Raw genomic sequence first — 72089 nt, 5'->3', positions numbered from 1 at the left:
GGAAAAAAAGATAGAAAACAGCAACTGTATTTCTAATACTAGCTTCCAATTGTTGGAAAAATAAATTTTGAAAGAATATCATTTAGAAAATGACAGGGCAAGATACTGACTCATACTGACAGTATATACACATGTTAAAGGACTTCTATTCAGAATATATAAAGATCTGTTACAATTTAGTAAAAAGAAAAAAGAACCCCAATATGAGTTTAAATTATTTATTTTATTGTATTTGGGATTCACATTTTTAATGAACAAATACTATATAAAATGAGATATATAAATTCAAACAAAATATAAAAATGGGAATTGTAAATTAAAAGGAGAATGAGGCACCATCACAGACCAGCTAAAATAGACTGGAGTCCATGGCCAGAAATGATGGAGTAACTGGAACTCCCCTACATTGTTGATGATAGTATACAATTACACAACTACTTTAAAAAGCAACTTGGCCATGGCTTATACAATTAAACAAAGTTACCTAATGACCCAGCTATTCTACTTGTCACTTATCACAGATAAATGAAAGCACATGATTCCAAAAGGCAGCTTTATTGATAATAGTCATATGCTTAGAACAACTGAGTATCCATCAATAGAAGAATGGATAAATATGCTGTGTTACAACCACACAGTGGACTACTTCTCAGCATTAAAACAGGTAACAGCATGGATGAATTTCAATGACATTACAGTGAGAAAAGGGAACCAGACACGAAACAATGACTGTATCCCTATGTTGTAGCTTATCACAACATGTATGGTGCCTCTCCAGACTGTGTTTGTTGTCATTGACAAATTCATTTTTGCAACGTAAGGCAGCTTTCACAGTTACTGAGGATTAGGGTGTCTGCATCTCTGTGACACCATTTGTTTGACTGTATTTGTACAAATTCAAGAACAAGCCAAACCTAACCTGCAGTGACAGCCTATGGTTGTGTCTGCTGCTGGGGGTGGGGAGATTAACCGCATAGTGGCATGAGGCAAATTTCTGGTGTGAAGGAAATGTTCTACATCTGGTTTTGATGATCATTGCCAAGTGATTATATTTGTCAAAGCAGACCAAAGTGGACTGTGCACTTAAATTTTTCGTAAGGATAGCTCAATAAGTTTGATTTAAGATAAAGTCATAAGGGCTTCCCATGTGGCACAGTGGTTAAGACTCTGTCTGCCAATGCAGGGGACACGGGTTTGAGCCCTGGTCCAAGAAGATCCCACATGCCACGGAGCAGCTAAGCCTGTGCGCCGCAACTACTGAGCCTGTGCTCTAGAGCCGGTGAGCCACAACTGCTGAAGCCTGTGCACCTAGAGCCCGTGCTCTGCAACGAGAAGCCACCACAGTGAGAAGCTTGCTCACCACAACAAAGAGTAGCCCCCACTCACTGCAACTAGAGAAAGCCAGCACCCAACAACAAAGACCCAATGCAGCCAAAAATAAATAAATTTAAAAATAGTCATAAGTAGGGCTTCCCTGGTGGCGCAGTGGTTGGGAGTCCGCCTGCCGATGCAGGAGACACGGGTTCGTGCTCTGGTCCGGGAGGATCCCACATGCCGCGGAGCAACTAAGCCCGTGAGCCATGGCCGCTGGGCCTGCGCGTCCGGAGCCTGTGCTCCGCAGCGGGAGAGGCCGCAGCGGTGAGAGGCCCGCATACCGCAAAAAAAAAAAAAAAAAAAAAAAAATAGTCATAAGTAAAAATCAGTAGCATTTATATATACAAAAATATATATATTTTATATATCAATAATTATATTAAAAAACTATAAAACTTCTTTTCTAGAGCTAAATTTATTTTAGAGATGATATGGCTAAGCAAACCCACAAAAATATGCAGAGTAATTCAGAAAAGGAAAAGAAAACATAACAAATCTGTAGAAAATTTTTGAAGTTTACATAGTAAGTTTGTGTTAAATTTTATAAATACCATAATTCTTAAACTATTTTTGCATGTATTGTAGGATACAGCAAAGGAGTAAAATTATTGCTAGGTTTTGTAACCAGTTATGAGAGAAGGGAAAAACAAATATAGGGTGGGGAAATTTGAGGACAAATCCAATTGTGTTAGATTTGAATTCAAGGTGTTAGAACGAATGCATGGCTTTTAAATATATCTCTTAACTTTGTCTACTAAAAGTGATCAGAAGCAATGATAGCCAATTAGTGATGAGAACAACTAGAGATTAGATTGTAATTCTCTTTCTATTTAAAAGGAACTGAGACTCCATGGAGAAATGTCTAATTACAGGTTCCAGGCAGAAAAATAACAGTGTGAGTGCAGAACATTTTGTTGTTTCAGAAAGCAAGAATAAAGAAATTTTTTTCTTCACAGAATAATGCAAGCCAATAAATGTAGAATAATTTAATGAATCAGGAAAACAATGATTTTTACACATGCTATTTAATAATTGATTCAGGCAATTGTGATTATTGAATAAACCTCTGGAAAAAATGAAGAGAATTTATGAAGTCAAATATGACCAATATAAGTAATAAAAAGAAAATCAAAATTAATTGAGATATTTAAAGGGAAATAAAATATTATCAACAAATTTATGCAAATAAAATTTATTTTTATTTCATTTTCAAGTATAGTTGATTTACAATAATATATTATCAGTAGTTTCAGCTGTACAGCATAGTGATTCAGTATTTTTACAGATTATACTCCATTAAAATTTTTAATAAAATAATGGCTATAAATCCCTGTGCTATACAATATATCCTTGTTATTTAGCCAATTTAACTATAATAATTCTTCCAATCCAAGAGCATATCTTTCCATTTATTTGTATCATCTTCAATACCCTTTATAATTTGTTTAATAGTTTTCAAAGTATAGGTCTTTCACCACGTTGGTTAAATTTATTCCTAGGTGTGTTTTTTTTTCTCCTTTTTGATGAGATTTTAAATAGATTTTCTTTTAACTGTCTCTGATAGCTCATTATTAGTTTATAGAAAAGCAACAGATTTCTGCATATTAATTTTTTATATAGCAACTTGATGAATTCATTTGTTCTAATTGGTTTTAGGTGGAGATTTAAGTGTATTCTATCTATAAAGTATTATGTGATCTGCAAATATTGACAGTTTTACCTCTACCTTTTCAATTTGGATGCCTTTTATTTCTTTTTCTTGTCTGATTTCTGTGGCTAGGACTTCCAATACTTTGTTGAATAGAAGCAGTGAGAGTGGGCATCCTTATCTTATTCTTGATTTCAGAGGAAAGGTTTTCAGCTTTTCACCATTGCATATGATGTTTGCTGTGGATTTTTCATAAATTGCCTTTGTAACTTTGAGACATGTTCCCTCTATATCCACTTTGATAAGAGTTTTTATCATAAATGGATGTTGAATTTTGTCAAATGCGTTTTCTGCAACTATTGAGATAATCTTGCAATTTTTACCCTTGTTTTTGTTTAGTGTGGTGTATCACAGTGATCAATTTGAGAATGCTGAACTAAATTGCATGCCTGGGATAAATCCAATTTGATTATAGTGTGTGATCCTTTTTATATATTGCTGGATTTTGTTTGCTAATCTTTTGTTGAGAATATTTGCATATATTCATCAAAGTTATTGGCCTGCAATTTTCTTCTTTTATAATGTCTTTTGGTGTTTTTGTGATCAGTGTAATGATGGACTTATAGAATAAATTTGGGAATGTTTTGTCCTCTTCAATTTTTTTGGAATAACTTGAGAAAGATAGGTATTAGTTCTTCTTTGTTTGTTTGGCAGAATTCCCCTGTGAAGGGGAATTGTCTGGTCTTAGACTTTTCTTTGCTGGGAGTTCTTTTTTTATTATTATTATGAACTGAATTTTCTTATTAATGATTAGTCTGTTCAAATTGTCTGTTTTTTCTTGATTCAGTCTTGTCTGTTTGTTTCTGAAAATTTCTCCATTTCTTCTAGGATGACAATTTGTTAGCATATAACTGTTGATAGTGTTCTCTTATGACTTTATGTATCTCTGTGGTATTGGTTGTTATTTCTTTTGTTATTTTTTTTATTTCATTTTTAATCTCCTACTGGTTTCTTTAAGCAGTTGGTCCTCAGTCCTTATTATATTTATACAAATAAAATTTAGATAAAATATACCTTTGTAATAAAAAAATTACTGAAACTGAAACAAAAGAAAGAGAAAAACTGAATAGCTCATATCTATTAAATATATTGAATCTTAATAAAAAAATCTTTCCCAAATTAAATTCCAAGCCTACATTACTTCAGTGATAAATCAAGTCGACTAACTATTTAAGGAAGAATAGCAGTAATATTTTACCAATTCTTCCAGAGAATAGAAAAAATGGAAGCACTTCCAATAAATATAATACCTTCAGACCAAAAGTCCAACATAGCACTAGTGAGATACTTTACAGGATAAAGAAATATGGAGGCATTTCTGGGAATCTTAAAATGTGCATCTAATCATTCACACTGTACAGCCCATAAAGTTACCCCATGTATAAAACTGATAGAAATGCAGGCATGCAATGCACAAAATATATATGTTCAGCAATGACTGATACAGGCTTATATCTACCAGCTCCAAATTTGAAACAGTCCTAAGTCCCATTACTATTCAAATGCAGAAATCATTACTGAGCTAAAATTTTAAAAAGCCAATTAAGAAATAGAATAATTATCTCCCCTTTAGGTGAACCAAGACCAATAGAATATAGGGTAGGTAATTTTCTTCTTATTTTTAATATGCCACTGAATATTTTGAAGCTTATTCTTCCTTGAAACCTTTCCACTGCAACCTGCACTAATTATGAAGCAATAGCCAGTGAAATAATATACCACCTAACATTGCTTTGTCTCTTTTCTTTCCTTTCTTTCTTTATGCCATGGACTTTCATTTTTCTTATAAAGTGTTGGCATCTTAATCCTTACCTAAGATTCTGCAACTATAAGACCTAGGCTAAGACAGTGTATTTTCAAATTTGCAAGATTCTGCCAAGTAATTTTCTATGTGGTTGGATCATTTTCACTTCCATAGTAGTATAGTTGAGTACTGGGTACTCCACACCCCTGACAATTCTTATTATTGTCAGCCTTTTTGATTTTAACCATGTTGTAGTCCTATTATGGTAGTTAATTGTAGTTTTTATTTGCATTTCCAGGATAACTAATGATGCTGAACTCCTTGTCATATAGTTGGTTTTTTTTTTTTTTTGGTGGTGGTTCGCGGGCCTCTCACTGTTGTGGCCTCTCCGGCTGCGGAGCACAGGCTCCGGACGCGCAGGCTCAGCGGCCGTGGCTCACGGGCCCAGCCGCTCTGCGGCATGTGGGATCTTCCCGGACCGGGGCACGAACCTGTGTCCCCTGCATTGGCAGGTGGATTCTCAACCACTGCGCCACCTGGGAAGCCCTGTCATATAGTTTTAATATAGTTATTGGTCATTTGAAAAAGCTCATTATGAAGAGCTTATTCAAGAGTTTTGTCCATTTTTTTATGGCTTGTCTTTCTGTTATTGAGTTTTGTTAGTCTTTGATCAATTTAAGGTATGAGCCCTTTCTGAGATACATATGTTGCAGCCATCTTTTCTTACTCTATGGCTTTCCTTTTCACTATCTAAATGGCCTTATTTGATAGGAGATGTTCCCAACTTTATTAAAAATCTAGCTTATCTTTTCTTTATATTGACTAGTGCTTGTTGTGTCTTGTTTAAGAAAATTTTTGCTCAACTCAAGGTCATGAAGATGTCCTTCTCTGTGTTTTCTAAAAGCTTCAGTTTAACCATTCTAGACCCAGAATCTACTAGGAATTTGTGTGTGGTGTGACAACACAGTCAGATTCATTTTTTTCCCTGTATATTTCTCCAATGTAACCACTGTTTATTAAAAATATTATTTTTTACCACTGCCCTATAAGTGCCATCATTGTCAGAAGCTCGAGAATACCAAGAGAACTAAGTCAAAGGAAGACACATCTAGGCATTTCATAATAAAACTACTGAAAATCAAAGATAAATAGAAAGTCTTTACATCGTCCAGAGGAACAATAATACAAACATATGGGGGGGAAACAATACAAATGACCAGTGACTTCTCCTCAGATATAATGGCGACCAGAAGACAGGAAAGCAACATTTTAAAATGCTGAACGACAAAAAGAATTGCCAACCCAGAACTCTATAGCCAGTGAAAATATCTTTTAACAATGAAGGTTGAATAGACATATAACTGCATTGCTACCAACTGACCTGAACCACAAGAGATTCTGAGGAAGGTTATTAGGCTGATGTGAAATGATATCAATAATTACTCAGATCATTGGAAAGGAAGAGAGAACATCAGAAATGGTAAATATGTGGGAAAGTGTAAAAGACCTTCCCTCTTAAATTCTTCAAAATATATATAGCTTTACATATATATATAGTGACCATTGCATAAATAAAGGGAGTCATGATAAATGGACCTATACAACTACAAGGTTTTTACATTTTATAGGAAATGGTACAACATTAAATCTAAGTAAACTAAAAAGTTAAGAATGTATACTCTATTCCCTGAAGTGACCACTGCAAAGTAATATATAAGGTTGTAGTTAAAAAGCCAGAACTAAGTTAAATGAAATTTTTAATTATCTAGGAATGTATGTGTGTAAGACTTTCGTGGGAAAATTATACTGGGAAAAATTAAAGACCTGTATATAATGAGAGATATGATAGGTTCCACAGATTATAAAGTTAAGTGTATTAAAGACATGAATTATCTGAAAAAAATGAATTATAGATTTAACCCAATTACATTCAAAATCCCCAATAATTTCAATGGAATTGACAAGCTCATTCTAAAATTTATATGGAAATGAGGAAATAAAGAGGAGCTTAGACACACTTGAAAAAGAATAAGGCTAAAGTCTTGCTCAACTAGCTATTACAACTAAACAGAGAGATAATATAAATAGCACAGCATTACTTAAATGCAGAGAGATAGACTAATGAGACAACACAAATTCCAGAATCAGCCCCCTGCCCTGACTTGGTGTATGACAAAGGTGTCCCTGAAGGGCAGTAGACGAAGAATGGTTGGTTTGGTACGTGTTGGTTGGGCAGTTAGCTTCCCAGGTGCTAAAAAGAAAGACATTTTACTACTTCAGGTAGAATGTAGACTTAACTATTTAGGTCAAAATGATAATTACTGTAGAAGATAATATATTCTAATGTCATTAAAACTTCAGAGTATGTAAAGTTTCCTTAATAAGAAACATTTTAGAATCAAGAAAATTACCATTTAAAACCACAATGAGATATAATTAGAAATGATCTGATAGCCCAATCTTTTAAAGTCTGGATACACCAAATAATCAGATTGGAGCAATCGAAACTTCCATATGCTTAAAAAGAAAATGTTAATTGTCACTTGGAATATAGTTGGGCAACTTATATGAGAGTTGAATACAAACGCTTTACGACCCAGAAATTTCACTCTTGGATAGATGTCTTAAGAGAATCCATTCATGTGTGCTTCAGATTTGTATACAGAGTGTCACGATAGCCAAAGAGAAGAAAACAAATGTCCCTGAAAAGCAGAATTGATAAATACACAATAGTGTATTCATAGAATATTGTGTTGAAATGACCACGAAGAGACTACAACTATATACACAAAAAGGGATGACCCTTGCAGTCATAATTTTGCTTAAAAAAACCAAGGAATTGTAATTCAATTTACTGTAGGAGGCAAGAACAGACAAATGCACACATAGTTCAAAAAAAAGCAAGTTAGGGAGTACCACAAAGTTGAGGACAGCAGTTACCTGTGCGGGGATGGAGGCTGTGATTGGGAAGTGACACACGGGGGTTTCTAAGGTGCTGGGGTGGTGATAGGTACTCACTGATTCCTAATTCAGTATACCTCTGTTTTATTCACTTTTCTGTCTGTGCGTCATGTTACGCTGGAGCACATCAGATGACACAGTGGTGACCATTAGTCACCTGCCTTCCACTGCACAGGACCATCACCTCCATGTCATCGTGACGTAGCTCAAATACAAACCTCCAACTCTGGTCATAGACCCAGGAAAGCCCAATTACCTTAGCGCTAAAAACAGACCGTTCTCCCTCACCTGCACAGGAGTCCTTCAGGTAGGGCAAACTGAATGAAGCCTAAAAATATCAATATGATATTTAGTTGGAGAAATATTGCAAAAATAAATTTTCCACAGTTTACATTTCTTCTCAAACTATGGTCTTCCCACCACAAGCTAAGGGCCATAAATGTGTTTTCTGCTATGACAGTGGAAATGGGAAGGAGGGAGGGAAGAAAACTGTCCATCTCTGTCCTATGTGGGCCATTCCTGGAGTGATACATGTGTAATAGAAGGTATTTTTCAGACTGCCTTGGAAGAAAGTATATGTTCTTATTAATTATAATGGCTATAATAACCATGCAACAATATAATGATAATGATGATGAAGTCTGGTATTTACTGAAATCTTATGACTTACCCATGTCAAAACCCTCATCATGGGCCTACTACTTCATATCTGCCCAATGAGGAAGAGGATAACATTGGCAATTTTGTTTTCTCCCAGTCGTATATTACCCAGAAGGCCAGTAAATGTAGCACATGAAGCAGAGGTCCTGCTCTGTTGAAACAGGTGGCTGGAAAGCTTAGTCCATTCACTGAGTTCCACCAGGCTCAGCCACACACCAAATCATTGTGTGTGTGTGTGTGGGGGGGGGGGGGGGCGCGGCACCCACCCAGACAGGCCAGCCCAAGCATTGTCAAAGCATTCAAGATGTACAACATGCATATGACGTTTTTTGCACACCATTTAAAAATTCTAAACAAAAATATCTTCAATTTAGATAAAGGTTAATATAAGGAATAATTTATTTACTTTAAGCTTTGTAACAATTCTGTGCTTTGGGCATTGATTGGTTTTGATAATTTGAGAAAATTATGTTAATTTTTATTTCACTTTGGCAATGGCCTTACTCCAATGTGGTTATTTGTATTTTTCAGTTATTTACTAAATATCAATTTATTTTTAGTGGTTTTTGAAAGACGTTTTATCTCATGGACACATAACTAAACAATTTCTACTGTAGAGATTTTAGAAGTTTAAGAACAATTTAGCAAGTATTTTCCTCTTTTTCTTCTTTCTCTCCTCATAAACCAAGGTGATGGTTGTATGCATAAATAAATCCAATGTAATTGATTCTGATGCATTTTTACTGGAGCATAGATTTCAGGCTGACTCAAGGGCAGTTAGAGAAGAGAGCATGACCAACTGTCTCTTTGTCAGTGTGGTGTTAAATGAGATTATGACCGTATTTGACCGCCAGCACTTAGAGCAGCACTGCCACCTATGCTGATTAAATGCTTCTAAACATCTCAATATTTACATGAAAATATTAATATAATTTTAATTACTAAAAATGTATGTTCTTACTGAGTTTACTTCTTCACACTTTATCAGTAATTTACTTCATAAGTAATTAATTTAAAAGACTTTTCCATTATAATATCCTTCACATCAACTATATAAAGTATATTTTTCCTAGAGGAAAGATGAGCTTATCAAACCTAATTACTTTATTACTACACTGTGAGCTAGTTAACGTTTAAATGAACATTTTCTAAGATTATTTGCTGTTTAGTTCATATTTTGTTTGACTTCTATAGCTTTGCTTGTCTTGATATGAAAACAAGATATCTTTAAAAGTATATTTAAAGCTTCTTCGTCAAAATTTTTTGGCAATTTCACTATACCTTAATACTGGAAAAAACAGACATTCAGACCTCCACACGCCACTTGCAAGCAGACCCACGACATGCCAACCACTGGGAAACTATGGGATTGTGAATGATAACGGCAGGAAAATGCCCATGTAGAAGGCACGCTTGGGATCCATAGTCACATTTAGATGCACATTACGTTCCAAAACGATATACCCAGGTACACTTCATTTCCTCTAGACCTCATCTACTTAAAGCTTAATTATATTAGCAAACAAAATTTAAATAACTTTCTTACATGAGATTGTTATTCCTCTCAGGAAAATTTTGTTGTTACAAATAAAAGGCTGGGAGGTGATGTCAACAGTAAAAATGGAGAATCTTCCTCCCTCCCTCCCTCCCTCCCTTCCTTCCTTCATTGAATTATCTCTTTCCTGAAAAGACAGTTTTTCTTGCAGATAGCTCATTGAATATTTCCATAAACTATGCCTATGTATCAGAAATTTAAAGGAAAAAAAGGACTACTTATTGGCACATTTTCTGTTTACTTCTGGCTGTTTCAGAGGAAATATGTTTTAAAATTTAGGAATTTCTAATAGCCAGTTTTACTGGATTAGTGTAGTTAGGCCATCTAGCTTTATTTATTTATTTATTTTTATTTTTTATTTTTTTTTAATTTTTTTTTTTTTGCGGTACGCGGGCCTCTCACTGTCGTGGCCTCTCCCGTTGCGGAGCACAGGCTCCGGACGCGCAGGCCTAGCGGCCACGGCTCACGGGCCCAGCCGCTCCGCGGCACGTGGGATCCTCCCGGACCGGGACACGAACCCGTGTCTCCTGCATCGGCAGGCGGACTCTCAACCACTGCGCCACCAGGGAAGCCCAGCCATCTAGCTTTAGATTAGAGGGTACACTTTGGAATCCAACAGACTTGTCTTTGACTACTGGTTACATCATTTCACAGCTGAGTGAAACCATAATGAGATGCCACTACAAACACCCCAGAAGAGCTAAAATTAAAGGACTACAGATACTCATGTTAGTGAAGATATGTAACAATGGGAATTCCTATACACATCGTGGGATGACAAATTGATATAGGCATTTTGGGAAATAATCTATCATTACCTGTGAAAATTAAACATACGTATACCCTAGAGCTTAGATATATATCCAAAATAAATCCATGCACATATCTACTAAGATATGTGCAAAATAATTCATAACAGCATTACTTGTAATAATGCAAAGCGAGAAACAACCTAAATAGTCACCAGCAGTAGAATGGGTAAACAAATTAGTAAACCTTCATGCAATCAAGGCCCTAAAAAACAATGGAAATGAGACTATGTAAAACTAAAAAGCTTTTGCACAGCAAAGGAAGCTATCAACAAAATGAAAAGGCTGCCTGTTGAATGCGAGAAGATATTTGCAAAGGATATATCTGATAAGGGGTTAATATCCAAAATAGAGAACTCATACAACTCAACATATTAAAAAAAAAAAAACCTGATTAAAAAACCTGAATAAAAAAAAATAACCTGAATAGGCATTTTTTGCAAAAAAGATATATATGTGAAAATATGCTCAACATCACTAATCATCAGGGAAATGCAAATCAAAATCATGAGCTACCACTTCACACCTGTCAGAATGGCTGTTATCACAAAGACAACAAGTAAGTGTTAGCCAGGACGTGGAGAAAAGGAAACACCAATAACTGCTGGGGGAGTTATAAATTGGTGCAACCGCTGTGGAAAGTAGTAGGGAGGTTCTTCAAAACGTTAAAAATAAAACTACCATATTACCTGGCAATTCCACTTCGCGGTATTTTTCCAAAGAAAACAAAAACACTAATTTGAGAAGATATATGCACCCCTATGTTCACTGCAATGTTATTGACTATAGCCAAGATATGGAAGCAAACTAAGTGTCCAGGAATAAGTGCATGGTTAAAAAAATGTGATACATCTATTTACCTATACCTAGATCTAGATCTAGAGCTATATAATGGGATATTACTCAGCCATAATAAGCATGAAATCTTGCCATTTGCAAAAACACTGATGGGCCTAGAGGGTATTATGCTAAGTAAAGGAAGTCATATAGAGAAAGACAAATACAGTATGATTTCACTTATGTATGGAATCTAAAAAATAAAACAAATGAACATGCATAACAAAACAGAAACAGTCACAGTTGTAAAGAACAAACAGGTGGTCGCCGGAAGGGAGCTGGGTAGGTAAGGAGAGAAATAGGTGAGGGAGATTAAGAGGTACAAACTTCCAGTTACAAAATAAGTGAGTCGCAGGGGTGAAGTGTACAGTGTGGGGAATATGGTGACAGAGGGTAACTAGACTTATCCTGATGATCATTTTGTAATGTATACAAATAACGAACCACTATGTTGTGTTGTGCATCAGGAACTTACATAGTGCTGTATGTTGATTATACTTCAACAACAAACAAACTCAGAAAAATAAATCAGGTTTTGATTACCAGGTGTGAAGGATGGGGGGAGGGGGAACTGGACGATGGTGGTCAAAAAGTACAAACTTCCAGTTATAAATAAGTACTAGGGATGTAATGTGCTCCATTATTAATGTAATTAACACTGCTCTATGTTATTTATGAAATTATTAAGGTAATAAATCCTAAGAGTTCTCATCACAAGGAAACTTTTTCCTATTCCTTTAATTTTGTATCTATATGAGATGATAGATGTTCACTAAACCTATTGTGATTCTTTGATGATGTACATAAGTCATATCAACATACTGCACACCTTAAACCTACACAGTGCTGAAGGTCAATTTTATCTCATTAAAACTGGAAGGAAGAAAATAAAGGACATGAATGCACAAAACCCACTTGCAACTTAATGTTGAGCAAGAGAAGCCAAACAAGGAATATGGACTTTATAATTCTATGTAAATAATTATTAAATGGAGGCAAAACGAAGTCAAGGCGTCAAAGGTAGGATGTGGGCTACATTCAAAGAGAAGCAGCAGTGACTGTGAAGGGACATGAAGAGACTTCTGGATGCTAGCGATACTCAGTTTCTTTGTATGATTGCAACTCGTGATACTGTGCTTCAGTACAAACGTGAAGTGAAGGCAAGATAGGACAATGGCATCTTGATGTCTTTCCTCCATCTTCCCTCTCTTGTGTCCCACTGTGCTGGGCACCCAGCTGCCACCTACAGGCGCATTCTGGTAGAGATCCCTTTGTCTCCTCTGTGTCCAAGTGCCCCTTCCTGATCCCATGTGTTCTTTTCCTTGATTTACTCTCTCATTTTGTTGGCACATAACTCTGGACCTTCTTCAGGACTGATGTGTTATCAATACTCTGAGACTTTAAATATCTAAAAATATTTTTATTTTACCATCACACACTTTAATAATTTGTCTAGGGACATCATTCTAGGTTGAGTATCATTTCTTCAGAATGTTAAAGTAGTACTTCTATCGTCTTCTTGCCTCCAGAGCTCCACTTTACAGTCTCTTTCTTGCCCTCTCTCTCTGTTTCTCTGGAAGCTTGTAGAATCTTCTCTTGCTTCTAATTGCTCTGGAATTTCCTAATAATGTACTTTGCTATCGTTCTATTTCTTTCAATGTACCAATACCTAGGGATCTCTTAATTGTTAACAGACATTTTATTGAATTATTTATTTAATGCTATCCCAGCTATTTCAGTTTTTCTCTCTTGTTCCAGATTTCCTACTATTCAGAGGTTGGACCTCCTGAGCAATTATTTTATTACACTTTCTATCTTTTTTTTCCTCTCTACTTCCTTGGAGATACCTTCAACTTTATATTTCAAATTCTTTATTGAAGTTTTTACTTCTGCTCTTGTATTTTTAATTTCTAAGGGTTCTTTTATGTTCTCTGAAAGTTCCTCTTTCTGTTTTGCGGATTCAATATCTTTTATATTGAATTCCAATTTAGCATTTCTTTGTCTGTCCTTTGTTTCCTCCACATTAGACATTTTTCTCCAATATTCAGAAATCTTTGGCTGGCTGCTCAGAGACCTGAGTCAGTCACTGACAGAGTAGATTCTTAATAAATTGTACAGATTAATTATTGTGTTTGTTCTACAGCACCTGAAATACACTTTGTGGTTTTGACCTCTCTTACTTGACTTCTACATACAAAAACTGGGGGAGAAATAGGGGGTATGAAACTCTGATGGAGCAAAGGTGGGCAGACAGGTGAGAAACGGGTCAGGATTCGGGTCATTGCATTTAATACTGTTCTGAGTCTTTTTGCCCCAGGGCTGCTTTAAATGCCTGGATCAATATTCATTTTATTGAATCTTACAGAATAATTCAACTCATGCCCAGGAAATCTGTACCTTTTTGCATATTGTTTTGTTTTTGTGATGAGACACAGAGTGTGGGTTATTCAACTGAATATACAAGAAAGAAAATCAGAACTTGGATATATAGATAACATCTTGGGACCACCCTTGTTTGTGACTTGAGTAGGAATAGTTATGGGTCAATATCTCCTTTCCAAATTCCTGGTGTTAGAGAGATTCATAGAGATTTGATCATCACTCACTAGGCTGGGGAGTCCATTATGTCTCTACCCAAAGGCAAACTCAGTTTCTTACCTGAATGCATAGACGCTTAATGCTGCTTGATTGCCTCATCTACCCTGACACATTTTATTGCAAATATAAAATGGGAATTCTAGTGAAACCAAAAACACTGAAAAATACCTTTTTTTTAGAACTGATAACTATGAATACTAAGTAACATCTGTTGATAGTTATTAAGAGGGATTGTATTCTAGGTGAAAGAAAGGAAAAACATACTTAACCAACCTTTGGACCTGGTCTACATGTGACATTTTCATGTGAGCACAAACTTTTTTTTTTTTTTTTACTGTTTTCACTTTTTTGCTTTTGTTTGGCAAATGGCATCCTGGTGCTAACAGAAATAATAAAAAGGAATCCAAAACCTGTTTACATACAGAGTTGTGACAATTTCTATGTCTTACCAATAATGATACGAATTTAGGATAAACTGCAGAAAGAAAATTGTTTTTCCTTTTAATTCTACATATAAATTATTAATTCAGATCTTTATTCTGTCAGAGAGCCATTCAGGTAGTGTGCTTAGAGACTTGAATAGCAGAGAGACATTTGGGTTATAATTTAGTGATTTTTTTTTGTTATTGTTTTCCTAAAAGGATAGCCCTTAAAAATGAAAAGTAAAACTTTAACCAGCAATAATAAGGTTTTAGGAATTTACAAAAATGTATTGTTCAGAATTTGCTTTAAAGGGATATTAAATAATTGGCAATGTGTTCTTTCGTGTTCAAACCACAGAACCTGCAAAATTCCCAGGCATCAAGTTCTCATATAGTATGTTAGATATCTCTTGCTTTTCTGCTCCAAAATTATTTCCCTTTAATCTAGAAAGTATGAAATTTCCTAATTTTACCCCCACCACTCAAAATATTCTTGGTAAAATTTTCCATCTAGGGGTCCTGGCCGACAGGGAGGGACCTGACTCATTACTGGTGAATCAGTAGTCCTCTTTCATAGGTTTGCAACTCGGGCTGAGTGACACGAGGACCAAGAGGGTCACAGATGACTAAATCCCATTGCTTTGACCTCTGACCTTTAGGTCCAGCTTCCCATATTCCTCATTCTCCTCTGGGTTCTGTCTTTTTGAGGCATTACTCTTCGGCCTTCCCTTGATTCTAAGGCAACCCCTAACTTTCCAATAAGTACCCATACTGCTGAAATTTTCTAAAGTTAAAATTTATGTTCATTGTAAACAAGGTTTCCTCTCAATACAGCTGACATCCCCACAGCTGGTGAAATGAGTGCATAATTTCACCTTTTTGACAAAACTAGTTTGAATCAGATTTCCTTCCTTGGCAAGCAAAAGGATCTTGACCAGACGTGGTGGCATCGGTAGTGGTGCCCAAAGCCATTTAAGATCTGTAAGTATCCTTCCAGGTTCATGGTATTAAATGTTTGATCATTTTGATATTAATATGTACACATGATATTAACGTTTACCATATGCCAGGCGCTTTAAATGACTTATATAGGTAAACTCATCTAATTTCTCACACCCTGGGAGTTAAGTATAGACCTAAGACGCTGTGTTTTTAAAAACACAACGTATATTATGCTCTCTATGAGGGAAATAACTCAGTCTTACCTAGCATAGTACTCCATTGTCTGCCAATGTGTGTGACATAACAGAAACCCAATACACATTTGTTAAATTAGTCAAATAGCACCTGCACATCATTATACACCCACGATTATAGTAGATATCTATGTATTTATCAATAAACATTCTTGTCTTAAAATTAATAACTACTCCTCTCTCTCATTTTGTATGCACATATGTTATCAGAGCATCCATGTCAGGCGAGTATCATGTGATCTTGCATCCTCATCTTTGGGAGTTTTGGAAGTGAACCAATAAAGTAAATTTGTTCTCTATCCAGTGGTTGAAGCCAAAGATAAAATAAAGGAACAGTTGTTTGCCATGTTCTGAACTATGTGGGTAAAGCAATCTTCTTCCTCAAGAAAACAGAATAAAACCAGCATATGAAGAAAAGCACAAATGAGAATCAGAGGTCCAGATTCTAGTTCTTCCTGAGACCCAAACAAATCCCTGCCTTAGATCAATTTTACTGTTCAACCTCACAATCTATGACGCATCTTTGTTGTGGCCTCTCCCGTTGCGGAGCACAGGCTCCGGACGCGTAGGCTCAGCGGCCATGGCTCACGGGCCCGGCCGCTCTGCAGCTTGTGGGATCTTCCCGGACCGGGGCACGAACCCGCGTCCCCTGCATCGGCAGGCGGACTCTCCACCACTGCGCCCCCAGGGAAGCCCTGCATCTCTTGTTTTTCCAATAAAAGTTATTTCTCTATATAGATTACAACATGAATTGTTATCCTTTTGATTTGTGCAATATGGTAGCCTTGCAGAAAAGTATTCCTTTTCTACTGTCTAAATTATGCAGTTCTTCATTAGTATCTTATTCTTCACTACATTTACAACCTACAAAAACATAACTTTAATTTTAATTTGCTAACTAAATGAAAAAAAAACCATTTGAAACATTTGCAGCTCCAGTCCTGCTCATTATATTTAGCTGTTATTATACGGTAATATCACTCTACTGTTCAAAAATAAGTTATATCCACCATAACCTGGAACTTAAGATTTCTAAATGTATCCTCAAATTATCGTTTCATGTTCATATTCTACTCCTCCCAGTAGGATTTTTTTTTAAACAAATTTATAAATTTTTATTTATTTATTTATTTATTTATTTATTTATTTATTTATTTATTTATTTATTTATTTATTTTCGGCTGCATTGGGTCTTCGTGGCTGTGGGCAGACTTTCTCTACTTGAGGCGAGTGGGGGCTACTCTTGGTTGCAGTGCGTGGGCTTCTCATTGTGGTGGCTTCACTTGTTGCACAGCACGGGCTCTAGGCACGTGGGCTTCAGTAGTTGTGGCATGCAGGCTCAGTAGCTGTGGCACACAGGCTTAGTTGCTCCGTGGCATGTGGGATCTTCCCGGACCAGGGCTCGAACCGTGTCTCCTGCACTGGCAGGCAGATTCTTAACCCCTGTGCCACCAGGGGTGTCCCCTAATAGGCTCTTTAAACCTCTGTCAGGTGATATTTCTTAGAGTTCACCAAAATGCACCTGGATTTTTGCCAACTTCACATTTTTTGCAAATTTTGTTTCCCTCTGGAAATGCCACCTTATACAGAGAGATTTGAACTGGATCCTAAGTCATTAAATCATAGACCTTCATGGTACATTCTTCATGTTCCAGCTGGAGGAATAACTTCAAATTCACCCAAGTGATGCAGGATATCATTCTACTTAACACAGATAACTCCCATAATGGTTCACTTAATAATGAGCGGTCTTTGGCCGCCAAATACTCAGTCTTTGTTACTTTGGTTAACTGCGTTGGCAAAAGGGAACTGACACATTCTCCTATTGCTGTAGCAGTGTGAAAGATGAGAAGTGATCTAAAAGTACTATAACAGAGAAGTACAAGCACAATTAATTACTCACCATCAAATTCATCATCTCCTACCATGTTTCACTAGGTACACATTTGACCCATAGCAGAAATGTTCTTCTACAAGTATAAAAGTATAAGAAAGCATAGAAATTCTTGAGTGTCCTGTAGAGGTAAGAATGAATGTCTGTTTTCTCTTTTTGTGCCCCCAAATGATGATAATTCCTTCTAACTCATAACGATTGTATCTCATTCATTTTGGTAACCCCATAATCTTGAACATGGGGTCTTGCATAGTGTGGTTTAATATATTCATGCTTGATTAATCTACACTTTTGAATAATCCCACTTGTAGGAAACATGTACATCCTCTCACAGATGACCCCTTGACATGTTCATAAGGAGTTGGCAGGATCAAAATGAGAATATTTGAAATTGATAATCAAAATATGGAAATATATTTTAAAACAGTCACTTAAATTATATTATATATATATATATATATATATATAAATAAAACCTACATTAAATTTAGTCACTTTCTAGCCAGATTTTAACACGTTTATGTTTAGTACTTTAGTAATGCACAATAATTGTCATGGTACAGCAACGCCAATAAAATACAAAAAGGTATAAGGCATTGTCCAGACTTTGAAGAAGGAAAGGAAGATGGTACATGGTTATGTTGGAACAAGAGCAGGGCTGTTCTGGGCACACTGGGAGAGACTCTCACCCTCCTCATGAACTGCCTTTGCAAACCCAACCAGAATTTTCAAGCATCAAAAGATAGACAAACAGGGGAGAATACTGCTTAGACATGCTGATGTAAACAGAACATGCTTGTTTCAAGAACAATTTTATCTTCAGAAATTATTTAACTATGTAGTCATATTTTCCTTATTTCACATAAATATGTTGAAATAGAAAAATTAAAGCACTGATATTGTGATAAGAAATGTAGTTTTTATACAAGTGGTGTACATTTTCAAAGATGTCAAACATTCGACAAGGTAAATGCAGAAAACATTTAGAATAATTTGCTCTAGCTTCCAATAAATTATTAAATGTAAGATAAAAAATTAAAAACATACTTGAAATTCTGAAATTCATCATCAAAATTATGACTAAAATACATAAAGTTATTTACATCTTTGGGAATGTGGAACCTATTAATAGTATAAATATCTAAAACTTAGTTTTGTACACTTGCCCTCTTTCTCTCTCTTACTCTAGTTTTCTCTTTATGTGTATGGATAATAGATAGATGATAGATAGATAGATAGATAAATTCAATATAAAGTCTTTCAGAAGAGTAGAGCAGTCCTTTGTCAGAAATCTCAGCAAAATAACACCTTTCCCGGGCTTCCCTGGTGGCGCAGTGGTTGAGAACCCGCCTGCCGATGCAGGGGACGCAGGTTCGTGCCCCGGTCCGGGAAGATCCCACGTGCCGCGGAGCAACTAAGCCCGTGAGCCATGGCCACTGAGCCTGCACTCCGCAACGGGAGAGGCCGCAACAGTGAGAGGCCCGCGTAACAAACACACAAACAAACAAACAAACAAAAATAACCAAACACCTTTCCCACATACTAAGAAAATGCTGAATACCAGAATCAGTATGTGAAATAAGCAAGAACAAAAGACAGCTATCTCCAGTAGAAAACAAGCTGTTTCCATGTGCTGGTACTGAGTCTGTCTGGTAGCACATGTAAAATAGATGCATACCTTCACAGGACCAGGTAGAAAAGGTAAATGCATAATCACCTAACGTGAGAGCCGGCAGGATGTTGGGGCCCACAGCAAACGGGAGAAGCTGCACAGTTCCCAGTACAGGAATCCTAACGGCATCATAACATGCATCACGCCCAGTGCTGCTCAGGAGTGAGTATGGCTCCCCCACTGCCAGGCTTTAAGCTCTTGGAAAAAGGAAATCTAGGCAAAGCAACTAGAGGAGGGTCGACAAGAATGGATGCTTGACAGTGAAGTATGCTAAGTTCCTTATCTCCTCGGTCACATGTCAATCGTACATCCATCCTTCCGAGAAGATGTTGTTGATCCCTTTTCATAAATCAGGAAATTGAAGCTTCACAATTATAAATTACTGTTTTGCAGTTACCCAAGAAGTTTGCAGAACAGCTAGCATCCTCCAATGTTTTTTGATGCTGAAATCTACTACACAGATATAACGATAACGCTCTTTGTGTTCATCTTCAGCTTTTGAAATCACTGCTTAAGAACCATCATGCACAAAAGCATCCATGGTGTAATTCTGAGAGTGAAAGTTGGGTCACATGAGTTGGAAAGTTGGGCCCAAAGCAAGAGAGTGCCCCTTTTGATAGATGGTAGATATTACCACACCCGCTGAGGACTCTGTCCATTTTGACATTTAGCAAATGCAGTCTTAAGAGCACTTGAGGGGCGGAGCGAGAAGATGGCGGAAGAGTAAGACGCGGGGATCACTCTTCCTCCCCACAGAGACATCAGAAATACATCTACACGTGGAACTTCTCCTATAGAACACCCACCGAACGCTGGCAGAAGACCTCAGACCTCAGGCAAGAAACCCCCCCACGTACCTGGGTAGAGCAAAAGAAAAAAGAATAAACAGAGACAAAAGAATAGGGACGGGACCTGCACCAGTGGGAGGGAGCCGAGAGGGAGGAAAGGTTCCCACACACTAGAAGCCCCTTCGCAGGCGGAGACTGCGGGTGGCGGAGGGGGAAGCTCCGGAGCCGAGGAGGAGACCACAGCCAACAGGGTGCGGAGGGCAAAGCGGAGAGATTCCCGCACGGAGGCAGCCCAAGAGGCTTGTCTGCTCACCCGCCGCGGCGGGCGGGGCTGGGAACTGAGCCTCGGGCGGATCCCAGGGAAAGGTCTGGAGCTGGAAGAGTGAAAACAGCCTGAAGGGGTTAGCGCACCACGGCTGGCCTGGAGGGAGTTTGGGAGAAGTCTGGAGCTGCCGAAGAGGCAAGAGACCTTTTCTTCCCTCTTTGCCTGCTGTTGCGCGAGGAGAGGGGTTTAAGGGCGCCGCTTAAAGGAGCTCCAGAAACGGGCGCGGAGCTGCCGAAGAGACAAGAGACTTTTTCTTGCCTCTTCGCTTCCTGGGGCGCGAGGAAAGGGAATTAAGGGCACCGCATAAAGGAGCTCCAGAAACGGGTGCGAGCTGCGGCTGTCGGCACGGACAGTAGAGACGGGTGTGGGACGCTAGGGTTGCTGCTGCCGCCACCAAGAGGCCTGTGTGCGAGCGCAGGTCACTCTCCACACCGCCCCTCCCGGGAGCCTGTGCAGCCCGCCAGTGCCGGGATCCCGGGATCCTGGGACTGCTTCCCCGGGAAAACGCGCGGCGCGCCTCGGGCCGGTGCAGCGTCACGCCAGCCTCTGCCACCGCGGACTCGCCCCACATCCGTGCCCCCCCACCCACCGCCTGAGTGAGCCAGAGACCACGAATCAGCTGCTCCGTTAACACTGCTCTTTTAACCCCGCCCTGTCTGAGCGAAGGGCAGACGCCCTCGGACGACCTGCGGCGCAGAGGCGGGGCCAGGTCCAGGGCTGAGCCCCAGGAGCTGTGCGAACAAAGAGAGGGGGAGGTCCCTCCCAGCAGCCTCAGAAACAGCGGGTTAAAGCTCCACAGTCAGCTTGAAGTGCCCTGCATCTGTGGAAAACCTGAATAGACAGCGAAATATCCCAGGTTGAGGAAGTGGACTTTGGGAGCGAGATATACTATTATTTCCCCCCTTTTTCTTTTTGTGAGTGTGTATGTGGGTGCTAATGTGTGAGATTTTGTCTGTGTAGCTTTGTTTTCACCATTTGTCCTGGGGTTAGACCGACCATTTTTATTTTTTCTTTAATAGAAATTTTCTTCTTAATAATTATTTTGTTATTTTAATAACTGTATTTTACCCTACTTTATTTTGTCTTCTCCCCTTTCTTTCTTCCTTTCTTCCCTCCTTTCTTTCCTATTTCCCTCCTTCCTTCCTTCTTCCCTTCCTTCCTTTATTCCCTCCTTCCTTCCTCCCTTCCTTTCTTCCTCCCTCCCTTCCTTTCTTCCTTCCTTCCCTACCTTCCTCCTTTCTTCCTTCCTTTCTTGACTTTCTATTTTTTTCTCCCTTTTGTTTTGAGCTGTGTGGATTAAAGGCTCTTGGCACGCCAGCCAGGTGTCAAGGCTGTGTCTCTGAGATGGGAGAACTAACCTCAGGACACTGGTCCACAAGAGACCTCTCAGCTCCACGTAATATCAAACGGCGAAAATCTCCCAGAGATCTCCATCTCAACACCAAGACCCAGATTCACTCAAGGACCAGCAACGAACAGTGCTGGACACCCTATGCCCAACAAAGAGCAAGACAGGTCTACAGCCCCATCCATTAGCAGAGAGGCTGCCTAGAATCACAGTAAGGCTACTGACATCCCCATACACGCCCCCAGACGTGGACCTACCCACCAGGGAGACGGGATCCAGCCTCATCCACCAGAACAGGGGAACTGGTCCCCCCAAACAGGAAACCTGCTCAACCCACTGAACCAACCTCAGCCACTGGGGACAGCCACCAAAAATAGATAGAAATACGAACCTGCAGCCTGCAAAAGGGAGACCCCAAACACAGTAAGATAAGCAAAATGAGAAGACAGAAAAACACACAGCAGATGAAGGAACAAGATAAAAACACACCAGACCTAACAGATGAAGAGGTAATAGCCAATCTACCTGAAAGAGAATTTAGAATAATGATGGTGAAGATGATGTAAAATCTTGGAAATAGAATAGACAAATTGCAAGAAACAGTTAACAAGGACCTAGAAGAAATAAAGAGGAAGCAAGCAATGATGAGCAACACAATAAATGAAATGAAAAATACTCTAGATGGGATCAGTAGCAGAATAACTGAGGCAGAAGGACGGATAAGTGACCTGGAAGATAAAATAGTAGAAATAACTACTGCAGAGCAGAAGAAAGAAAAAAGAATGAAAAGAACTGAGGACAGTGTCAGAGACCTCTGGGACAACATTAAACACACCAACATTCGAACCATAGGGATCCCAGAAGAAGAAGAGAAAAAGAAAGGGACTGAGAAAATATTTGAAGAGATTATAGTTGAAAACTTCCCTAATATAGGAAAGGAAATAGTCAACCAAGTCCAGGAAGCACAGAGAGTCCCATACAGGATAAACCCAAGGATAAACACGCCAAGACACATAATAATCAAACTGTCAAAAATTAAATACAAAGAAAACATATTAAAAGCAGCAAGGGAAAAACAACAAATAACACACAAGGGAATCCCCATAAGGCTAACATCTGATCTTTCAGCAGAAACTCTACAAGCCAGAAGGGAGTGGCAGGACATATTTAAAGTGATGAAGGAAAAAAACCTACAACCAAGACTACTCTACCCAGCAAGGATCTCATTCAGATTTGATGGAGAAATTAAAACCTTTACAGACAAGCAAAAGCTGAGAGAGTACAGCACCACCAAACCAGCTTTACAACAAATGCTAAAGGAACTTCTCTAAGCAAGAAACATAAGAGTAGGAAAAGACCTACAAGAACAACCTGAAACAATTAAGTAAATGGTAATAGCAACGCACATATCAATAATTACCTTAAATGTAAATGGATTAAATGCTCCCACCAAAAGACACAGACTGGCTGAATGGATACAAAAACAGGACCCATATATATGCTGTCTACAAGAGACCCACTTCAGACGTAGGGACACTTACAGGCTGAAAGTGAGGGGATGGAAAAAGATATTCCATGCAAATGGAAATCAGAAGAAAGCTGGAGTAGCAATTCTCATATCAGACAAAATAGACTTTAAAATAAAAACTATTACAAGAGACAAAGAAGGACACTATATAATGATCAAGGGATCGATCCATGAAGAAGATATAACAATTGTAAATATTTATGCACCCAACATAGGCGCACCTCAATACATAAGGCAAATACTAACAGCCATAAAAGGGGAAACCGACAGTAACACAATCATAGTAGGGGACTTTAACACCCCCCTGTCACCAATGGACAGATCATCCAAAACGAAAATAAATAAGGAAACACAAGCTTTAAATGATACATTATACAAGATGGATTTACTTGATATTTATAGGACATTCCATGCAAAAACAACAGAATACACATTTTTCTCAAGTGCCCATGGAACATTCTCCAGGATAGATCATATCTTGGGTCACAAATCTAGCCTTGGCAAATTTAAGAAAATTGAAATCGTATCAAGTATCTTTTCTGACCACAACGCTATGAGACTAGATATCAATTACAGGAAAAGATCTGTAAAAAATACAAACACATGGAGGCTAAACAATACACTACTTAATAACGAAGTGATCACTGAAGAAATCAAAGAGGAAATCAAAAAGTACTTAGAAACAAATGACAGTGGAGACACGACGACCCAAAACCTATGGGATACAGCAAAAGCAGTTCTAAGAGGCAAGTTTATAGCAATACAATCATACCTTAAGAAACAGGAAGCATCTCGAATAAACAACTTAACTTTGCACCTAAAGCAATTAGAGAAGGAAGAACAAAAAAACCCCAAATTTAGCAGAAGGAAAGAAATCATAAAGATCAGATCAGAAATTAATGAAAAAGAAATGAAGGAAACAATAGCAAAGATCAATAAAAGTAAAAGCTGGTTCTTTGAGAAGATAAATAAAATTGATAAACCATTAGCCAGACTCATCAAGAAAAAAAGGGAGAAGACTCAAATCAATAGAATTAGAAATGAAAAAGGAGATGTAACAACTGACTCTGCAGAAATACAAAAGATTATTAGAGATTACTCAAGCAACTCTATGGCAATAAAATGGACAACCTGGAAGAAATGGACAAATTCTTAGAAATGCACAAACTGCCGAGACTGAACCAGGAAGAAATAGAAAATTTGAACAGACCAATCACAAGCACTGAAATTGAAACTGTGATTAAAAATCTTCCAACAAACAAAAGCCCAGGACCAGATGGCTTCACAGGCGAATTCTATCAAACATTTAGAGAAGAGCTAACACCTATCCTTCTCAAACTCTTCCAAAAGATAGCAGAGGGAGGAACACTCCCAAACTCATTCTATGAGGCCACCATCACCCTGATACGAAAACCAGACAAAGACGTCACAAAGAAAGAAAACTATAGGCCAATATCACTGATGAACATAGATGCAAAAATCCTCAACAAAATACTAGCAAACAGAATCCAACAGCACATTAAAAGGATCATACACCATGATCAAGTGGGGTTTATTCCAGGAATGCAAGGATTCTTCAATATACGCAAATCAATCAACGTGATACACCATATCAACAAACTGAAGGAGAAAAACCATATGATCATCTCAATAGATGCAGAGAAAGCTTTTGACAAAATTCAACACCCATTTATGATAAACACCCTGCAGAAAGTAGGCATAGAGGGAACTTTCCTCAATATAATAAAGGCCATATATGACAAACCCACAGCCAGCATTGTTCTCAATGGTGAAAAACTGAAACCATTTCCACTAAGATCAGGAACAAGACAAGGTTGCCCACTCTCACCACTCTTATTCAACCTAGTTTTGGAAGTTCTAGCCACAGCAATCAGAGAAAATAAAGAAATAAAAGGAATCCAAATAGGAAAAGAAGAAGTAAAGCTGTCACTGTTTGCAGATGACATGATACTATACATAGAGAATACTAAGGATGCTACCAGAAAACTACTAGAACTAATCAATGAATTTGGTAAAGTAGCAGGATACAAAGTTAATGCACAGAAATCTCTGGCATTCTTATACACTAATGATGAAAAATCTGAGAATGAAATTAAGAAAACACTCCCATTTACCATTGCAACAAAAAGAATAAAATATCTAGGAATAAACCTACCTAAGGAGACAAAAGACTTGTATGCAGAAAACTATAAGACACTGATGAAAGAAATTAAAGATGATACAAATAGGTGGAGAAATATACCATGTTCTTGGATTGGAAGAATCAACATTGTGAAAATGACTGTATTACCCAAAGCAATATACAGATTCAATGCAATCCCTATCAAATTACCACTGGCATTTTTTACAGAACTAGAAAAAAGAATTTCACAATTTGTATGGAAACACAAAAGACCCCGAATAGCCAAAGCAATCTTGAGAACGAAAAACGGAGCTGGAGGAATCAGGCTCCCTGACCTCAGACTATACTACAAGGCCACAGTAATCAAGATAGTATGGTACTGGCACAAAAACAGAAATATAGATCAATGGAATAGGATAGAAAGCCCAGAGATAAACCCACACACATATGGTCACCTTATCTTTGATAAAGGAGGCAAGAACATACATTGGAGAAAAGACAGCCTCTTCAATAAGTGGTGCTGGGAAAACTGGACAGCTACCTGTAGAAGTATGAAATTAGAACACTCCCTAACACCATACACAAAAATAAACTCAAAATGGGTTACAGACCTAAATGTAAGGCCAGACACTATCAAACTCTTAGAGGAAAACATAGGCAGAACACTCTATGACATCAATCACAGCAAGATCCTTTTTGACCCATCTCCTAGAGAAATGGAAATAAAAACACAAGTAAACAAATGGGACCTAATGAAACTTAAAAGCTTTTGCACAGCAAAGGATACCATAAACAAGACCAAAAGACAACCCTCAGAATGGGAGAAAATATTTGCAAATGAAGCAACTGACAAAGGATTAATATCCAAAATTTATAAGCAACTCATGCAGCTCAATAACAAAAAAACAAACAGCCCAATCCAAAAATGGGCAGAAGAACTAAATAGACATTTCTCCAAAGAAGATATACAGATAGCCAACAAACACATGAAAGAATGCTCAACATCATTAATCATTAGAGAAATGCAAATCAAAACTACAATGAGATATCATCTCACACCGGTCAGATTGGCCATCATCAAAAACTCTAGAAACAATAAATGCTGGAGAGGGTGTGGAGAAAAGGGAACCCTCTTGCACTGCTGGTGGGAATGTAAAATGATACAGCCACTATGGAGAACAGTATGGAGGTTCTTTAAAAAAGTAAAAATAGAACTAGCATACGACCCAGCAATCCCACTACTGGGCATATACCCTGAGAAAACCATAATTCAAAAAGAGTCATATACCAAAATGTTTATTGCAGCTCTATTTACGATAGCCAGGACATGGAAGCAACCTAAGTGTCCATCAACAGATGAATGGATAAGGAAGATGTGGCACATATATACAATGGAATATTACTCAGCCATAAAAAGAAATGAAACTGAGTTATTTGTAATGAGGTGGATAGACCTGGAATCTGTCATACAGAGTGAAGTAAGTCAGAAGGATAAAAACAAATACCGTATGCTAACACATATATATGGAATCTAAAAAAAAAAAAAAAAAAAAAATGTCATGAAGAGATTAGTGGTAGGATGGGAATAAAACACAGACCTACTCGAGCATGGACTTGAGGATATGGGGAGGGGGAAGGGTAAGCTGTGACGATGTGAGAGAGTGGCAGGGACATATACATACTACCAAATGTAAATTAGATAGCTAGTGGGAAGCTACAGCATAGCACAGGGAGTTCACCTCTGTACTTAGTGACCACCTAGAGGGGTGGGATAGGGAGGGTGGGAGGGAGGGTGACAAAAGAGGGAGGAGTTATGGGAACATATGTATATGTATAACTGATTCACTTTGTTGTAAAAGAGAAACTAACACACTATTGTAAAACAGTTATACTCAAATAAAGATGTTAAAAAAAAAAAAAAAAAAGAGCACTTGAGTCATCTGGCAGAGTTGATTAAAAATGAGAACTCTAGGGGCTTCCCTGGTGGCGCAGTGGTTGGGAGTCCACCTGCCGATGCAGGGGACACGGGTTCGTGCCCCGGTCCGGGAAGATCCCACGTGCCGCGGAGCGGCTGGGCCCGTGAGCCATGGCCGCTGGGCCTGCGCGTCCGGAGCCTGTGCTCCGCAACGGGAGAGGCCACAACAGGGAGAGGCCCGCGTACCGCAAAATAAATAAATAAATAAATAAATAAATAAATAATAAAAATAAAAAAATGAGAACTCTAAACACTGATATAACGTAATCCCAGCTAAATGGAACCATAAGCCATGGCAAAGGTCGGTGCTTCTAAATCTGCCAAGATTAATGGAAGCGACAACAGCATGTTTGGTCCCAGTGAAAAATGACACGAGACCCCAACTGAGGCTCCAGCATTTTCTTTAACAATAAATTAAGGATTTAAATTGTGAAAAATTTTCCCAGACCTCAGATTTACCGTGTGCCTTTGATGTCAGTTAAGAGACACCTAGCTATAGGTAGATAAAAATATCAAAAAGTAATATTGCATTAAGGACAGAAATCATTTAAAACATCTTTAAGTGCAAATCTCTGGAAATCCCTTGACAGTTATTAACACATACTAAAAACAGAAAATAACAAAGAAAAGAGGTGAATGGAACTAATATTCATTAAGGCATTGCTCTGTCCCAGGGCCCATAGCCACTGGTTTAAAAGACAGGTTTTACTGATTGATTTTTTAAAATATTTATTTTATATTGGGGTATAGCTGATTAACAATGTTGTGTTAGCTTTAGGTATACAGCAAAGTGATTCAGTTAAACATATACATGTATCTATTCTTTTTCAAATTCTTTTCCCATTTAGGGTATTACAGACTATTGAGCAAAGTTCCCAAAGGTGGGGGAAAGGGATAAATTGTGAGTTTGGGATTGACACATACACGCTACTATATTTGAAATAGATAACCAACAAGGACCTACTGATTAACTGATTAATTTATTGATTGATTGCATTCCAAAGGAGACAAAACATGAAATGATCACTAAGCTCGTTTTTCAAATAAAGAAACTAAGATTCAAAGGGTAAAGTCATTGTTCCTAACCCTGCAGTGAGTTTTGATTAGAAGCGGGTCACTGTCTCAGGGACTGAAAATCATGGTATTTGTAAAGTCAGTCTTAGTTAATCAGCTACCTAAATACCTGGCCGCTAGGTGTACATAAAGAGAATTTTTCAGTCAGGTTCTGTTCTTTAGAACATAATACGAAATAACAAAAAAAGAACTCCTTACAGATAAAAATGCGCTTCAGTACATTTTACACATATACACATGGGAGTTAGGTTTGTTTGCCGTGTTCAGTGTCACGTCAATGGGACAAGAGCACATACCATGGGGTTCGGATAAAAATGAGGGAACCCAAGAGGGTCCCCCATGCTCTGCTGTCTCCAGAGCCGGCGCTGGAGGTCAGGTGCAGGTGGTCCACGTGCCCTGTGCCCCTGGCCAGCATCCCTCTGAAAGGACCCACCTCATCCGTGCTCTCCGTAATTATGTGGCTATAAGGGCAATGGCAGCTAAGGGACTACGTAACCGGGGAGGTGGCCAGGACCAGGAAGGGACTTCGTTGGAAAGAGGTGCCTGCCCTGTGCATTCCACCTCAGATCTGCTGGGCCAGCTCGCACTAAGCTACCACAACCAGAGATAAAGTGAGCCTCCGAGACTATACACACTTGCCTTCCCAGCTCACAGGAGGAGGGCTGAGCGGGTGTTCAGTTAAATAGAGGAACTCTTCTCACGTGGAAGGGGGCCTCATACCCCAGGCTGTTAGGGAGGGATGGTGGATAAGTACCTGCAGGGAGCAGAGGTCCCTAGAGCTCCCCCAGAAATGGTTAGAGATGGTGTTTTTCAGAGCATTGAAACAGCAGCCCGAGGTTCCTGAAGGCCCTGCTGCAGCTCAAGGAGCCTGCTGTCCTATACACTGTGGTGCTGAGAACAATTCGTCACTCGTTACAACAGCCAGAGCGAGTGCTTTACAAACACCCGTTAGGATTTTGTTCCTTTCGATGTCTTGCTGTAGGAAAAATCAATGTTCTTGCTCTCATTTTACAAAACATTTAAAAATATTGCAGATGACTACTCTCTTGGTAGTGATATCATGACTGGATGTTTTAAAAACAAAATACATATTAGAAACAGGAAATAATTCCAGGCGGTAAAATTGTCTTTTCCTAATCTGACAGAGGCATAGTTAGCTATTATGTTAACACATAAGGTTCAAAATTAAATTTTACTTGACCATAATAGCGATGCTGATCCAGCTACCTACATACGCAGAATTAGTGGTTATTTGTATATTTATTTGCATATGCAATGACTGTCCCAAGTTTAAATGTATAAGACTGCTAAATTTGCTCTGTAAATCCTTGAAAAGATACTCATTTTTACTTTCTTTTATTTTCTAATAACTGAATTATGTATATGTATGTTCTAGGAAAATGCCACCTTGATTCAGGATTCTATGCTTCTGAATTCTATTTTTTCTACTAGCGCTAAATACAATTAATCCATGTACAGTAAGTGCTTCTGATTTCCAAATGAAGCAACTGATTTGGGCTGGGATTAAAAATTAAAATTTTCAATCAGGGCTAAAAATATCAGTATGATTCTTCTAAAATGCACTCTGAGTATCTGAGAAATAACTAAAAGTGGATGAAAAGAAAAGCAAGGTTATGCCTCCATATAAATTAGAAAATAACAACTACTAAGGGTATTCTTTGTCATACCAACAATCCAACAGCCAAAACCACTGAAGAATGCTAGTTTGTCATCCATTTAACATATATTTTTGAAAGGCAGACATGGGGTTGACAAACAGACCTGTAGATGTTGGTCTCTCATAAATGAGATTAATAAACAGTAGAGAAATGTACAATATTTTAAGTGATTTCACATACCAAATCCATCCCTAAAAGGGCAATTATTAACTCAACTTTGTAATCAGTTTCACTCCCATCCATAATTATTTTTATCATCGCTTTTAAAATAATTTGGATTTCACATAAGGAATAGATTTGGTTGACACTATTTAAAAATTTTTTAATATTTGATCATTATACTGATTAATTAACTAAATGATCAGAGTTTTGTTGTCTTACCCTCTTCAAACCAGTTCAATTTCAATTTTAAGGAGGGCAGCACACATTTAGATAGGTGTGCTTTAATACCTGGAATTAAATATTCTTTATTCAGGCTTAGTATTTTACTCTAAGAATGTGTCCTTACTATTTGTTTTTAGTAGTTATACATAGATTTTAATAAATTACAGTATGCTATTTGTAATTATGCCACCTTATCCTAATTTTTCTTCAGCTAGTATGTTATTGAATTTACAAGAAAATAAGAGTTTTGGTATTGACAGTTTTTCAGGCTATTCAAAGTTTTATTACTATGCAAGCTATTATTTTAACATCATATTCAAGGACCCTGCAGCACACAATAAGCAGAAATGACTTGCTATACTGCATTCAATATGCCCGCACATATTTTCAGTTACAGGCATGTATTTTATCAGAAAAAAAGGCATGCAGTCAAGAAATCTCCTGTGTCATATTTCCCCTCCATTGAATTTTATAACCGAGACGAGCCATTTCAAATCTTGCTCCTGGGTTGAGGCTGCTTTGGAAATTGGAGCCCATCTTGAACTCTCAGAGCTATGTTATAAACTCATGTAAATTGGAATTTATAATGGAAACAGCACCATACTTTACTGTAACTGCAAAATCTAGGCTCCCCTTGGATAAAATAAAACAAAGGGCATAGCAGACTACCCTCCACTGTGCTTTTGTTAAGTTTATATTTCCAGCGTAACAGTGATCACATCAGTAATGAAAGCATTTCAGTTGACTTTCCAGAAAGCAGTTTGATTTTGATTTGCAAGTCACTGAATGTGGCATGCTACTTCAGCAACCACTGTGCTTCTGAGAGCCACTCAAGTGTGAGAAACACAAGTCTAAGTGTTTCAGTAAATATGCAGAGAGATATTCAATGCAATCCTGCATTGAATTGGAAAGCTGAATTTGACAGATCTTGGGAATAAAAGAAAAGTCATTTCTTTTATGTTCGAGAAGTATAAAACTTCACTTTTCTGTATTAGTTCAAAAATGAAAAGATATTAGGTAAGTACAAGGATGACTGCCAGCTTCCGCAATGGGTAATTACCAGGAAGACGGACTCTAGAGACTGAGATTAAGTAAATCAAAGTTTCTGTCTCATTTACGCTCATGTGTTATTTGGTGGGTCAGTTAGACCCTCTCAGAAATCAGACTCTTACGTCTCGGGGCTGTACTTTAACACATTCAACACAGTGAAGTCCTCTGGTCAGGCTGTTGAGTGGATAGTCAAGGATGTCTGTATGGAATAGAGGAGGAGCTCACAAATAAGACAAGCATTTGTATGTAAGTGCATAAAACCCATGTTATAATGCAGACTTTCAGGTTCAGCCTGGAGATACAGAGAGCTGGAAAGAGTGCTACTCCTGTAAAGATCAACAAAGCCGGATGTGAGGTAAAGTGATCAGGATGCATCTTAACAGTAATAACTCCTGCAATAGGGAAAAGCTTCAATGAACTGAACTCAACTGCAATTTGTACAGAGGTGATGGGCATTTGAAGGAGAATGAGGGAGCAGGGAATGGGTTGACCGGGGGTTCAACAGAATCAGGGAAGTGGAAAGTTACAGAAAGTGGAAAGGGGTGTCTGGACCTGTGACACCCACCTGGGTTTGCTACCTGACACTTCTGGACCTTAGACTCCTCCTCTCATGCAGAGGCTGGGGGACAGAGGCCCCCATCTTAGGTGTTGGCTGGAACAAACATTAAATTCTCTGCCAGCCTTGAGTTTTCTCAGGCAGGTGTTTTAAGGGGTGCTGGGGCCACTCTAGAGATGCAGCTTTGAGCTTTTAGAAACAATGTGAGTGTCCGTCCACGTGTTCAGGGGCCAGGGGGGAGGACTAGTCGAGAAGAGAGCTCAGAGGACCCCGGCTGGAGTCTGGTCAAGCAGAGAGTCTTTGCCAATTTCCTCCAAACAACAAGCAAAAAGCTGGACAAACAGCAAATTATAAATGCTTATCAGAAAACTGATGTCACAGAGTAAACAGCTCACCTGAAATCTAGAAAGATAAGTCTGGAGAGAGAAGTAGGGCCTGGGCATTTATTTACCTGGGAAGACATCATCAGAACCATATCAACCCAGGGGAAGGTTCAGCCAGACACTTCTAACCAACTGCTGAAGGTTTAGTGTGGCCTGAGTGTGCAGCTGCTGTTTTCTACAGATGTGGAGGGATTTGCACCCTCTTGCAGGCTTTTCATCCAGGTGGGTTTGCACACACCAGGTGCTCACTGGGAAGACTGGGGAGGATGCTGGGAAAGCTTTCCATGTAGAACTAGGAGAGCAGAACAACAGCCTCTGGGACAGTTCTGCCCAGAAGCATCCCCCATGGTTCATCATATGGAGCCAAAGCCTTAAACTGAAGGAGGAAAGGCGATCAAAACCAGTGCGGACCCTGCTGAGGACACAGTGAGGACTCACTTTAATTAGGAGAGTGGAGGAAGGGAAAGAAAATCTCTACCCCAGCTTAGGGGTAGGAAGAGGAATTAGGTCTAACATGAAATACAGAAAAGCAGCAGAAGAAATGCCGGTTGACGGAGCCTCTCTAGTTCTGAGGCTTCATCAGAACATCACCCAGTGTTCTCCTCCCTGCCCCACACCCATACTTAACAAGCTTTAAGGGGACTACCTCAGGGGAGCAGCAAGAGATGGATTTTTCTCTGGGGAGGACCCAAGGCCAAGCCCAGAGTAGACACTGCGAGAACCCCTCTGTGGTTGGCCCAGAACAGAGGACTCACGTCTAGAGGGACTGGAAGCTTCTGGTGCCCGGAGGGTAACCATAGCAACAGCACACTTTCACCCCAGCCCAACTCCTAAATAGATGAACACAAATCCACAGCAAAGCCCCAGCAGAAGGAAATGTGTGCTTATCTTTTTTTTTTTTTTTTTTTTTTTTTGCGGTACACGGGCCTCTCACTGTTGTGGCCTCTCCCATTGCGGAGCACAGGCTCCAGACGCGCAGGCTCAGCGGCCACGGCTCATGGGCCCAGCCGCTTCCCGGCATGTGGGATCCTCCCAGACCGGGGCACAAACCCATGTCCTCTGCATCGGCAGGTGGACTCTCAACCACTGCGCCACCAGGGAAGCCCCTGTGTGCTTATCTTGAAGCATGATTACTTACCTGAGTACTATACGACGCTTCTGGCTTTCAACAAAATATTACAAAGCACACAAACAGGGAAGAAATAGCATCGTCTGAAGAGACACGATAATCGTCAGGATCAGACTGAGATGGGGATTGTGGAAACTATCAGACAGAATTTAGATAACTATGATTAACATGTCAAAGGCTCTTACGGAAAATGTCAGCAACATGTGAGATCAAGGAAGTTGTTTCAGCAGAAAAATGAAAAGTATAAGAAAGAATCAAATGGAGATTCAAGAAACAGACATTCAGGGATCTTGAACTCTCAAGCCAGGCTACATTCAGCCTTTAAAGATGTGTTAAAAGTATACCTCAAGTCTTCTTACCCACATCTACAGCTGGCTTCATTTTCATTGTTGTGGAAATGAGTAGTGCTTTTGTGTGACTTTCCCACTTTCCAGGAGTGAAAGTTCTTTGGCATCCAGTTACACTGTTTACATTTAGCCAAATAATGTCAGTCTTTTAACATACTCACAAATTCAGTGCAATATAATTATACTACTCACAAGATAGATACTCATAAAATATAGCACAATTCTTGTCCATCCACTGTCTTCTGGTAATGAGGATATCACCTAAACTTGTGTGACATCTGCTGCCAGACCTAAAGCAATAACTTACGTTAGTCCAAATTTCCCTCTGAAAACTATCACAAAATGGGGAGAAAACACATGAGAAATCTGTTTGAAGGCATTTGAGTTCTACTAATGCAACTAGCAAATGCTAGTAGGAGTAGGTCAAGAACCAGGAGAGAAAAAGACACTCACTGGGGTGAGTCACACATGCCACCCCACCTCCCCCTGCAAGGTATCTACAGATGGTTTAACAGAGGTAACAAGGCTGAGAGGCTGTCAGAAAGCAGTGTCTAAGAGGGACAGACACTCGGAAGGAATTCACTCTTCTCTTGGGAAATAAAAAATTGAAATCTAGGAATGAGCAGGGAAGAGAGACCTAGTAAAAACCAATTCTTCAATTATATATTTTTACCCCTGAAGCACCTTACAACAGGAATAGGTAAAAACTAAATGAAGATTAACCCTTGTAACAAAAGAGTCCATCATTATATTTGGTCAACTGACTGGATTCATGAGATCTTGTTATGTAGCAATTACTTGCAAGAAGCAAAAGCAGTCTTATCAGAGGAAGGGAATCATCACCCAGAGCTTCTATCACTCCAGAAAAACCTATGAGGCATACCAAGAGATTAAAAAGAGAAAAATAGACAAGAAGAACAGGCCCTCAAGAAATCCAAATGTTGAATCCATCAGAGACTTTAAGATAACTATGATTATAATGATAAAAAATGTGACATAATAAAAAAATACCAGAGAATTGGTGTTAATAAAGAAAAAAATAGAAATTTTAAACCAACAAAACAAAACAAATACTAAATAAATAATCAACTCAGTTGATGAGTTTAAGTGAAGCCATCAAAGAAAAAGATTTTATGACCTGAAAAATAGTTTAGCAGGAGGTGTTCAGACTAAAACAGAGAAAGAAAAAAATAGGACTAAGATACGCAAAGTAGTGTATAATGCATGCAGAATAAAGTAAGATCTTCTAACATGAATACAATTGGTGTCCAGATAAAGAAAATATAGAATTAGTAATAAATCAAAGGTAGAATTATAATGGCTGCCAGGGAAAAAGAGGATGCAACAATAACACTGGAAGTTGACTTCAAAACAGAACTCGTGGTAACCAGGAGATAAAAGAATTATGTCTTCACACACTAAAAGGAAATAACTGCTAAGCTAAAATTGCATGCAATTGTGCCCTTCAGAAAATATGAACAAATTTATTATAGTAATATAAAGAGCATTAAAAAATTTATCACTACCATATTTGTTTCTCTCCCTGCCCAGGACTGTAAGCTTGATGAAATATTTTAAAAAACAACTGATTTAATTTTACACATTAACCAAATTAAAAAGAAAAATAAATGTATGATAATCTCAATAGATGTAGAAAAAAATTTGATAAAATGTAAAACTTATTTATAATTAAAATAAAACAGAAACAGACAGAAATTTTCTTAAACTCTATGATGTATCTTCCAAAAAATGCAGTGCACATAAACTAAATGGTGACATATTAAAAGTTTTCTCTCTGGGATAGGCAATAAAACTACAGTTATAGATATCATCATGTCTATTCAACTTTGCCATGGAGGTCTTAAGCAGAGCATTAAATCAACACAAATAAATGAGGCTTTATGCAATCATGTAACCAAATAGCCCTGAAGGTCTCTCCCTGTTTTAAGCCCTAAGATGGTCTGTAAATTTGAGTAGGACATTCATTCTATGTCTACCCGTCTCTCTCTCTGTCTCTCTGCCTCTCTGTCTCTCTCTGTCTCTCTGTTTCTTTCTGTCTCTCTCACTGACATCAAAAGATACCTTCCAGTTTCCTGAGAAAAGTGATGATAAATTTGAGTAGCCTCACTTAGGGGGAGAATTTTAAAAGTCTTTCTAGGAAGGTGAGGATTGTTTGCTTTTCAACCAAAAGAATTAAAATAAAAATTTGTCTTAGAAAATACACTTCTATTAGAAAAGCCAGTTATGCTGTGAAGCTCAATTTGGCCTGTCTCCTGTTCTCTGAAGACCATGACATTGGAAGCCCATCTGAAAGTCAGGTGCAGCAAAGGAAGAAGCTTTTAAGGAACATGAGGAAAGTGGATGCTCAAGCCATAGGGTAAGTTCCTTTCCCCTTCTGGGTCTTTCTGTCACTATCTGAAATAGAGGGCCTGGGTCACATGACCTCTGAAATGATATGGTGCTGTGATTTTCAAGAGAAAACCTATTTACTGTGCATAAAGATCTGTTGCAAGCACAAAGCTTTTATGTGGGATCTTCCCGGACCTGGGGCACGAACCCGTGTCCCCTGCAATGGCAGGCGGATTCTCAACCACTGCGCCACCAGGGAAGCCCAAGCACAAAGCTTTTACACTTGCAAATAAAGTGCTCTAATAAAAATCTAGTGAGCTAGTACATGCTTCTAAGGCTTTGCTTTAAGACCTGTGCTTTTCTCTCAGATGAAAGAAACTTTGGTATTTCTACAATATAAACCAGAAAAAATAACATTATTAAACAATTAAAACCATCAAAGAGATAAAAGTCACTTTCTTGAGCATGATATATCCTCTTTAACCTCAGTTAAGTTTCCCTTTCTGAATGACCTATTTTTCAGAACAAAGTGTAGATTCTCTTTGGGGGAAAAAGCTGAGTGAAACTTTGTCTTCCTAATTGCACAAGTATTTATGGAAGATCTGGGAATGGAACGCGGGAAAAGCATGCATTTTTGAAGTCATACTTGAAGTTGAATCATATCAAGCAGATTTCCTTATCTCATAAAGTAAGTTAATTTTCAGTCTCAGTGTTCTTATTGATAAAATGGGCAAAATAGAAGCTACTTCTGGCAGCTCTTGATTTGGGGATACAGGGCTGTACGTGTAAACTTTCCTGGGTCTCATGAGGTGCTCAATAAATAGTAATTGTGTTACTACTTTTAATCCTGTGTATTACTCTCTCTCCTTTTAAAAAACCTTCCTCTCCTCAGGGATTCTTCTTTGTATTACCTGGGGAGGCTACTTTGCTGAAACAAAATAGACCACAGAATACAGTGGCGCCAATGGAATACATGCTTATTTATCTCTCAGGTAACTATCAAAGTAGGTTGGGACAGGAGCAGGAGGTATTGTGGGTGTATTTCTTCAAGCAGGTGGAACTATTCAGGAACTCAAAGCCAAAGCATCCAAAGTGTTTACCAAATGCATCCTAGAGGGGTCAAAAGGGAAACAGAACAAAAAAAGAGAAGGTGCTGGCATGGAAGGGGGATTTATCTGTGTTCCTAAAGATGCATCTGCTTCCACCAAGGGAGTCTTGGAAATGTCCTGGAGTGTTTCTGTGGTGAGGGTAACGGGGAGATGGGTCCTGATGGAAGGGAACCGTCTCCTCTTAGGCAGTTCACACTGCCCTCCCTCCTCACCTAATATCACAACATGTTTCTCCACGGATCTCTTATGCCCAGACCCTCAACGTTCAGACTCTGAAACACAGTGCCAGAAAAATGTTCTTAACATTTTACATCTTTATTTCTCATTTTAAGGATTCAGGAAAATTTTAATTTTTTATATATGTAAGCCCAGATCCTGATGGACTGTCTTTTAAACAGTCTCACTGCCCATAGCTAATATTCCATTACATCCTCCTACAGGTGCTTTTTGGATCTGGGGCTAAGTTCACACTCATTGTTACATGATTCCTGATTGAATTCATCCTGGCCTGAAAGGAGGGAGGGAAGAAGCTGAAATCCTGGCCAACAGATATTCTCCCTCCTGTGCGTCTAGCTCTTCAGTTATGTTGCTCTTAACTACACTATCTTTTTCTCTCTCTTCCCAGGGAAGGCAACAGAGGATGAGCCCCTACAAGTCAGACTGCAGTACAGTAACCAGGCTGGGAGGTGGTGTTCTGGTGTCATGCAGAGCCTTACGGATTTTTGATGCTGATTAAAATCTTATATCTTATTACATCATGAATGTATAACGGAGGAGAGTGAAGAAGTCATACATTTCAAAGAATGTTCAAGAAGTTTAAGAGGTCATTTGCCATTTCTAGGTAGCTGGTTTGATCCATCCTCACGATATGTACTCTCCGGCAGCAAAGCTACTCGGGAGAAAGGAGAAATGGTGGATAATGGGAACAGGTAGGATTCTGAGAACCAGCAGCCATGCACCTGGGTTGGAATCCAGTCTCCTCCTTAACTTACGGTTGGTTAAACCTCTCCATCTTGCTGAAGTTTAGTTCCTGCTAAATTCAATTAAATTGAAGTGTGCTATAAGGGAATAATATGGGATACTGTACTTGGAAGCAACCCAATAAATGTGGGTACTCTTTTATACATTCAGGGAAGCATCCCTAAATATCCCTAACCTATAAAGTTTGCCAACCCTCAGAAATAACAGAAAGCTCCGTAAATATCCCTAAAGTATAATAGTTGCCAACCCTGAGAAATGTTCCCCATGCTGTGTATTTAATTTTTTCTTATACTACACTCTTACATGTATATTGCTTTAATTTTATGTATAAATGCTGTATAATTTGTGTATTTAAATGTGTATGTTGTATCTGTACATTTTTATCATATTATATTTTTACAAACATGTTGTTTTGGCTTTTTTCATGTGTATATGCCCCCTATTTTCAGTGGGATTGGCACTACTACCTTCTATTATACAGGTTTTGTTACTGATTATCAGACATTGAAAGAGTATCATTAAACATTAATATTTAATATTAACTTATTAAAATGTTCTGGGGAAACTGATGCTTATGAACTTGGATATATGTGAGTGTGCACAGAAGAAAATATTGATCATGAAAGAGAGATGAAACTGATCAAAGCAGTGAACTAAACATCAGTAACACCCAAATAAAAGCCATCACAAATATTTACTGGGTACTTGATGCCTAAAGACTGGCGGATGCAGATTTCAGTTCTTCAAGTTCTTAAACACAGCTAGTCTTCCTTATTTCCACCCCCATCTTTCACACACACACACACACCCCTCTCTGAATATATAAGGAATGATGTCAGACTACCTACGAGGTGTGTGATGAGAGGCACACGGACATAATCACCAGGCATCACGTTCTGGCACCATGGAAGATCAGGGAAAGCAGACAATCTTCAACAGAGAAACCACCTCCATGAACCAGAAGAGGAGAATTTACAGCATCCTTCACAGTCTGAACTTAACAGCTTTGGCTATGCAGCAGAGAACCTTGAATATTTAAGTGAATAGATCCTGTCATTGATCTTTGTTAACCTTTCTTTCTACCCTCCTACATGGAATTCTTTTTTTCTACCTTGATAATTTTCTCAAGGGCAATGCATTGATTTCAGTGCTAATGTATTATCATCTTTATATTTCCTATTTCCGGCCTCTGTCCTCACTCACATTCTTCCAGAGGCATCCACTTGCCTCAGAGACATAACATCCTCTGATGGTCTTTTGACACGTGAATGTGAATAGGCTACAGTTACGAATAATTCAACCAATCGCTAATCCAGAAGTTGCTGTGAAGTATTTTGTAGATGTGATTGAAGATTATAGTCCATAATCAGTTGATATTGAGTAAGGGAGGTTACCCTGGATAATCTGGATGAGCCTGGTTTAACCTGTTGAAAGGCCTTAAAAGCAGGGCTGATGCTTCTCTGAGAGAAGAAATTCTGCCTGGGGACAGCATTGTTGGCCTGTGTGTTCCAGCCTCTTCATCCTGACAACCTGTCTTACAGATTTTACATTTGCCTGGCCAGTTCTTTGTGATAAATCTCTTAGTGATTATTTCCTCCTGCTTCTGTTTCTCTGATTGGACTCTGCCTGATACAAAACTCATAGCAAATGCAAAGAGGGGTGTCACTCCTTAGGTCCTGATACCTGAATAGGATTGTTAAATCTGTGACAAAGGAATAAACTCAGAAAGCTTATTTTAAGATATAAAAACAGACCTGGCACATTGGTCACTATAGTTACAATATCCAAGTTTGGAGAGTTTTTAGGATATAACTGACGTAGTCCTTCCTTCTCAATTTTCAGATATGTAGGTTCACCTAGAATCTTTTTAAAATTCAGTTTCTGATTCAGTAGCTCTGAATTGAGTTTTTAGATTCTCCATTTCTCACTAATATACCTATGCTGCAGGGGCTCTAGTCCATGGAACGCACTTGGAGTAGCAAGAACTCAAGGGAATCGTGGTCAAGTAAAATGTCCTGAACTCCCTTCTTTGAGCCCAAGTCTTGTAATGGGGCAATGTGCTAATTAGGCTGAAGGGGAAGACCAAAGAGAGGATTTGCCCAGCTCCCAATCTGAATCCCTGGAAGAGACAGGCATTGGTAGGGTGCTACTGTCTCAGAAGTAAGGAACAGCAGCACTGGAAAAGAGAAGAGGTTCATAGTTGAGCTAGATAGTGGGGTGGTGGATTAAAAGTCTGTGTATTTCTCTTCGAGAAATCCAGGAGTCTTGGGTTCTCCTTTGAGAACCTCTCTGAAAGGCCACAGAAGTATTGCAAGCACAGATGAACTGAGTGAAATCTGGAACCAGGAACCAGAAGCTTTGGAACTAGGGCAGATGACAGAAGTCTCAGATCCCATGATGGGTGACAACACATCCCCTTGAGTGGAGTGACAAACTGACATCTCAGTAATTACCCAGCAGGGACGATATTGATGATGCAGCCAATACCAAGAAGGACACAAGAACACTGTGGAACACTGGGTAGTATAGACCTGAGGCCTCCTTCCTTCCAGCTGACACAAGGTAATGGAGGCCACGTTGAACAACCAACACACCATACTTAGGAGAAGCTAGGTAAGAGAAAGGAAATCAGAATCTACAAACATTTCCAAAGTGACTAAAAGCCTTCATTATCACAAAAAAAAGTATGCTGTCATTCCACATAAGAAAAAGAGGTGGATTTAAATGATTAATGGGAGCATTACTGATACTGTGGCTCAAGAGTGCTATAAATTAAAAGTACTTTATGCCTTGGCCTGTAACTAATCAATATTTATTACTTCATTTATTAGAGAAAAACAAACTAATTGTGAAAAGTGAAAGTTTGGAACTCAGCCCAATAATAAACTAGACATTGAATGAACATCATTGCTCAACACATATCTATAAGTTGAAAGTTGATTCAAATCAGAGCTCTGCTTTTGGCAATAGCAGGATGGATTGTTTTGTACAGTCCCTCCTCCTGAAAACAACTAGCAAAGTTGGATAAACTGATTTCCAAGAAAACATTTGTTTGGAGTTTCTAAGACAAGTGAAGAATTGAAGGCTCAAATCTGGGAAAGATTAGAAGACATAGTTGAAACCAACATTTGGAGTCTCTTCTTCTCTTTGAAGCAACTGACTACACTGAAGATATTGTCTGAGGCTCAGAAACTTAGTAGAGTTTTATAAGATTCAGTTAACAGGGAGCACAAAAACTGAGGTTCAGATCCTGTCAGGGAACAGAACCTCAGTAAATATACAGGCTTATATTCTAAGTAGAAAGGTGAATGGGAAGTGGACTGACCTTTATGGGGACTGAATGCCAGCTTCAAGTTTTCTCCACCCATAATTGAATTAAGGTGATTGTGCTTATTAGTGTAGCTAATGTAGCCTATTCAAACCTCCCCCGCTACAAAAAAAAATTAAAAGGGGATAAAAAAACAGAAAAGTTTAAAAATGTTTAAAAATAATATTATAGGACTTCCCTGGTGGCGCAGCGGTTGAGAGTCCGCCTGCCGATGCAGGGGACACGGGTTTGTGCCTCGGTCCGGGAAGATCCCACGTGCCGCGGAGCGGCTGGGCCCGTGAGTCGTGGCCGCTGAGCCTGCGCGTCCGTAGCCTGTGCTCCGCAACGGGAGGAGCCACGGCAGTGAGAGGCGCGCGTACCGCAAAAAAATAAATAAATAAATAAATAAATAAAATAATAATAATATTATAGATTTATGTTCATTAGTAATTGCATTAAATATTAATGGTTTAAACATTCTAATTAAAAGACAGGTTGCTTCACTAGATCAAATAAAATATATACTTCTAATAGGAGGAACACCTTAAATATAAGAAAACAGTAAGGTTGGAACTTAAAAGTTGAAAAATGAAAACACGCAAACACTAAACAGAACAGACTTGTAGAGCCATACCCCAGGCAACCGTAAAGCAAAGGGCATTTCTAGATTTAAACAGGAATTTTCAAAATGATTACATGGTCAATACAACCAGAAATGGGTTACAATTATAAATCTTTAGGTGTATAATAATACGGCCTTAAATGAAGCAAAAATTAACAGAATAAATAGGGAAAATACATATGCACATTTATTGTGGGATATTTTAATACCTTTATCAATAACTGATAGAATGACCTAAAATACAATCAATACTAATATAGAAAATTTGAGCAAGATAAATAATTGACCTAACTGATCTTAGCTAGAACTTCCAAAACTTCAGAATATTGTTTCAAGTGCACTTGTAATGGTACTGAAATTGACCACATGCTGTGCCTTAAATCAGGTAAAAGGGTTAATCTGGTACAGCCCTTCTGGAAAGCAACCTGCATAAATATTTCAAGAGCTTTAATATATTTTTATCCTTTTACTTAGTTCTTTTTGCTAAGAACATAATAAGAGATGAAGACAAATATTGATAAAGAAATGAGTTTTTTAGAACATGACTTATTTCATTTTTATTAGGCTAAATGTTCCAAATGTGTGGCAAACCACATTTAGACATATCTATATAATTGATATTCTACAGTCATTAAAGTAATATTTTTAAATAAATGTAAGGCTCTCAGAATATGTTCAGAACCAAGTCTTAAATAAAACAGAATATAAAATATAAAAATCACAAATATGTAAAGTAATTAAAATGCTATTGCACAGCTTCTACCTAGTGACTCTCATATACTAGTTATTCAATACTGTGAAGGCATTCCGAGAAAAGAGTAGTTGTTCTCTGTAAAGTTCTACAGAGCATTGTCCTTTTCTATTCTCTCTCTCAAATTAGAGTCATTTCCTCAATATTAATGAATCAGAAAGCCCAGTACTAAATTTAAACTAGATTATCATGTAGGCCCCACAAATCTTACCATGTCTCTTCACACTCTAGATGTGAGAACACTATTTATTTACTTTATTCTGAATTTAAAAAAGACAAAAGTATTATAATCCATACTTTAATGTGTACACAATTGTCAAGTCTATTATTGAGTAGCTGAATTTGTCATACACTAGCTTAGAAGTGCATACATGGAAATCATTCTTGATGAATATCTTGTATTTTTGGCACTTTAGCCATCTGTTGATTCGTTCAACTAAAAAAAATGTGTGTGATGCATTTGTCAGTATTTCTGGAAGCAGACCAAGTCACTGAATTTTTCTATCCACTATCTCCTTTTATGTCCTTACTCTGCCCTGGGTCACGTATTAACTCAGAAAGGAAAACACACCCTTACTCCAAAGTCTAGAATAACTCTCCACTGAGGCATTACCTGTCATGCATTTTGCCTTGTAAAGTGCTAGAGGGCATCACATTTCGTGGATATTCCTTTTGTGATGAAGACTTCCTCCAACTGAGGAGACTTATCATCATGAAACACTATTTCCTAGCTTTTTATAATCCATCTACAGGGAAAAAGTTACATGTCGTGATATAAGAAATCTCTTCTCAAGCACGTAAAGAAGAGAAAACTTGCCACTTAATAAACACACCCAGAGGAAAGCATCTTGCGTGATGAACACAAAGCATGAAGGGAAACTAATGAACAAAAGGTTCTTTAAACTGGAAGTTCTCCTGTTTTTGTCAGGTTGCTTCCATGTGCAATTTTTCAACTTTCTTAATAGAAGCAAAACAAACACAAACGCTTCACGTTAACACATTTCTGTTCCTCCATTCTTATATACAGACTGTAAGTACTAATCAATAATATTCACTTAATTAACTTAACATACCAGTCAGCATACAGAGGAGGAATCAAGGAGAAATGCAAATAAACACCTAGATATTGTACGGGAGGGCACATGAGGCAAGGGACATTTAAGAATTCAGTGCAAGAGTTCTTATCTCTTTACAAGTACAATAAAGAAAACTTGCCTTTGTCAACAGCTGAAAATCTCTTCCTAAAGCAAAGCTGAATTAAATTATAAATATAGCCCAGTTTCCACAGATCTCCATCCTCTACTCTTTCTATCATTTGGGGCCATAAAGTGATCGAAATCCCATCAAGGTGGATGGTGCCTTATGATAAGAAACTAAAAAACAAAAACTTCATTTTTTTCTTGTCCCCGAATATCTCTGTTGCTTCTCTTCTATTGGTGGAGGTTAAGGTTCCTGTGTTAGTTGTTTGGGGATACACAATCGCAATTTAACTGCTGATACTTTATTTTCATAAATTCTGAAATCAATACAGGGAATCATTTCATTCAAAATAGAAATGTTGGGACTTCCCTGGTGGCACAGTGGTTAAGACTCTGTGCTCCTAAAGCAGGGGGCCCAGGTTTGATCCATGGTCAGGGAACTAGATCCCACAACCATGCTGCCAATAGGAGTTCACAACTAAGGAGACCGCGAGCTGCAACTAAGGAATCCACCGGCTGCAACTAAGAGCCAGCACAACCACATAAGCAAATAAATAAAAATAAATACTAAAAAATTGAAATGTTGATCCATTTAACATGCCAACCTTGAAGTTGTGTGGTTCTGAAACTTGTGAAAGAAAAGTGAAGAGAAACTGCATTAAAATGTAGAAAACATTTGCCAAATTTAAGTTGTACACACACAGACACAATGTTTAATGTATCGTCGTGAGATACCGTTGCTGTATCAACGTAATGAACATCTATACGTAATATTAGTGACTGAATATTACTTGGTATGAAGTGAAGTAGAACTGAATAATGTAAGGTGATTATTAATAAATAAGTGCCTTATTATGGAATTTCTGGCCACAGCTTCACAAATCACTCTCTCCTCTCACCTCCAAGACACAATGATGTTGCGGAAGTTTAGTTCTTGGTGTCCTATGGTGTCTGCCCTTCACCCTGTGTATGGGTCACCTTAGCTTTAATTGTCTGCTCTTTGCTGACGCACCCCAAACCCATTTCACCAGCTCAGGTGGTTTCCTGAACTCAGGCTCATGAAAAAACAAGTACCACAAAACCCTTCCCCTTCTCTCAAATCTGCTCTTCCTCAGTGGTTACCAGCTTTAGGTAAGACAGTGTCAATCCACATATCTGTCTCCACTGCAAAGCTAGCAACGAGGTTTCTTCCTCAATTTCAGTGATTCTCACACTTCTCTGTCTCAGGATGATTTTACAGTCTTAAAATTATTGTGGACCCCAAAGTGTGTTGATGTGAGTTGTATTTTTTCAAATGGTAAATTTGAAATTTCAAATGGTAAATTAGAAATCAGTACTGAGATATTTTATAATGTCTTATTTAACAATTTCTGTATAAATAACGTTAGTAATCCATTTCACGTTAACAAAAATAACATTTTTGTGAAAACATTACTATAGTTTCCAAAACAGAGAAATTAGTGAAAAGAGTGGTGTTGCTTAACAGTTTTGTGAATCTCTTTAGTGTCCAGCTTATATTCAGTTAGCTGAAGTCTGATATCTGCTTCTGAATTGAGTCAGATGTGATATAGCATGTCATAGAGCCTCTGGGAATCTCTACTATATTCTCATGAAAGAATGGGTGTGAAAAAGCAAATGGCGTCTTATTATTATTATGGAAATATCTTTGACTTTGAGAATGGCATGAAAGGGTGTCAGGACTCACAGGTGTCTTTCTGGGCTCTAGAGCAGTTTCTAACTTCACTCTATGTTATATCAAGTAGGACAAAGTCTCTATAACACTATCTGAATAAATCTACCCATAGGAAGTTTCATGGGAGTCTGAGATGAGGTTTTATGTGTGTGGGACATTGTATAGAATTTTTTAAAACAGGAAAGAACAAATAGGAAAAAATCCCCATTGGACACTCACCATGTTTTCACTGATCCCTTGTAATGTTCATGAACGTCTCTCTCACCACTCCGTCCTCACTCCACCTCTAATTGTTTTCTGTCTTCAGGCTTTATTCTTTTTCATTTTCACTCTTAATTTTGCAGCACAGTTTAGTTCTCTTGTGTAGTTACCCATGCAGTTTTAGGGAAAGAAAAAGATGGCCATTATGAAAAGATAATAGTCATTTGATGGTTTCATTGCAGGCAATAAAACATTTTATAGCCTTACTCTATTCAGGGAAAATTTTACATAATGAGACCTGCTCTAAAATAATCTCCTAACTATTGCATTGCCAAGCTGACATATTTGAAAAGTAAGCCTGCAAACTAAACCTATTCTTTGTGAATAGCCATGGGTCTCCTGTTCTGTCTTTCATGAATGTTGGTATTTTACCAAGTGTCTTCCTTGGACATCTTACATTTTAACATAAGCACCATTTCTAGGCAGTTAATACTCTAGGGCTTTAGTTATTGCCTATATGCTGAGTCTCTTAAATATATTATTCTAGCCCTAACTTTCCTCAGTAATCCAGATTATTTCATCTGGACAAACATTCCTGCTTATCCTAAATTTCCCTTCAAATAAACATGCTTCAAAAAGAAATGGGGGCTTCCCTGGTGGCGCAGTGGTTGAGAATCTGCCTGCTAATGCAGGGGACAAGGGTTCGAGCCCCGGTCCGGGAAGATCCCACATGCCGCGGAGCAACTAGGCCCGTGAGCCACAATTACTGAGCCTGCGCATCTGGAGCTTGTGCTCCGTAACAAGAGAGGCCGCGATAGTGGGAGGCCCGCGCACCGCGATTAAGAGTGGCCCCCGCTCGCCACAACTAGAGAAAGCCCTCGCAAAGAAACGAAGACCCAACACAACAAAAATAAATAAATAAATAAATAATTTTTAAAAAAATGTCAGATGTTGTGTTAGAAGCTATCAATACAAAAAAAAAAAAAAAAAGAAAGAAATGGGACAGGAGCTTCAAGATGGCGGAAGAGTAAGACGCGGAGATCACCTTCCTCCCCACAGATACATTATAAATACATCTACACGTGGGACTGCTCCTACAGAACACCTCCTGAATGCTGTCAGAAGACCTCAGACCTCCCAAGAGGCAAGAAACTCCCCACGTACCTGGGTAGGGCTAAAGAAAAAACAGAGACAAAAGGGACGGGACCTGCACCAGTGGGAGGGAGCCGTGAAGGAGGAAAGGTTCCCACACACTAGGAGCCCCTTCGCGGGCGGAGACTGTGGGTGGTGGAGGGGGGAAGCTTCGGAGCCGAGGAGGAGAGCGCAGCCACAGGGTGCGGAGGGCAAAGCGGAGACATTCCCGCACAGAGGGTCGGTGCCGACCGGTGCTCACCAGCCCGAGAGGCCTGTCTGCTCACCCGCCGGGGCGGGCGGGGCTGGGAGCTGAGCCTCGGGCTTCGGTCGGAAGCAGGAAGAGGCCTGGGGTTGGCGGCGTGAACACAGCCTGAAGGGGTTAGTGCGCCACGGCTGCCGGGAGGGAGCCCGGGAAAAGTCTGGAGCTGCCGAAGAGGCAAGAGACTTTTTCTTACCTCTTTGTTTCCTGGTGCGTGAGAAGAGGGGATTCAGAGCGCCGCTTAAAGGCGCTCCAGAGACGGGCGCGAGCCGCGGCTATCAGCGCGGACCCCAGAGACGGGCATGAAACGCTAAGGCAGCCGCTGCAGCCACCAAGAAGCCTGTGTGCGAGCACAGGTCACGGTCCACACCGGCCCTCCCGGGAGCCTGTGCAGCCCGCCACCGCCAGGGCCCCGTGATCCAGGGACAGCTTCCCCGGGAGAACGCACGGCGCGCCGCGTGCTGGTGCAACGTCACGCCGCCTCTGACGCCGCAGGCGCGCCCCGCCTCCTACCCCTCCCTCCCCGCCTGCCTGAGTGAGCCAGAGCCCGCGAATCAGCTGCTCTTTTAACCCTGTCCTGTCTGAGCGAAGAACAGATGCGCTCAGGCGACCTACATGCAGAGGCAGGGCCAGATCCAAAGCTGAACCTCTGGAGCTTTGCGACCAAAGAAGAGAAAGGGAAATCTCTCCAGGCAGCCTCAGGAGCAGTGGATTAAAGCTCCACCATCAACTTGATGTACCTGCATCTGTGGAATACCTGAATAGACAACAATTCATCCCAAATTGAGGAGGTGGACTTTGGGAGCAAGATATATTATTTTTTCCCCTTTTCCTCTTTTTGTGAGTGTGTATGTGTATGCTTCTGTGTGAGATTTTGTCTGTATAGCTTTGCTTTCACCATTTGTCCTAGGGTTCTGACCTTCCAGTTATTTTTCTTTTTTACTTAAAAAAATTTTTTTCTTAATAATTATCTTTTATTTGTTTATTGTAATAACTTTATTTTATTTTATCTTACTTTATTTTATTTTATCCTTTCTTTCTTTCTATTTTTTCTCCCTTTTATTCTGAGCCGTGTGGAGGACAGGCTCTTGGTGCTCCAGCCAGGCGTCAGGGCTGTGCCACTGAGGTGGGAGAGCCAAGTTCAGGACACTGGTCCACACCAGATCTCCCAGCTCCACGTAATATCAAACGGAAAAAAAATCTCCCAGCTATCTACATCTCAACACCAAGACGCAGCTTCACTCAACGACCAGCAAGCTACAATGCTGGACACCCTATGTCAAACAACTAGCAAGACAGGAACACAGCCCTACCCATTAGCAGAGAGGCTGCCTAAAATCATAATACGGCCACCAACACCCCAAAACACCCCACCAGAAGTAGACCTGCCCACCAGAAAGACAAGATCCAGCCTCATCCACCAGAACACAAACACTAGTCCCCTCCACCAGGAAACCTACACAACCCACTGAACCAACCTTAGCCACTGGGGACAGACACCAAAAACAACAGGAACTACAAACCTGCAGCCTGTGAAAAGGAGATCCCAAAGACAGTAAGATAAGCAAAATGAGAAGACAGAAAAACACACAGCAGATGAAGGAGCAAGGTAAAAACCCACCAGATCTAACAAATGAAGATGAAATATGCAGTCTACTTGAAAAAGAATTAACAATAATGAAGGTAAAGATGATCCAAAACCTTGGAAATACAATAGAGAAAATGCAAGAAACATTTAACAAGGACCTAGAAGAACTAAAGAGGAAACATGCAATGATGAACAACACAATAAGTAAAATTAAAAATACTCTAGAAGGGATCAATAGCAGAATAACTGAGGCAGAAGAACGGATAAGTGACCTGGAATAAAAAATAGTTGAAATAACTACCACAGAGCAGAATTAAAAAAAAAAAAAAAAAGAAAAGAAAAGAACTGAGGACTGTCTCTGAGACCTCTGGGACCACATTAAATGAACCAACATTCGAATTATAGGGGTCCCAGAAGAAGAAGAGGAAAAGAAAGGGACTGAGAAATATTTGAAGTGATTATAGTTGAAAATTTCCCTAATATGGGAAAGGAAATAGTTAATCAAGTCTAAGGAACACAGAGAGTACCATACAGGAAAAATCCAAGGAGAACCATGCCAAGACACATATTAATTAAACTATCAAAAATTAAATACAAAGAAAGCATATTAAAAGTAGCAAGGGAAAAAAAACAAATAACACAAAAGGGAATCCCCATAAGGTTAACAGCTGATCTTTCAGCAGAAACTCTGCAAGCCAGAAGGGAGTGGCAGGACATATTTAAAGTGATGAAGGAGGAAAACCTACAACCAAGATTACTCTACCCAGCAAGGATCTCATTCAGACTTGATGGAGAAATTAAAACTTTTACAGACAAACAAAAGCTAAGAGAATTCAGCACCACGAAACCAGCTTTACAACAAATGCTAAAGGAACTTCCCTAGGCAGGAAACACAAGAGAAAGAAAAGACCTACAATAACAAACCCAAAACAATTAAGAAAATGGGAATAGGAACATGCATATTGATAATTACCTTAAATGTAAATGAATTAAATGCTCCCACCAAGAGACACAAACTTGCTGAATGGATACAAAAACAAGACCCATATATATGCTGTCTGCAAGAGACCCACTTCAGACCTAGGGACACATACAGACTGAAACTGAGGGGTTGGAAAAAGATATTCCATGCAAATGGAAATCAAAAGAAAACTGGGATAGCAATTCTCATATCAGACAAAATAGACTTTAAAATAAAGACTTTTACAAGAGACAAAGAAGGACACTACATAATGATCAAGGGATCGATCCATGAAGAAGATATAACAATTGCAAATATTTATGCACCCAACATAGGAGCACCTCAATACATAAGACAAATACTAACAGCCATAAAAGGGGAAATCTACAGTAACAAAATCATAGTAGGGGATTTTAATACCTCACTTTCTCCAATGGACAGATCATCCAAAATAAAAATAAACAGGGAAACACAAGCTTTAAATGATACATAAAACTGGATGGACTTAATTGATATTTATAGGACATTCCATCCAAAAACAACAGAATACACATTCTTCTCAAGTGCTCATGGAATATTCTCCAGGATAGGTCATATCGTGGGTCACAAATCTAGCCTTGATAAATTTAAGAAAATTAAAACCATATCAAGTATCTTTCCTGACCACAACACTATGAAACTAGATATCAATTACAGTAAAATATCTGTAAAATATACAAACACATGGAGGCTAAACAATACACTACTTAATACCCAAGTGATCACTGAAGAAATGAAAGAGAAATTTAAAAAATACCTAGAAACAAATGAAAATGAAAACATGACGACCCAAAGCCTATGGGACACAGCAAAAGCAGTTCTAAGAGGGAAGTTTATAGCAATACAATCCTACCTTAAGAAACAGGAAACATCTCAATTAAACACCCTAACCTTGCACCTAAAGCAATTAGAGAAAGAAGAACAAAATAACCCCAAAGTTAGCAGAAGGAAAGAAATCATAAAGATCAGATCAGAAATAAAAGAAAAAGAAATAAAGGAAATGATAGCAAAGATCAATAAAACTAAAAGCTGGTTCTTTGAGAAGATAAACAAAATTGATAAACCATTAGCCAGACTCATCAAGGAAAAAAGGTAAGGAATTCAAATCAATAGGATTATAAATGAGAAAGGAGAAGTAACAGCTTACACTGCAGAAATACAAAGGATCATGAGAGATTACTACAAGCAACTCTATGCCAATAAAATGGACAACCTGGAAGAAATGGACAAATTCTTAGAAATGCACAACCTGCCAAGACTGAACCAGGAAGAAATAGAGAATATGAACAGACCAATCACAAGCACTGAAATTGAAGCTGTAATTAAGAATCTTCCAACAAACCAAAGCCCAGGACCAGATGGCTTCACAGGCAAATTCTATCAAACATTTAGAGAAGAGCTAACAACTATCCTTCTCAAACTCTTCCAAAAGATAGCAGAGGGAGGAACACTCCCAAACTCATTCTATGAGTCCACCATCACCCTGAAACGAAAACCAGACAAAGATGTCACAAAGAAAGAAAAATACAGGCCAATATCACTGATGAACATAGATGCAAAAATCCTCAACAAAATTCTACCAAGCAGAATCCAACAGCACATTAAAAGGATCATACACCATGATCAAGTGGGGTTTATTCCAGGTATGCAAGGAATCTTCAATATATGCAAATCAATGTGATACACCATATTAACAAATTGAAGGAGAAAAACCATATGATCATCTCAATCGATGCCAAGAATGGTTTTGACAAAATTCAACACCCATTTATGATAAAAAGCCTGCGGAAAGTAGACATAGAGGGAACTTTCTTTAACATAATAAAGGCCATATATGACAAACCCACAGCCAACATCATCCTCAATGGTGAAAAATAATGGTGAAACCATTTCCACTAAGATCAGAAACAAGAAAAGGTTGCCCACTCTCACCATGATTATTCAACATAGTTTTGGAAGTTTTAGCCACAGCAATCAGAGAAGAAAAATAAACAAAAGAAATCCAAATTAGGAAAGAAGTAAAGCTGTCACCGTTTGCAGATGACATGTAACTATACATAGAGAATCCTAACGATGTTACCAGAAAACTACTAGAGCTAATCAATGCATTTGGTAAAGTAGCAGGATACAAAATTAATGCACAGAAATCTCGGGCATTCCTATACACTAATGATGAAAAATCTGAAAGTGAAATTAAAAAAACACCCCCATTTACCACTGCAACAAAAAGAATAAAATATATAGGAAGAAACCTACCTAAGGAGACAAAAGATCTGTATGCAGAAAATGATAAGACACTGATGAAAGAAATTAAAGATGATACAAATAGATGGAGAGTTATACCATGTTCTTGGATTGGAAGAATCAACATTGTGAAGATGACTATACTACCCCAAGCAATATATAGATTTAAAGCAATCCCTATCAAACTACCAATGGCATTTTTCACAGAACTAGAACAAAACATTTCTTAATTTGTATGGAAACACAAAAGACCCCAATAGCCAAAAAAATCTTGAGAACGAAAAATGGAGCTGGAGGAATCAGGCTCCCTGACTTCAGATTATACTACAAAGCTACAGTAATCAAGACAGCATAGTACTGGACAAAAAACAGAAATATCGATCAATGGAACAGGATACAAAGCCCAGAGATAAGCCCACACACATATGGTCACCTTATCTTTGATAAAGGAGGCAAGAATATACAGTGGAGAAAAGACAGCCTCTTCAATAAGTGGTGCTGGCAAAACTGGACAGGCACATGTAAAAGTATGAAATTAGAACACTACCTAACACCATACACAAAAATAAACTCAAAATGGATTAAAGACCTAAATATAAGACCAGACACTATCAAACTCTTAGAGGAAATCATAGGCAAAATACTCAATGACATAAATCAGTGGAAGATCCTTTTTGACCCACCTCCTAGAGAAATGGAAATAAAAACAAAAATAAACTAATGGCACCTAATGAAACTTAAAAGCTTTTGCACAGCAAAAGAAACCATAAACAAGACCAAAAGAAAACCCTCAGAATGGGAGAAAATATTTGCAAATGAAGGAACTGACAAAGGGTTAATCTCCAAAATTTACAAGCAGCTCATGCAGCTCAATATCAAAAAAACAAACAACCCAATCGAAAAATGGGCAGACCTAAATAGACATTTCTCCAAAGAAGATATACAGATTGCCAACAAACACATGAAAGAATGCTCAACATCATTAATCATTAGAGAATTGCAAATCAAAACTACAATGAGATATCATCTCACACCAGTCAGAATGGTCATCATTAAAAAATCTAGAAACAATAAATCTTGGAGAGGGTGTGGAGAAAAAGGAACACTCTTGCACTGTTGGTGGGAATGTAAATTGATACAGCCACTATGGAGAACAGTATGGAGGTTCCTTAAAAAACTACAAATAGAACTAGCATACGACCCAGCAATCCCACTACTGGGCATATACCCTGAGAAAACCATAATTCAAAAAGAATCATGTACCAAAATGTTCGTTGCAGCTCTATTTACAATAGCTAGGACATGGAAGAAACCTATGTGTCCATCAACAAATGAATGGATAAAGAAGATGTGGCACATATATATAATGGAATATTACTCAGCCGTAAAATGAAACGAAATTGAGTTATTTGTAGTGAGATGGATGGACCTAGAGTCTGTCATACAGAGTAAAGTAATTCAGAAAGAGAAAAACAAATACCGTATGCTAACACATATATATGGAATCTAAGGAAAAAAAATGTCATGAAGAACCTAGGGCAAGATGGGAATAAAGACACACACCTTCTAGAGAATGGACTTGAGGATATGGGGAGGGGGAAGGGTGGGCTGTGACGAAGTGAGAGAGTGGCAGGGACAAATATACACTATCAAATGTAAATTAGATAGCTAGTGGGAAGCTGCTGCATAGCACAGGGAGATCACCTCTGTGCTTTGTGACCACCTAGAGGGGTGGGATAGGGAGGGTGGGAGAGAGGGTGATGCAAGAGGGAAGAGATATGGGAACATATGTATATGTATAACTGATTCAGTTTGTTGTAAAGGAAAAACTAACACACTATTGTAAAACAATTATACTCCAATAAAGATGTTAAAAAAAAAAACCCACTTTTTTGAGGTATAATTGACATAAATATATCTGTACATATTTAATAGATACAATTTGATGTTTTTGGAGATAATTATACACTGCAGAACCCATCACCACAATCTATGCCATAACCATATTCATCACCTCCAAATGTTTTCTCATGACCTGTTTGTCATTATTGTTTTTTGTGATAAGAATATTTCACATAAGATCTATACTCTTAGAAAAATTTTAAGTATTCAATACCATATTGTTAACTACAAACTCTATGCAATACAATACATATCTCTGACTTATCAAGCAAGGCTTACAATGTTTGAGTTATTTAAGACAAATTTCCACTTTTTAAAATTGGGAACAATGTATCTGGAAAGAACAGAAAGAATCACCAAGACAAATAATCATTTCTTCAGAAAAATCTTACTCAAAAAAGACATAACTCACATCTTTTAAATTCCAAATATCATGACCAGTTTAATTCTAAAAGAAAGTAAAATCATAATTAAAAAGAGTTTGTGAAGTATGCTACTACTTTTCTTAAGCATTAATGTCAAATCTTTGTGGTTTTCAAATGTCTGTGCCACCCCCCTCCCTTTTTTTTTTACTGTTTTTTTAAATTTAGAGGGTATATGCTTCACATGAAAACCTCTTACTGTGCATTTCTGTTCAGCATAAATATAAAGCATTTTAAAACTCAGCAAGAGATATCCATGTGTTAGTGCTTAAAGTTAAAAGCATGCTGGGATAAAATAAAACCATCTTATGCAGAAGAAGAAGCTCGGATCCTGTGACTTGACATCACAGGTCAGTGTGAACCAGGGCTGTAGAGGGCTCACAGTGCAGGAGTCCCAGAGCGTTCTCATTGGGCTTGTGTTTTTTGTTTTCTTTTTAAATAAATATTCACACAATCTCCTGTTTACCTCCATCTAGGGAAAGCATGTAATAGAAACATTTACACATTTCTTTCCCTTTAAGTGAGTGCTTTCCTGCACTGAGTTTGTGATGCTCAGAATGCTTGTGAGTTTGAAGCAATGAGTGTTACTCTCATGTTATCAGTAATAATATGCTGCTCAGAGACAGCAAAAAGCACATCCACTTGTAATTAGTGGAAAGAAGTCACAAGATAAGTCATCTTTCTCCAAGCGTGGTGATCTTTCTCCTTTATTAATTTGTATAGTAAATCATTGGATATGTGATCAATAATAACGCTTCAATTTGGAGAATGTTGTAAATAACCTACTAATTTAACAATGAAATAAAAATATAAACGCTTACAATGGTAATTTAGAAAATATAGTTTATGTGAAATCAGTTTTGGTAGGCCAAAATTGTGGACTGCATTTAAAAGAAGTCAGGTAAATCACCTGAAAGCTACCATCACCCAAGGTACTTGTGGGGAAGTGATAGACGGTAGGTCTTTAAGATGAAAATGAGATACAAGTAAAAGAACACTATATTTAACATATGAAACCAATTCTGAAGTCTCCATAGCAACTACTAAAATGTTAAGCATGAATTATGTGATTAAATTGATCAAAGATCAAAGCTTTCTTTAAGCCTAAGCAATTTCAAACCAGATGATGAATCTGGTTCCTTTTCAGAAAGCTCTACTAAGTACCCCTCTGGAAGATAAATAGAACAGCTTTTATCTATGAGGTACAATTCTGGTTAGTGACCTTGGAAATAAATGTATTACTTTAATAGAAGCAGAGTCTAGGACTATTCTCTCTATTAAAGAAGGTGGACTTGTATGGGATTTGGCATCCATGGCACATGACAGACCTGTGCTAAAGGAAATTAGGGGAAAAGCCCTTTATTATACTATACCATTTCAATGATGATAAACACAGTAAACACAGCTCAATTAATTTTAAGTTTTATATTACTTTGTGTGATATTAGTGTGTTTGCATGTGTGTGTTTGGTTAAATACATTTGTCTTGAGCAATTACATATTAATGCTTTGGTTTCAGTGTTAACTACATTCTAAATAATAAAATCACAGGCTCCTCATGGATTTCTGGAACACTCTTTTGTGTGTTTTGTACAACATCTTTGCCTTGATCTACTGCAGGTATAACTAAACAACTGTGAAAGATTTAATATAAAGTTCCATGCAATTCTCTTTAGCCGTGTATAAAGTCACCATAACAATTTCAGGTGTCCTTTTTTTATTTCTGTAGTTTGGCTAAATTTTATTGAGCTCTGTGACATCTAGATGGATCAGAGAAGTTGACTAGGGCAGTCTATAAAAGTGTATCAAAGTAAATAATATTGATGGCAAAGAATATTGCATTTGGGTCTAATAATCAGCTATAAAAAATGAGGCAGACATATTAGAAAGAGAAGGCTTCATGAGGATGCATATTCCATATGTGCCAATAGTATGGTAGAATGCCAAAAGCAAATCAACAAACAGAGCCCCACAGAAAACAATATGAACTGAGACAGAGTGAGACAGACCTGGTGCCTTGTGAAAAAAATGAAAGAAGCTTATTTGTGTCTTGCTGGTAAGAATTTCCTTTCATGGTAACAGAAGTGTTTCAACCTCTGGAGGAAGATTAATTATTGATTTATTTTTGTTTATCTGTTTTACTTTCACACCCATACTAAATTACTGTATTAATATTTATATTATTTCCAATAAGCTAGCTTAATTAGCCTTTGGAATTTTAGGCAAGAGCGTTTATTTGTAATCTCCAGGAATAAGTACGTCCTCTGAGTTCTATTCTTCCAACATCCCTTTGGGTGTTGTTTTTATCCATTATTTGTTGTCTCACTGTTGTCTGTAGTTCTCTTTTTCAGAATTTCCGTCTTCTATTTTATTGTCGTAACAGCTTTGCTCCTTCTTTCTTCATCTTTGGAAGGTGTCTTTAGTTTGTCTTCCAAATTTCAGAAGTGCTGATTTTACTTTTATTTTATGTCCATTATTCATTTTTAACTCCCTTTCATTCCTTCAACCTTGCAGTCCATCCATGCTTTCATATTTATTGCACTCTCTCAACTCTGCTTGTGTTCCCTGGTTCTCCTTTATAAAGACTAGGAGTATTTCTGGTGACTGTATCCCTTCCGTCCTGCTGTGAGAAGCAAATGGGTGTCAGCATCTGTTTTCTTCTACATGAAGGCTTCATATACCCTGAGTATTGAGATTTTACAGCCAGCGGCTTGCAGTCCTAACGGGCTCTTCTGAACCCCCCCTTACTGATGTGGATGTTTATTCGAAAATCTCTCCCTAAACTCTGATGTGCCTTGTTGTCCTCCTCCTTTTATATCCAGCACTACTGCCAATTTTTATCTTTTAATGAGTATGGGGAAGTTTTTTATTGTGTTGGCCAAAAAGTGACCTCAGTTTTTAAGTAAAAATAAAAGACACATTTTTCATTTTGACCAAGAACTTTCTTGAACAAAGTATTCACCATTTTGTTCCACTGCCTTCTGCCAATTTTCAGGCAACTTCGTAATTCCATCTTCCCAAAACTTTTTATCTTTTTGAGCAAAGAACTGTTCCAGGTGCCTTTTACAGTCTTCCAGGGAATTGAAATTTTTTCCATTAAGAGAATTTTGTAAAGTCCCCAGTAAATGGAAATCCAAAGGTTATTCACTTTCTTAAGCATGGCTTTCTTTAGTTCTTTGTATATGTCTGAAACTGAGCAGGACCCTGTGGAGAACTCTTGGGTACAAAAACATGTCCATGTCCCCCATTTGCTCTTTGTAGAGAAAAGGTTTCAGCCTCCTAGACCTTCCCTGAGATGCAAAGGGCGGACTCAATTCGTTACTAACCAGGGAAGTGAGGAAATGCAGAAACAAAAGAAAAACAGTCAAGAAACAATAGTGCAGCAATAAATCAGAGCCCTAGTTCCCCCTCAAGGGATATACATAACAATATCTCTGATTTCTTCTACAAGAACTATGGCCCTCGCCCAGGAGGAGGATGGTAACTTCAGGCTGAGCACAAGATTCCCGAAGCTCCACCCTGTTACCTCACCACCTTCCAATCAGAAGAAAGTCACCCTCCCTGCAGGCCTCACACCAAATTTTGCCTTTAAAAACTCTTCCCTGAAAACCACTGGGGAGTTTGGGTCTTTTGAGCATAAACTGCCCATTCTTCTTGCTTGGCTTTGTGATAAACCTTCCTCTGCTCCAAACTCCAATAATTCAGTTTATTTGGCCTCACTGTGCATTGGGCACATGAACTTGGGTTGGACACATATCTCTAATGGTTATTTTGAAGTATTTTTCTGTTAAACCTGCCATCTGGTTGCTCTCACAGGTAGTTTCTGTTGCCTGCTTTTTCACCTGTGGATTGGTCAGGCTTTTCTATTTCTTTGCATGTCCCATAAGTTTTTGTTGGAAACTGGACATTCTAGGTAATACATTTTAGCAACTCTGGATACTACCCCGCTTCAGGACTTGTTATTATTATTATATTTTGTTTGTTTGTTTAGCAAGTAGCTGAATTATTTTGTTGATGTCTATTCTGCCCCCACTGTGTGAATCTTCTGTTGCTTTTACTCATTGGTACAGCTTTGGCCATGGGCACAGTCAACCTGGGATGCAGTTTGGGCAGCCTCTCTTTAACTTTTTCCCTGAACACTCTTCATTAATTAATGTTTGATTGCTTTATTGTTCTTAACAATGTCCTGTGGCATAAATTGTTCCTCAGACTGATCCTATTAAAATAGATTTCCTTACAGGGATGGATTTTTCCATCAGTGTTTGAGATTTGTTAAGATCCCAGAGGGTTATTAGTTGTCTGTTTCCAAGGTCTTTTCTGGTAAACTTGTGGCCTATGGTTTAGTTTACCTCTCTAACAAAGCTACCAGTCTCCTCTTAATTTCTCCTCATCATTGCCTCCTCCGTTGATCTTGAATGTGTCTTTAAGCTTGAATTTCCTCACATTTTGTTGCAAACGAGGTTAATTCCTTTGGCAAGAACTTTGGATCTTTCTACTTTATAGCTGGTTTCTCCCCCTGTACAAAATATAAGCCCAGCTGAGGCTGGGGGTGGAGACAGTGGATGTTTCTATGTGACACCCCTGCTTGGGAATCTCTGTGATTAGAGGAGCAGGCAGGGCAGTAGCCTCAGGTCTTCCTGGCTTGCCTCCCAACATGCAACCCCTACCTCATGAGCTGGGATATGAATAATCATGTCCCCAGTACCCTCAGGGCAGAGCACTCTAATAGTATCCCCATCATATGAGTCAGGGCTATGGAGAAGAAGGATGCTTCATCTCACTCAGCCCCAGACTCTCACCCAGAACTTAAATGCTGCAACAGGTACCTGGGAGCAGTAAGAGGATTCTGACTTCCTGTCCCTTCTGGGAAGATACTGTAACCTTCCACATGGCTTGTTTTGTGTTGTATCCATCCAGAGTGGAGTTTTATCACACTGAGCTGGGAGGAGAGAGAGAACAAATACCACAGAGTGCCTTTACTGATTTCTAGTATATTTTCTGGAAAAAATATTTTTTCTTTTTTTGCTGTATACCATTAGGATCATTTCCAGATACTTTTTTCCTGTAATTTTCAGCAGTTTCTCTAGGGACCAGGTCTTTGAAACCCTCATGTTGCCATGCTGGAAGTGGAACTCTTTAGAATTTTTTATATTCAATGAGTACATTATAACTCTCCTCCTCCCCAAAACTCCCTTCCAAAATTAGTGAGGCATAAGATGTTGATCTGGGCTGGGGTAAGAGTGTGGAGACCTCACCCAAAAGGAGAGCTACAGGATAGAGGAAAGTTTCAAACAAGTGAGAGTGAGGCTGAAGCAAGATAGAATGCACACCATGGAGAATCCAGAAGGAAAGGACCTAATATGGGGAACTAAATAATCCAAGAACTTTAGAAGGCTGATCCTAGAAAGATGCCCTGAGATGACATTGAACATTAGGAAAAAGCGTCTTAGTTATACAATGGTAAGTCATGTGCAGCAAGGACCCTGACAATTCACAAGGATTTTCTCAACTAATTTTTTTGACTCAAATGGTAAATGTAATTCACATATGATCTTTCATTTTTTGTATGCTCCCATATTTTCCTTGATTGGATAATAGTTCCATTTGATGGGGAGATTAGATGTATATTTATGATTCCCTTTTTAAAAAAACATAACTTAGGTATTTCTCCTACCATCATATTATATTTTTCTGAGAAGTATATGTGTGGACTGTAAAAGATCTACAGGCTTCCTGAAGGCCATTGAATTTATTACGTCAAATTTTATCTATGTCATATTACATTCTGAGAAGTAAGAATTACCTGAATGTTTTTCTCTTTCTCTAGTGTTGAACTTACTTTTGGAATGCCATATAAAAATTGTCATCAGAATTATTTATGACATTGAATGAATGTTTATTCTTCTTTTTACTGAATTAAATAAATAATCCAAAGCAAAGAAAAAGTACTCACACATACATATGTATTTATAAGTGCATGAATATGTATGTATATGTGTGTGTCTGTATGTGTGTGTGTTTGTATAAACAGCACGGACTTCCAACATTAGACATACTCTTGTTAAGTAATTTGTTATATTTATGTAAGCTGGAATATTTCAGAATATATACCAATAAAACTTTCAAAGAAATTTAATACCATGAAAATTCTTATATTATCATAGCTAAGCAAAACAAAGGACAATAAAAACAAACCAGATATAACTTCATACATAATATGATAAAATGGTGTAACCCCCCCGCCACCATCACTAAGAAAAAGAAGAAAGAAAAAAATCTAGGCAAAATAAAATTTTGGAAAGCAGTATGTCAAAATATTTTCTTTTAGTGGTAAGAATATGGAAAATATATTTTTCTTTCATTTTTAGAGCTTTTACATGTTTTATAGTAAGCTTGAATTAAGTGTGTAGTGAAAAGCATAATGAGGTAAACATAATATTGGCACTCTGGTAATGTCACTGTTGCATGTAGATGACCACACACTTGCTTCTCCTAATCGCTCCCCTTGCTTTTCCCGTAGCGATCAACATTTCATTTTGGTAGACACAGTTATTTGCACAGGGCAAAAAAGGTTGTCTCCACTTCATGTCACAGTGAAGTGTTTTGATAATCTAAGTCTGGATGATTGAAGTGCCCCATTAGAACCACCTGGTCCAACTTTGAAACTTCTCTAATTAATTTTACATTTATAATTCAGTTGAGTAGCTAATTTGGATTTCAAAACAAATTTATGTTAAATAACAGTTTACTGTTACCGATTTGATGCACATGTAAGTGTTTTCTATTCCTAAGCTCTAAATGATATTAATAAATTACTCCATTTACTCAATAATGACATAACATGAGGGAATTTTCTTAAGATTGTGTAAATTTCATAAATTTAATTACATTTTGTTATTATTTATAGAATTAGAATCTATTAAATCTAATAGTGCTCAATATACATGTTGAGTGAGGTAAATAAGAATAGGGTATAAAAAACATGTGATAAAGTATACCTGTCAAAAATTTAATTTTAATAGTTTATAAACACATGGGGCAGTGAAATGACAAACGGGTAAGTACAGGAAACATGCACCAAATACTAGTGACCTCAAGGTAACTGAGCTTTGAAGTTTGTGTAACAACTTCTGCTTCGCCGTCTTCATCAATAAGACCTGTGGTTTATTTCTGCTTCTACTGCCACAGACACCGACCTAAACCATCTTTTCTTCCCATGTGAACTACTGAGCAGCCACTTAAGTGGTTTTTCTACTTCTACTGTTTCCCCTACTGCAATTCCCTCCCCACCCCGGGACTGAGTTATATACACTGAGCTGTCAGGGAATCCCCTTTGCCCTTAGAATGGCCTGTAGGCACCGGACCTGGGCTGTGTCACGCCCTGACCTCATCCCCTGCACTCTCCCTCTTTCATGTTCTTTGCAACTACTCCGTTCTTTCTGTTTCCTGCTCCTTCTGTACAGTCTTCCCACAAAACATTGAGTCCTTCTTATTATCTGTGACTCAGAGACCTTCCTGAGTACTCCAGCTAAGAAAGACCCATGACCTTACTCTTTTTACTCTCTCCCACACCGCACCAGTTCATCTCCTCACAGCGGCTGTCACTACTAAACGTACTGTACTTGTTTATGCGTTTAACTGCACATTGGCTGCCTGTCCTCACCAGGATGTAGCCCCCATGGAGGCAGGGAGGCTCCCATTCTTGTTCCTTCTGCGTCCACAGTAACTTACCCATTGCTGCACACATTCTTGACCCTCATGAAGAAATGACTGTGCTCTTTAGCCGATCACTTGTCTGGAAACATTGTGGAATATACTGGTTGTCCTGGAAAACAGGTAAGAATCACACTCTTACATTTTGAAAGATTTGAAAGAGCTGACAGTAAAAGTGACTTCTGGATTATAGCCAAGAAGTGCCAGTAAGGTTCACTGTGGTCGTCAGAGAGAACAATCAACTCATTGTAATCTGATTGATTAATGTCGATGCATCCTGAAAGTTACGTAAAACAATTTTTCTTCTTTAAAAAAAAAAAAAAGAATTGACTGTGAACAGATGAACTTATATCAAGTCCCAAACCTGCCTTATTCCTGAAGTCTTTACTGAAAAATAATTCAACATTTCAAATTTTCATAGTGAATGAAACCCTTTTAATTCCTGCCTGTGGTGGTGAGAACAGGACTGGAAAGACCAGAAGTGTCAGAAGTGCAGATCTGGGTCCTTCTAGGACCATTAGTGATAGCTAAGTGTCTAAGACCTTATGTTGTGGAAGGAGCTTTAGCCTCCTTGAAACATCCAAAAGTGCAACCACACTTGTACATTGGCTAGTTTACTGGAATATTCCTTTTATGATGCACAGTGGTTCACAACCTTTGATGTACAATCTGTAGAAAGAGACTGGGCTGCTCTCTCGGGGATGCTCTAGGTATTCATCAGGTTTGGGGTGGAATCAGGGTCTCTGTACATTGACTACGTTGCACAGATACTTTGATGAGCACAAGAGATCGAGAACCGTCTCCCTGAGAAATCATAGCTTCTTTGCCAGGGGGGTGACGGTAAAGCACAAATTCTCTGCCCCGCGGCCATTGTCAGAGACGATGTTGGTTGAATTCAAAAGTAGGGTGGGCGTTTGGACCAGATGACCTTCACTGACACTTCCAACTCTGAGGTCTTGTGAAAATATAAACAAAAGTCCCGAAAAGTATGATTTCCAAACCCCTTTAAATATAATTTCAATGATAGTGCCGTTAGGCATTAAAAATCCCAGAAGCTACTTTAGAAGTCTTTTCTTTCCCCAAAACCAAAATTTCAATTGTGAGAAATGAGGGGTCCAGAAGATTTGAACATTTTGCATACTTAAGCCTCCACAGCCATTAAGCCACGCTGCTACAGCACTTCTTCAACCTCTTCTCACTAATAATTTTCCAAGTCTAGGACAGATTGCTGAATCTGGAAACGTTATATTTATTTACCAGTTTGTGACGCAGCCCTGTGAAATGAAACTATGAATCTGGTTAATGCACTAAATTGTAAAATGTTTTAACTTTACTATTGGTAGAAAGTTTATGTTATTTGGGATTAGAAAAATCATGGAGCTTTCTGTGAGATTTGTTGCTGGAAAAGTATCACATCACTCTTTCCTGAGCTTAATCCTGGCCTCCAGAGTTTCCCTGCAGGTAAAATGTACGGTTGCTGCTTGATTTGGGCTGTGGCTGCTGGGTCTGTTTTCCATTTATTTTCACTGATTGTGCCTTGGAAACCAATAGATCCTTCTCAGTTGCGTGTCTCTCTGCTCTCCTGTCACTTTAAAGTTCCAATCTATATACATATATTCTGCTTTCTCACATTCTGATAACTAAACATTTTTAGTACACTGCCTAGTGACTAGAAAGGCAAGTTTTAAGATTTTCTTTTTCTGAAATAAAGTTATCTCTGTTCCCTGGGAGGCATTGAGACTGACAGCAACTTTTCTTTTTATCTCTGAGGGACACATCAATTTTCAATTCTGTTCAAGAGAGTGGGGGAAGAAAAATAATAAACTCTATTTTTTACTTGAGTTACTTTCTAAAATTCTTCAAACTTCAACACAACGACTTGCATTTTTACGATTCATCTACACTCTTGGTAAACACTTTGAATTACGTGGGAACTACAATTCGCAAACTTTCTTTTTCATAAGCACTATACCTTGACGTGCTATACATTGTATTTTTATTTTATTAACTGCATTTCCTTTCCAGTTCATGCTTACATGCATTTTTGAAAGCTAAAGCTCAATTAGCAACTGTTAATTCCATCCATTCAATAACTATTTCCTAAACACAAACACATCCAGACACTGTGCTGGGGGTGACACAGCGAGACAGCACGCCCCACCCCCACCTCCCAGAGCATCAGGACAGTGAGAACTATAGACAAATGAATAGATAATAGATGGCAACGCACTCCTTAAGGAACATCAACCCCTGGCATGGTTAGGTAGCACTGTTCTAACACTTCGAAGGAAATACATCTAAAATGACTTTTGAAGTGGAAGGCAGTGCGTGAGTGGGACAGAGTGGGTGTGAACCTTGGAGGGTGGGCTGGCTGAAGAAGGAGAGATGGTGTTTCCAGGCAGAGAAAGCTATGTTCTGAAGTCCTGGAAATGAGAGTAAGTGTGTTTCTTTCAAGATGCGTGGCTACCATGCAGGTGAAGGGGTTCAGGGCTGCTTGGAAACTAAGTTAGAGAAAGGGGAGGTACAGAAGAAGTTCCTTAAAACCAGGAGGAGAGTTTTTGACTTGATCCTGAGGGGAGTGAGAGTTCAGGGCCAGTCCCAGCAGGAGGGCACCGCTGCCTGGAAGTGAAGGACAGACGTCAGGGAGCCTCACAGCCAGAGCCCCTGATGGACATCTCCCGCAGGAATCCAGGTGAGTGAGAGCAGCCCAGACCCGGGAGGAGTCAGGACGTATTTAGGAGGGAAACACTGATCACTTGTAATGGTCAGTTAGGGGTAGAGGGTGAAGGGGGAAGAAAGGGAGGGAAGGATGAGGCCCAGGGTGCTTGGACAGCAGCTTGGTGACTGTGGAGTTGGCTCCAGGCAAAGGCTACCTGTGATCTTCCAGGTCTGACCACTGGCAATTTACAAGTCTTGCTCAGCAGACCTCTTAGGGAAGATGCCCTCCCCACACCAGACTTGGTCACTGCTGATGAATTTCTGGAAGGAATTGCAGGCAAGGACTCATGTCTCCCACCTCCACCCCCTGCCAGGCTCCTATACCTATCTTCATTCATATGCACACCTGCATTCCTCAGGAGACTCTTGATTGAGAAATTTGTCTCCTCTTGGACTCAGTACCTTTCCACCTCTCATCCTTTCCAAGCTCATGTTTCCATAAAGACAGAGGAGGCTTAGAATGGGGGTTGGAGAGGAAGTCACTGACCCCAGTCTTCATGAACGAGGATAAGGAAGGAAGTCCAGGAGGAGGAAATGCTGCTGTGATTCAGAGAGCTCTGAATGGAGCTCAAATAGGGTAGTAGTAATAGGAATGCAGATCCTAGTGCCTCCCTCCTGGTCATGAGCTACACAGAGAGGAAAACAAGTTCATATTTAGGTAACAGTACAGTGATGAGGTTTCTACTTACATCCAATACTTTCTATGTACATCCAGCAACCTTTTAAAGGAAAACAAGCAAGTGTGTGTTTGTTGCTTTGGTCGTGTTGATTGTGTCCTCTTCTCTTTCAATCTTTTCAAATATGCATTCATTTATCTATCAGAATTTAATTATTTTGGGAGGGTTTTTTTCCTAAATATTAATATAAACTTTTTTTAAAGTTTAGCTTTGTTCTAGTTATCATAACAAAATGCTATGCTCTGAATAATTTTGTCCCTCCCAAATTCATATGTTGAAATCGTAACCCCCAAGGTGATATTATTGGGAGGTGGTGGCTTTGCAGGTGATTAGATGTTGAGGGAAGAGCTTTCATGAATGGGATTAGTGCCCTCAGGAGACCTACATGCAGAGGCGGGGCCAAATCCAGAGCTGAACCCCAGGAGCTGTGCGAACAAAGAAGAGAAAGGGAAATCTCTCCCAGCAGCCTCAGAAGCAAAGGATTAAATCTCCACAATCAACTTGATGTACCCTGCATCTCTGGAATACCCGAACAGACAACGAATCATCCCAAAATTGAGAAGGTGGACTTTGTGTGATTTTGTGTGTATAGCTTTGCTTTTACCATTTGTCCTAGGGTTCTGCCTATGCGTTTTTATTTATTTATTTAGGATAGTTTTTAGTGCTTGTTATCGTTGGTGGAATTGTTTTTTTGGTTTGGTTGATCTTTCTTTCTGTATTTGTATTTTTTGTTATAATAACTTTCTTTCTTTCTTTCTTTCTTTCTTTCTTTCTTTCTTTTTTTCTTTCTTCTTTCTTTTTTTCTCCCTTTTCTTCTGAGCCATGTGACTGACGGTGTCTAGGTGTTCTGGCTGGGTGTCAAGCCTGCTCATCTGAGGTGGGAGAGCCGAGTTCAGGATGTTGGTCCACCAGAGACCTCCCAGGTCCATGTAGTATCAAATGGCAAAAGCTCTCCCAGAGATCTCCATCTCAGTGCTAAGACCCAGCTCCACTCGACAACAAGCAAGCTGCAGTGCTGGACACACTATGTCAAACAACTAGCAAGACAGGAGCACAACCCCAACCATTAGCAGAGAGACTGGTTAAAATCATAATAAGGTCCAGACAACCCAAAACACACCACCAGACATGGTCCTGCCCACTAGAAAGACAATATCCAGCCTCATCCACTAGAACATAGGCACTAGTCCTCTCCACCAGGAAGCCCACACAACTCATTGAACCAACCTTAGCCACTGGGGACAGAAACCAAAAATAATGAGAACTACGAACCTGCAGCCTGAAAAAAGGAGACCCCAAACACAGTAATTTAAGCAAAATAAGAAGACAGAGAAACGCACAGCAGATGAAGAACAAAGGTAAAAACCCACCAGACCAAACAAATGAAAGAGAAATAGGCAGTCTACCTGAAAAAGAATTCAGAGTAATGATAGTAAAGTTGATCCAAAATCTTGCAAATAGAATGGAGAAAATATAAGAAATGCTTAGCAAGAACCTAGAAGAACTAAAGAGCAAACAAACAATGATGAACAACAATAAATGAAATTTAAAAATATCTAGAAGGAATCAATAACAGAATAACTGAAGCAGAAGAATGGATAAGTGACCTAGAAGATAAAACAATGTAAATAATTACTGCAGAGCAGAATAAAGAAAAAAGAATGAAAAGAATTGAGAACAGTCTGAGAGATCTCTGGGACAACATTAAACACACCAACATTCTAATTATAGGGGTTCTAGAAGACGAAGAGAACAAGAAATGGACTGAGAATAATATTTGAAGTGATTATAGTTGAAAACTTCCCTAATATGGGAAAGGAAACAGTCTATCAAGTCCAGGAAGCACAGAGAGTCCTATACAGGATAAATCCAAGGAGAAACATGCCAAGACACATATTAATCAAACTATCAAAAATTAAATACAATGAAAAAAAATATTAAAAGCAGCAAGGGAAAAACAACAAACAATGTACAAGGAAATCCTCATAAGGTTAACAGCTGATCTTTCAGCAGAAATTCTAAAAGCCAGAAGTGAATGGCAGGACACATTTAAAGTGATGAAAGGGAAAAACCTACAACCAAGATTACTCTATCCAGCAAGGATCTCATTCAGATTTGATGGAGAAATTTAAACCTTTACAGACAAGCAAAAGCTAAGAGATTTAAGCACTACCAAACCAGCTTTACAACAAATGCTAAAGGAACTTCTCTAGGCATTGTCTGCAGATGACATGACACTATACGTAGAGAATCCTAAAGATGCTAGAAGAAAACTACTAGAACCAATCAATGAATTTGATAAAGTAGCAGGATCCAAAATTAATGCACAGAAATCTCTGGCATTCCTATACACTAATGATGAAAAATCTGAGAGTGAAATTAAGAAAACACTCCCATTTACCATTGCAAGAAAAACAATAAAATATCTAGGAATAAACCTACCTAAGGAGACAAAAGACCTTTATGCAGAGAAGTATAAGACATGGATGAAAGAAATTAAAGATGATACAAAAAGATGGAGAGATATACCATGTTCTTGGATTGGAAGAATCAACATGTGAAAATGACTATACTACTCAAGGCAAACTACAGATTCAATGCAATCCCTATCAAACTACCAATGGCATTTTTCACAGAACTATAACAAAAAAATTCACAGTTGGTATGGAAACACAAAAGACCCTTAATAGCTAAAACAATCTTAAGAAAGAAAAACGGAGCTGGAGGAATCAGGCTCCCTGACTTCAGACTATACTAGAAAGCTACAGTAATCAGGACAGTATGGTACTGGCACAAAAACAGAAATACAGATCAATGGAACAGGATAGAAAGCCCATAGATAAACCCACGAACATATGGTCACCTCATCTTTGATAAAGGAGGCAAGAATATACAATGGAGAAAAGACAGCCTCTTCAATAAGTGGTGCTGGGAAAACTTGACAGCTACATGTAAAACAATGAAATTAGAACACCCCTTAACACCGTACACAAAAATAAACTCAAAATGATTAAAGACCTAAATGTAAGTCCAGATACTAGAAAACTCTTCCAAGAAAACACAGGCAGAACACTGTATGACAGAAACTACAGCAAGATCCTTTTTGATCCACAAACTGAGGAAGTGGAAATAAAAACAAAAATAAACAAATGGAACCTAATGAAACTTCAAAGCTTTTGCAGAGCAAAGGAAACCATAAACAAGAAGAAAAGACAACCCTCAGAATGGGAGAAATATTGCAAAGGAAGCAACTGACAAAGGATTAATGTCCAAAATTTACATGCAGCTCATGCAGCTCAGTATCAAAAAAACAAACAACCCAATCGAAAAATGGGCAGAAGACCTAAATAGACATTTCTCCAAAGAAGAGATACGATTGCTAACAAACATGTGAAAAGCTGCTCAATATCACTAATCATTAGAGAAATGCAAATCAAAACTACAATGAGGTATCAACTCACACCATTCGGAATGACCATCATCAAAAAATCTACAAACGGGGCTTCCCTGGTGGTGCAGTGGTTGAGAGTTCGCCTGCCGATGCAGGAGATACGGGTTAGTGCCCCGGTCAGGGAAGATCCCACATGCCGCGGAGCGGCTGGGCCCGCGAGCCATGGCCGCTGAGCCTGCGCGTCCGGAGCCTGTACTCCGCAACGGGAGAGGCCACAACAGTGAAAGGCCCGCGTACCAATAAAAAAAAAAAAATCTACAAACAATAAATGCTGGAGCAGGTGTGGAGAAAAGGGAACCCTCTTACACTGTTGGTGGGAACGTAGATTGATACAGCCACTATGGAGAACAGTATGGAGGTTCCTTAAGAAATTAAAAATAGAATTTCCATATGACCCAGCAATCCCACTGCTGCACATATACCCTGAGAAAACCATAATTCAAAACTAGTTATGTACCACAATGTTCATTGCAGCAATAGCAAGGACATGGAAGCAACCTAAGTGTCCATCGACAGATGAATGGATAAAGATGACGTGGCACAGATATACAATAGAATATTACTCAGCTGTAAAAAGTAATGAAATTGAGTTATTTGTAGTGAGGTGAATGGACCCAGAGACTGTCATACAGGGTGAAGTAAGTCAGAAAGAGAAAAACATATACCATATGCTAATACATATATATGGACTCTAACAAAAAGAACAAAAAAAAATTGGTTCTGAAGAACCTAGGGGCAGGACTGGAATAAAGATGCAGTTATAGAGAATGGACTTGAGGACACAGGGAAGGGGAAGGGGAAGCTGGGACGAAGTGAGAGAGTGGCATGGACATATATACACTATCAAATGTAAAATAGATAGCTAGTGGGAAGCAACTGCATAGCACAGGGAGATCAGTTTGGTGCTTTGTGACCACTTAAATGGGTGGGATATGGAGTGTGGGAGGGAGATGCAAGAGGGAGGAGATATGGGGATATATATGTACCTATAGCTGATTCACTGTTATAAATCAGAAACTGACACACTATTGTAAAGCAATTATACTCCAATAAAGATGTTAATAAAAAGTTTTTTTCCAATTCACATTCGATTTACTCTAGCATTAAATGTGAGTTAATTTGTTCTACATCCTAAACAAAAAAAAAAGAAAAAGAAAGAAAGATTGGCTGGTTGTACCTCGTGACATTGGAGAAAGGAGGGAAAGGAAAGGATGATCTCAGTGGTTCAAATTCCCATCTTAAGCACTGCACAGATGATCCAAAATCTTCCATGTCTGCCCTGAAAGAGACCTTTGTATTCTGTAGCCTTAGGCCTGAGACTGTTGACAACCAAAGCCAGCATCTCATCCTGAGTGAAGGACTTACAAGGCATATTGAATTCCTGCCCTGTCAGAGTGTCTACTGTTAAAGTTACGGCATTGATTGTGAAGGAATAGGATCCTGAAGTTGGAATGGGGGTGCCAGGGAGACCCAGAGGAAGTGGGCGCTAAGGCCTGTTGGGTCTCCTTTGCCAACAGAAGCAGAGTCTCCACACTTGTCTGAGGAAATTCACCCTCCACTGCTAGAGGAAACTATAATGGAAGCTATAGTGTGCCAATCGCCTTGCAAGATAATGTTGTTTCTTCTCAGAATCCATGCCCACCACTTCTCTTTGCTTCTAGACTTACATTTTCACCAAATTTTCAGCAGGACTCTAAAAGTGAGGTACAAAATATGATCCATGAGGAGGAACTACTTAATTTACTACTCTGTGATGGCTGTCCTCTGTGGTCCAGATCTCACAGGGGGAACTTTGGACACTGAATTAGGAACCCTAAATGCAGTGGGAGCGATTGGATCCCAGGGGCCAAGTGGTGGTGGTGGTTCTTGACCACCAAAGACAAGGTGGGCATGGTTACTGCCATGGACGGTGGAGTCAAGCAGCGATCAGGATAGTTTGACTCTCACAGACCTAGGGAGTTGGCTAATTGATCATAGCGTTCTTAGAAGTGAAATATATGGGAAGCCTACTAAATTCTTACTTCATCGGTGTAAGCAGAAAAGTTCTAGGTCAAGTGGGCAAAAGCCTAAGCTACCAAAGAGTTACAGTCCCTCAATCATTTCCCAAACTTGAACGAGTTTACAGACCCAGAACCTTTTAATGATGAGAGAATGGGTCTCCTCAAGGAAGGACCCCCATATGCTGCCAAAAGTTTAGACTGTTGGGCATTCTCCCAGTCTTCCCCAAAGGGACCTATGGCCTTTTCCCAGGGTAACTGTGACTTGAGAAAAAAGAAGTAATCAGAACTTTGGAGAACTACTGGACTCCAGCTCTGAACTGACACTCGTTTCAGAAAAGCCAAGATGTCACTGTGGTCTACCAGTCAAAGCAGGGACTTATGGGTGTCAGGTAATTGATGTCGTTTTGGTGTAGGGCTATCTTAGAGTGGGCCCACTGTCTCCCCATATCCTCATTCTGTGGTTATTTCTCTAGTTCCAGATGAATAATTGGAATAGAAATACTCAGCAGCTGGCAGCAATCTCACATTGCTTCCCTGACATGTACAGCAAGGGTTGTTTCTGTGGAAAAGGTCTAGTTGAAACCACTAGAACTGTTTCTACCTAGGAAAATGGTAAACTAAAAGCAATACT

Source organism: Kogia breviceps, chromosome 9 (assembly GCF_026419965.1).
Source record: "Kogia breviceps isolate mKogBre1 chromosome 9, mKogBre1 haplotype 1, whole genome shotgun sequence".
Lineage (NCBI taxonomy): Eukaryota > Metazoa > Chordata > Mammalia > Artiodactyla > Physeteridae > Kogia > Kogia breviceps.
The sequence above is the reverse complement of the archived record's forward strand: the minus strand, read 5'-3'. Positions refer to the sequence as shown.